We start from the raw sequence: 72,089 nt of genomic DNA, 5'->3' as shown, positions 1-72,089 counted from the left end.
TCTCTTCCGCAGGCAATGTAATAGCAGTTCTGCTAAAACAAATATCATAGCGACATGTAGATAACGCGTTTGAGTATATTGAAGACTGATTGATATTCGTATCCGCCATTTTGAACAGCGCTATTGGATAGCCGGTGTGAATTCATTAACAGCAATCAGTGTAGTCAACACAATAACGTCTTGTTTGTTTTCACAAAACGAAGCAACGACAAACGCAATAAGACACTCGTAGTCATCAATCAAATTAGCCTACCCCAATTATTAATGGAATTAATGATTTACAATGAGTAAAATGGGTGCTGTAATAATGAAAACTGTAGCTGTAATCATTGTACATGAAAGCCTCAGAATATTTTTTTTAATTAGTGACGGGACCAACAGTTTCAATCAGTCAGTTTAAATCACAAAGTACTGAGGGGCAATACCTCTGTGCTCGTCTCACCCTGAGACATAAGTTGACAAGTCCTATGTGCCTGTAATTTTACCAGCACTGTTACTTTTCAAAACCGAAGATGACGTTACTGCTTGACAGCAGAAATAGGTAAGGTGGTTGGTTGTGGTATTTCCCTGGACGAACTCTTTCACAAGGAGCTCTACTGCTACCAACTAGCTAGCTTTTTTGTTCAAAGTAAACAAGGTTTTTTGTACACCTTCTACAACATCTTGTTAATTTAAATCACATTGTTTTTACGGTAAAATATTACTATCCTTTTAACAAATATTAGTGATCGGGTGATCAGGTGGTCTGGCTTATTGTAAGCATTGTCATAACAATGGTGCTGGACAAACATATTATGTACATAACTTGACTTCCATAAATAAGACCATACGTTATCCTTATAAGCCCCAAATGAATATCTCCGTTAAACGCTGGAGTTAACTCCGTAATATTTTGTTAGCTTAATTACGAAACGGTAATGAAAAATTTGACGCACGAAAGGGTCTACTCATGTAACTTTAATGGATGACTATGCAAGAGTTAATTACAAAATAGACACTGCAATATATCATTTTTAAGTTAGGTTAAATTACAATTATGGTGAAATTACAGGCACATGGGATTTGTCAACTTATGTCTCAGGGTGATGAGCGCAGTGGCAGTGCACCAGAGATCTTAAATGAGTGATTAAAAGCACTGTGTGGTACTGCAACTGTTATGGAAAGGCGCGTCGCTAACCACCAGGCGCACGACTTGTTCATCCCATCAATTGGTATAATAAAAAAACAATGTTCGTGTTCGTAAAAAAAAAACAAAATAATAGAAAACTATTTTTTCGGATCTTTAGAGCGATTTATCGAGTTTATTTGTTTTGTTTCACAAGTTTTGATAAGTCAAAAATTATTTCAATGCAAATGCACCAAATGGTAACGTGAATCGTAACGTTAAACTGAGAGCGCTAAACTGTTATCTTGTTCACCAACTACTGCAGGAGATAGCAAGATGAGAAACTTTCTACCGGAGCATGAAAATTGCCTTGAGGTAGACAAATCGTCTGCAATGTACAGTGTTTTTTTTTAATGGGGAGTAATGGGGAAGTCCGAAACCATAGAAGATACAAGTAAACTGTCTTAGGAACCGTTAAGTCTTTTTTGTGAAAACAATCTTGAAATAGTCAATTCTTTGGTCAAGCGTGAGTTGAAAGAAATCAAATTTTTTTTAGTACTGATCTACTCAATTTTATGTAAGTTTGATTGTATGAGACGAAAGAAATTCGGGACAGCAGAAGTTGGCCAAATTTCATAAAATGTTTTTCCTACGAGATCAATAAAATTGGCAATTTTTTTAATGCTCGTAGACTCAGCAGTCTATATTATGTCTATATATTAGTCTTAATATAAGAAGCTTCTTACAAAGATGATTTCATTACTTTGGCATCAGAAGAACGTGTGTAATGTTCTCTAATGTCGTCTAATACTGTTCCTTATCTAAATAGTGGATTACCTATGTCTTAAAAGCTGATGCACATCGTCATTTAGCAAACAACACCATCAGGCTGGTCTGCCACGCAGAGGTCGGGCCAGGGGAAAATATTTGTGTTATTTCTTTCGTGAGTTTGGGTATAATTTGTGGTTGTCTAATGTGTACATGACTGGCACCCGCCACACAGGGTTTTCTTACTGCGGTGCTATGAGATTGTGCGTTATTATTATTATTATTATTTAAAAAATATGAATTAGAGTACGTTTAGGTTAGTATTTATTTATTTAAGTGTTTTTGACTAATTTCAAAGGAGTGGAACAAAATTGTGTGTATTATTGTGTATTATCGTTAGATATAGAATAAAATGGAATCATTTATTTCATATTATCAATTTCATAATATTACAATTCGAAATATAATGTCAAGGGATAGCATGATCGTCATTAAGATAAGTAATAATTTTAATGTTAATATAAAATAGAATAATTAAAAGAGAAATAAAGAAAAATACGAACTACAAAAATGCAAATAAAAATTTTAATATTTTCAAAATACAAACGTCCAAAATTAAAAATATAATTACAATTTCTTTAAAAGAAATTGTAAAAAAAAAAGAAATAAAACGGCTAAAGATAGAAGGACTCCTCATATAAGTCATATATTTTGTATAAAAGGGATGAGATTATGGCCTCTTACAGGAAAAGACAGATTAAAATTAATATTTTATGGCGTAATTATTTTTAATTAAATTTTATTTATTTATATTAGGATCCTATGTTGAGAAGGTAGGTAATCACTCCACCGACATAAGCGTAGCTCTTAAATAGTAAGAAGATGAGTTCATTTATAAATAATTAGAGACTCAGACTTAATGTAACATGAAAGGGTTTTCTATACATTTAGTTATATTATTGTTTTCTCAAACATGCTCCGGAAATGTTCGCATTACTTTCAAAAAACGAACACGGAAAGTTTGTCATTTATGGAGTATGCGACTTCTTCCTGGCTAAGGCCTGCAAAGTAAGTATGAAAATAAATTACTGTCTACAGCTGTAAACTTTTAAATTTATCTACTAACAATGAACTATGTAAAAGAAAAACTCATACAGACAACTGCCCAGTGTTTGTAATTGCGAGAATAAAAAATACCTGTACCTCTTACTTTAAAAAAATCAATTTCGTCGTCAATTTCGTGAATTTCAATCGTATCAGGATTGATTTTACCTTTTGGTAATCACACCATTACAGAAATATCGTCGGGAAACATTATACATTTATGTTTAGTTGCTTCAACTATATCATTAATATAAATAATAAACAAAAGTGGACCTCACACACTACCCTGCGGGACTCTATGTGTGTTAAATTGATAGTTTGAATTAAACACAAGTCACACCGTGCGGTGTGACGGGCGCAGTGGCAGTACCCCTACGATCTTTGCGATTTAAAGCTCTAAGTGGCACCGCAACTGTTATTTAGAACTATATGACACGCGGTCGCTGCCGGTGTTGCCACGTCGCAACACGTGTATACCGGACAAAGGGCTAAGAGACGGAGCGGAGAGGGGAGCTGCGATGCGAATGTACGCGGCGTTGCGTTGTGTCACCGCACATGCATCACACCGCTCGTGTGACATTGCTTTTATGCAATGCAAGTACACCGTAAGATTATGTGAACATGTGCGTCCGTACACGTCCCGTGCCTGGCGTTCACACATTCAATTCGCGCAGCACGTTTGTATGGAGTTTCCCTACTTATTCTTATTCTACTATGCCCATAGTGAATGACCACATGAACTCGATATTAATAAGATATTTTAGCGTTAGCGATATTTTAGCTTCATTTATATATCTGTAACATGTTCCTCCACTGGCTTCTGTAAATAGAGTATCTATCTGTTGACTTACATTTCGCTGGCAAACGCCTGAAACTTTAACTACTATACGCATAAGTTTAATATTGCGGTTGTACGCGGATTATAACTCAAGTCTAGTTTGGATTTACGCTGATTATAATGTAAATTTTGATAGGGTTGACATTGTTATGAATAAATTTATTAAGTTAGGTAAATGAGATATGGTTCGCTACATTTCGCGAGCAATCGCTTTCGGTTGCTTTAGAGGACGTTCTCAATTTGACTGTGTTTTTGTTTTTTTATTGTTTTTTTGAGCATGTGTTACGCGATTACTCCGACATTTGTGAACCGATTTCGATAATTCTTTTTTGTCGGAAAGGGAGTAACATATGAACCACTAGCACTCTAAAACCACAATGTTCAATTTGAAAAAAGAATGACTTCAATCGTCTTTAAATTTCGATTAAGCTTGTGGTCTAAACCTCAACTCACACTGGCGCAGAATCGAAGCGCCGCGACGCGTCGTGTTTTTCGCCTATAGTATATTCGTCTCTATTTTCCCATCATTAAGGTACAAATTTGTGTTTTGCAAATATGGACTCGAGCTTGGTAGCATTCAAGCGGTTTCGCGCATAGACTTGGGCGCCGTAAGGCGTTAGACGCCGACCACACTGTGATCCCGGCGCACTAATGCGAGGTCGTCGCGAGTCGCCAGGTGATGTAGTTGAAAAATAGGACGCGACGCGACGCGACGCTTCTACTCTGCGCCAGTGTGAGTTGAACCTTAATCTGTGATCTGGCAAAAGTGTTGCCCGCTTCCAAGCGGCTAGTGATTGCAGTCGATAAGTATTATATCGACTATCGACTGAATGTTCGTTACGCTTATGAAATAAATAGACAAATTTGTTTTATTTCAATCATCATCGGCCTATTATTTGTTCAACTGCTGGGCACATGTTTATTTGAATTGTTATTTTTTTTAAATTCATACCCACATATTATTATACTAAATTTAAAAGTATGTCTATTAAAAATACAAATACATAGTAGCGGTAGAGCTCCTTGTAAAAGAGTTCGTCTAGGATAGTAATGCAATCTTACCTATTCTGCTACCAGGCAGTAATATCAGCATGACTGTCTTCCGGTTTTGAAGTGTAAGGGTACTGGTGAAATTACAGCACATGGGACATGTCAACTTATGTCTCAGGATGACGGGCACAGTAGCAGTGCCCCTCAGATCTTAGCGATTTAAAGCTCTGAGTGGCACTGCGACTGTTATAGATGTGTAGCTTGCCATCAGGCGCACGATCTTGTACGTCCCGTTACTTGATATTACAAAAAAAATAGGAGACATATATTAAAGTTTTTAATTTTAATTTATTATACTTAATCAGCTGTTAATAAAACGTGTATGACTAAAAATTTACTTCGATTCCAACAGACCAACTATCAAAACAGAAATAAAGAATACAATGACACAATTAGTAATCATTAGAATGTCGTAACATTCACAATTCACACGTTTTTGGCAAAATTTTGCCTACTTTCACAATTTATCGATAAAACTGTCGACATCAACTGCATGAATTTTACGAAAACTGGCAACCCTACAAATGTCATTTTACTCTATTATCAAAAAATTCAGACTATAAATATGTCCATGAGTATATTCAATATAATATATACTTTCCCTCTTGTCATAGTTATTCAATAACAAATGCTCAATGGTCTTGAGAAATTAGCATAAAGTTGGACCCTTTTGGTCCAAAATACGAGTTTCTAAGCGCGTAATATTGAAACTATTATATTATATTAATTTGGGAAACCGACTAACTACAACTCTAGATAGTAGCTTCTAGATTGTATTTGACTAAGCAAACTTTGAAAACCTCAGTGGCCCAAAGGTTTGCATTGTGGGGGCTGGATAATGAGGTCCGAGAGTTCCAGGCAGTGTCAATTTGGGCATGAATGAATGTCATAATTTCATTAGTTACCAAAAATGTAACTAAACTTAATCATATTGATAATCTTTGTTAATTAGTATTGTAACACATAAGTTCTGTAGCTAGTCGCAGTTCCGCAGCAGGCATTGCAAAAACATAACATAAAAATTATGATATTGATTAAAATGAACAAACAAGGTACACAACATCTTATTGAATAATAAATGAAATTATGAAATTTTTAAGTTGGAACTAAAGCCAATTTATTGTATGGAATGTAGCAGTAGAAAGAATTTACTAGCAGTAAAGCTCCTTGTGAAAGAGTTCGTCCAGAGTAGTACTGCCATCTTACCTATTTCTACCGCCAAGCAGTAATGTCAACATTACTGTTTTGAAAGGTAAGCTGGTAAGATTACAGGCACATGGGATTTGTCACCTTATGTCTCAGTGTGAAGGGCGCAGTCGCAGTGCCCGTCAGATCTTTGCGATTTAAAGCTCTGAGTGACTTTATAACTGTTATGGACAGGCGTGTAGCTTACTATTAGGGACATAACTTGTTCGTCCCGTCACTTGATATTATAAAAAAAAATAATGTCGTATGTCAAATACAGTAAATAAAAGATTAAAAAAGGAATCGAAACCTAAAGTAATTTTAACTTCTTTAGTCATATTAGAAGAAATGAACGGACCAGAATTTCCCAACTAGTTACTCTTCTCTCTCCTAAATTATACAGTTATCAAACTTCACGTTAAGGACCCATACAATTAATTCGGCTTTATTTGTATTTGGGATAACGAAGGACCCTAAGTGTTTCAAAGTTTAAGTTGTATAAAATAAGTTGTACAACTTCAAGTCTACCGTATGGATTATAAAAGCTTAGTTATAATTTAATAACTTGAAGTTTACACTAATTTCACTTTGAAAATAGATTACGGGGTTATTATTTGTTTGTATATTTATTTATTTGATGACCTGGGAGTTGATTCAAAACCTTACGGTAACTAAGTTGTCGACCGATTCTATTTGATATCGTACAATTTCTTTTAATTTTTGTTCACAACACCCGAATCGAACGTCGAACTGTCGGACTCATCCGAAGAACAGGGTCCGACGTGATTATATAGCGAAAAGAGAATAAGTACGTTAACTTACGAGAATAATTTCGTTATTTAAGTTAAGGCCTATGTAAAGGTGTTTTGACAATTTATATATCTTATTTCGTTTCGTTTAAAATCGAACAACGGTCGATGTGACATTCACAGCGAAAAAGATCGAACGAAATGTACCTATGTAAATATGTAATTTAACTCGAATGTTATTTTTGGATTCGGTTAAAATATTTAAGAGTTCTAAATCGGGGTTCAGAGACGGTTCAAAGATTTTCATATTGACCACTGGAACTCGTGTCAGGGGGAAGATTATCGGCCAGGTTAAGAATATCAAGAGGAGCAGCGGCTTGCCAAAGTTAGCGCCGTCGCGTCTGTTGGGCTACCTTCTATAGCGGTAGTATGTCGTAGAAAGCTATCTCGACTTGATAGCCGTGCTGGTGGGAGCTTGTGTCCGAATAAAAAGTACCAACTTTCTATAATCTATTCACACGATTATAAATATTTTAATAGTTAGTAGCAGTGGAGTCCTTGTGAAAAAGTTCGTGCAGTACTGCCACCTTTATCAATTTCTGCCGCAAAGCAGTAATGTGAGTTTTAACAAGTTTTAAAAATATATTATTGCGTTCCAATATTGAATTGATGGGCGCAGTGGCAGATACCCTCAAATCTTATTCGATTTAAAGCTGGCAGGCGTTTCGCTTGCCCCCAAGCGCACGACTTATGCGTCCCGTCACTTGGTTTTATAAAAAAAGCTCTGCAGTAGTGTACAGAATAATACAATACAGTTCTAAAGTCACTATCACTATTTACTAATCTAGCAACAAAGCGACAGATCAGAGTATCACTCCCGTCATGAGACAAATAAAGCCAAGTGATTTATCTTGTCTAACATGGGAATATTTCTGTATCACGCCGCCAGGCTTTCGGAAATTTTGCGTGAACACGAAAATCTTGTTCAAGGTTGTTATTAACATGTTAATGTGAGTTACGATAGATTTTCGTAAAATCAATGTTTAGGAGACAATTCTAATGGCGAAACTATAAATATCGTAAATATTTTTTTACGGCGGAATGTTTATAATTTTCGAAAGTTCCGATTTGTTTTAGGAATGCAATAGTACATTATTTTAGAGGCTGGGAAGTAAGGGATTGGGAGGTAAGGGATTGAGAAGTAAGGGATTGCTGAACTAGTATGAGTTGCAATTACTACTTGTATTATTAATATGAGTCAAGCAATCCCCGTTCCCTCCGAGGCATGTGTAATATTTTTCTCAAACTATGTGAGGAAATAATAAAAGACTAAAGAACGGAAGATGTATAAGAGAAAAAGTTAAAAAAAAATTAATTAATGTTAAAAGTAATGTTTGACGTGTTAGGACAATTGCTAAAAGAATATGTTACTGCTTTTCCAGGCACATCAATATATCTGTATCTATTGCTGTATTTTCGTAATCGCTCTTCTCACTAGCAATCATTTTCGCGACCAAAATACAAAAAGACGAAAAAACAAAAGAATACAAAAACACTAAAATGTTAGCGCTGTGTTCTTTTTTTTATGTAAGCTGTGCAGGAAAGTGTGAGGTATTTTTAATTCTCGCAACTTTGAACACTGGCTATGGGCAGTTGGCTGTATGAGGTTTTCGTTTGCTTGCATGTTTACATAGTTCATTATTAATAAGTAGATTTGAAAGTTTTTGTTAGTGGATAGTCATGTATTTTCATACTTACTTTGCAAGTCTTGACCTTGTCTAATAATAATGAGTGTGTGCACACCCATCTTTGATCTGGTAAATTGTATATATATGTATATACACTTTATTTATGGTATCTACGTGTACATTTGGCACTGTTAATACAATAGTGTGTCAATTCCAAAAGTGTAGTTTTTCAGAAACGGTGAAAAACGATTTACTCAAAAGATTATTATTACAATTTATTTTATATATTTATTTATTAAAGTTTATTACAGATACACAGATTCCTAACCAGATTCTAAACAGATTCCTATTTGCCAAATATATTTAAAAATAAAACAGAAAAAATAATGTTATATGTTTTAGTACGGATTCTTTTGTCCAGAACTAGCTCAAACTAGTCTTATTTTGAGTTAAGTAGATATCTTTTAATTCTTCTCACAATATTTTTAATTAATTATTAATTTAATGTAGTAGCAGTAGAGCTCCTTGTGAAAGGGTTCGTCCGGGGAAGTACTTAACTAAGCCACCTTAGGTATTTCTGCTGCGAAGTTAACATTACTGCATTCCGGTTTCGAAGGCTAAGGGTTCTTGTGAAATTACAGGCACATGGAACTTGTTCATTTATGTGTCAGGGTGTCGGGCGCAGCGGCAGGGCCCTTCAGATCTTTGTGATTTAAAGCTCTGAGTGGCTCTGCAACTGTTAGGGACAGCTGTGTCGCTTTCCACCAGGCACACGACTTGTTCGTCCGCTCACTTACTATTATAGAAAACAAAAATTCAAGAGATGGTTGTATTGACCTGTAGAGATTCAGTTTTTTACTTACGTTCAGCAAGAGTATAATCTTGACTTTCCAATATTTTGAGTTACAACACTATTCTAATAGCATTGCCATATATACAAATGCGAGAAAATAGATTTTTCATAACTACACAAAACTATAAGAAAAGGGTCAAAATGTAGTTCTATCAATCATCACGCGATATGTCTGTTCCTTCCATACATTCGTCCATCTGCTTCCTTTATGAAATACAGATGATATTCCCTTCTTGGATATAGGGTCGTATTGGTTTTTCGCCCACTTTCAACGATGTGATTTTGCAAGAGCCTATTATTTTGCAGTTTGTTTTATTTACTCTCGCAGTAAATTAAACATAAATGTTTTGCGTGGCTGTTTGAAAAGCAATCTCGGGATGCAGGCTTCACGAAGTAGCTTGAGTTTGTACCTATATCAGTAGGGCGAGTACGATAGAATGAATTGCGACATCTCTTTGCGAGAATAGCACGCGCTTTATGTCGCTCTTGCGCAGGTCGCGCCCTATTGTAAAAAAAGGTCTATTGTTATGTGTATCATGCAATTTAAATAACTTATCTAATTGTTGGTTGCGTCAATTTTTATTTATTTGGTGCCTAATTGTCTACAATTCTTTGAATTTTGATTTTTTATACGTAACATATTTGAATTGTGGTGGTCCAAATTATAACGGGCCATGGAACAATAACAGCGAGGGCTATGTAATTAGCACAGTCTTCAGATGCTGAGTCATGGACACTTGATATGCTTTTTTATTTCAACTTTTTTTAATATTTATTTTCTTTATTTCTCTTCTTTGTTTAATGTTTGAAATGTATGTCTTTTGCATGTCAAATAAAGCCGATTCTATTTTTATTTTATTTCTATTTTTTTAGTAAATTCCTACAAGTACTTTCATGAAATACGAGTGAATGTAATATTAATGGCATATTAATCAACTCGAGTGAGGACAGATGTTACTTACATAATTATTTAACTAGGGAAACATCCTGAATCAGACCAATTTAAATCATTAAAATAGTTAAAAACTAAAAACAAGGGTCTGTAACAAGCACAAAGAAAAGAAAGTTAGGTCCGTTGGTTCGTTCCGTAGCTTTGCAGGCGTCTGACACGGTTTGCTGGAAGACGCTAGTTCGTATACAGCCGGAATTTTTTCTTAGTGTTCGATCTTTGTATTAATAATCTCCGTACAAGAAAAACCGACCTCAAAAGTACGTGGAATTACACATAATTACCAAGTTTTATTGAAATCGGTTACCGGAAAGTGCGCAAACCCGGATTCTTCCCCTAGTCCGCCACTATACGGGTCTTGACACAGGAGATAATAAAAATCGGTTCTCACTACTCAAAGTATATTGAGAGAAAAACGCCTTGAATTAAAGAATAGCAAAATCAATCATTAAAATAATTGCTCCTTATACTAGAATTTAGGCGCGATTTATAAAAAAAAATCTTCATGCGTGGACAGGCACTCTTAGAGGTGGATGATTTACTTCAAAATTACATGGGACCATTATGGAGGTACCCTCTTTCTAACAAAAAAAGAATCATGAAAATCGGTTCACAAATACCGGAGTTATCGCGTAACATGCATACAAAAAAAAACATACAGTCGAATTGAGAACCTCCTCCTTTTTTTGATGTCGGTTAGTTAATTATAACAAACTAGTGGAGTAATGTCACAAAAATCATTGAATACTTTGGTGAAACATTGTGACATTCAATAGAAACTTGAAAAATTACAAACCAATTGATTTTGTTAGCAGTAAAGCTTCTTGTGAAAGAGTTCGTCCAGGGTAGTACTGCCTTACTTATTTTTGCCGCCAATAATGTGAGCCGTGAGCATTATTGCGTTGCGATTTTGAAGAGTGCTGGTGATTTTTTTTTTAATAATAAATAACGCACACACTCAAGATAGCCCCGCACTAGGGAAACCCTGTGTCGCGGGTGCCATGGACACACACATAGACAACCACAAATTACACCCAAACTCACCAGAGAAATAATTGTAGGCCTTACAAATATTTCTCCCGGCCCGGGAATCGAACCTGGGACCTCTGCGTGGCAGTCCGGCATGGTAACCGTTCGGCCACAGAGGCAGTTAAAAAAGAATTACAGGCACATGAGGCTTGTGAACTTATGTCTCAAGGTGAAGGGAGCAGTGGTGGTGCCCTTCAAATTTTTGCGATTTAAAGCTTTGAATGGTATCGCCACTGTCATGGATAGGCGTGTCGCTTACCACAAGCCGTACGACCTGTTCGCTCCGTCACTTTGTATCATAGCAATAACCCTTATGTCACCATTCATTCTTAAATAAATAATAACTCGACCGACGAGCCTACTGTACCTATATTGCATTTGATTCTTTTTTGTCGCAATGCAAGTAAGTCGTTCTTATAGCTCCAGTGGCGCCACGCATATTGGTCCTCCCTCGCCTCCTTAACAATAATATATTCGTATGATACCAATAATTGATTTCACATTGACGTATCTTTTTTACTATTTTTTATGATACCATGTGACTGCACTAACTACAACGCGTCTAAGTGACAAATAGTCAAATATCCATTTTAAATAGCAAAGAATAGAGCACAAAATTCACTTTTAAAAACAGTTAAAATTGGTTAACGTGTTCGGTTTATCGGAACTTACCCTAACGATGTTTAGCTGAGTATTAGTAGAATATTATATTTTGTCACTTAGCCACGTATTAGGGTTAGCGTAGCGACACGCTTGTAATAATAATAATAACGCACTCACTTGTAGCCCCGCACTAGAGAAACCAATTACACTCAATCTCACGAGAGAAATAAATGTAGGCCATACAAATATTTCTCCCAGCCCGGGAATCGGGACCCGGGACCTCAGCGTGACAGTCTAGCATAGTAACGGCTCGAGGCAGAGTTTTCATGGTGTCGGTTTGAGTGCCATTTAGAGCTTTAAATTGCTAATATCTGCAGAAACATAAGTTGACTAGTCCGATGTGCCTGTAGTTTCATCAGCACCCATAGGCTCAATTTACATTGCGGCGGAATGGTATGAAAGCGAATTTTTGTAATGACGTACATGAATCTTTTTACACGTGCAGCTTGTGGATGAAGTATACACAGAGAGCGTATCGCGCCCTGTGCGTTCAGTACCTTGTTAATAAAGCTGTCTTTTTGGGAGTGACCTTAGATAGTAAAGTCCAATGGTTTCCACATATATCTTTCTTGGCCAGCAGATTAAGCTCTGCTGTATACGCAGTCCGTAGAATACGTGAACTTACCGATGTTGCTACTTGTAGACTAGTTTACTTTAGTTACTTCCATAGTATAATGTCGTACGGGATTATCATGTGGGGTAAAGTGGCAGACATACAAACCATATTTATGTTGCAAAAACGAGCAATTTGTTCTGTGTACCGTTTAGATTCTCGGATTCCTCTCAGAGAAAAGTTTAAGGAGACTGGTATCATGACTGTGGCATCACAGTACATTACTCAAATATTTTGTATGCCCGTAAAAATATACATAATTTCATTAAGAAAGAAGATATCCATAATATTATCCTTACAACTAAGTCCAAACTCATGGTACCACGTTTTCGTTTAACTAAGGTAAACGATTCTTTTAAGGGGATCTATATACGTTTTTACAATAAGATTCCGGAGCATATATTAAGATTCTAAAATGAGCTTTACTTGAAATGGGTAAGGTGTCAATACTTACTTAGGTGTGTACCACAAGGCACACGACTTGTTTGTACCATCTCACACCTGCTTTTTTTTTCTTCGAGACAACACGTATTTGTGTCAGTAGTGCGGATTTATTTCATAAATTTAGTTTAAAGTCACTTAATCGCTTCGAGTTTACCATCAGTGTGTTCCTTGTGTCATGAAGAATCTTATGGTGTTTAATACTCATCGACTTTAGATCCCTAGTGCCCGTGACAATAAAAAACAATATTACAAACGCATCGTGACTAATCACAATCTTTGTATTTGAGTGTAGTGGTGAACAAAAACGACCTTGAAGTCATTAGCAAACTATTAACGGCTAACATTCCCAACAACTAGTCTCCGCTATAGGTGCATAATTTCGCTCACACCCGTCATCGAGGATTTGATGCAGCGGTACTGTGCACGGATTTGCGAACGAAGGGGTCGTGGTTCGAATCTCAGTGCACACTTACTTGCTTCATTTTTTAGTTTTTTTTTTATTTCTTTCTCTGTTTTCTTTATTTTGTTGTTGGAAACAGCTTCATAAGTGCACGCAATTTAAATATAATGGAATCAGATTCTCTAATCTGGGGTTGTTGTAACGATCCGGAAATTGGAAGCGGTTACATAAAATGCACCATATGCACTCTTGCGTTCCACGGCATATGTGTGAAACTTGACCCAAAAAACAGCTCGAACAATAGATGGAAATGCCCTACTTGTAAAGGAAGAAATGTCAATCGAGAGAACTCCCCGTTACTCCACACTCCATTGCAATCGCAGCTATCCCCGGCAACTCCAACTAGTGACGCAATTACATCCAAGCGATCAGCGAAGCGGCATGCAGTCTCATCACCACATGTTGAAAAAGGAGACCCAGTAACACGCCAAGATGTTGATGAGGTTGTTAGAGGAATATTTAAGTCAGAAATGACCGCCCTCGCCTCTGAAATGAGCGTAACAATAAAATCTTTAATTAGTTCTGAAATGAAGGCACTGAAATCGGAAATTACTGAAGTGAAGGAATCTTTGTCTTTCATCAATAAAGAATATGAAGAGTTCCGCCAACAGCATCAATCAGCAATCGGAACTATTGAGATGTTGCAGTCGGAAAACTTAGAAATGAAGTCAACTATTGCCAGCTTGAGCACAAGAGTGAATCATTTAGAACAACAAGCTAGAACGTGCAACATTGAAATCCAGTGCGTACCCGAAAAAAAAAATGAAAACCTCCTCACCATTGTCGAGTCCATCAGCAAGGCGGTTGGGTGTAAGATTAACCCAGAAGACATACATAAATGTACACGGATTGCTAAATTGGACCCGACTCACGCTCTATTGTCGTACAGTTGTCTTCACCAAGAGTACGAGATGAATTCTTGGCTGCAGCTGTGAACTATAACAGATCAAAAATAAGAAAAGAGGAGAAACTCAACACATCAGACATAGGCATTACTGGCGAAAAAAAGCCAATCTTTATAGCTGAACATTTATCACCTGCCAATAAAGCTTTACATGCTGCAGCTAGGTCAAGAGCAAGGGAAAGAAATTACAAATACGTTTGGGTCCGTAACGGAAAGATCTTTGTGCGCAAAGACGATCACTCTGACTACATACTTGTGAAAGACATGTCATCACTTAAAAAACTTGTATAACTGTCTTTTTCTTTTTATATTATGCATGCGTTTTTTCATTATATAATGCTATTTAAAATTCGATCCAATTAATATATATTACCAAAATGTTAGAGGCCTGCGAACGAAAACAACAGAATTTTACCGAAACATTTGTAGTAGTCATTTTGATGTTATAGTATTAACCGAAACTTGGTTGAACGATACTGTTTTAAGCTCTGAACTATTTGATCATAGGTACACTGTACACAGGAAGGATCGACAGTCCAGAACAAAAAAAGATGGAGGAGGAGTATTAATAGCAACTTTGAAGTCTCTAAATCCAAAACGTGTCCTTGCATGGGAGAGTTGTAACGAGAATTTGTGGATAACTTTTGAAAAAAAAGCTTTTAATAAATCGGCACAAACATACGCCTTATGCGCAATTTATCTGCCTCCTCCGGTGACCAGAGGTTCTTTAGACAATTTTCTTGATAACTGTAACCATGTGTTTGAACAAATAAACTCACCTAAATGTATTATAGGTGACTTCAATATGGGAAGTGTAGACTGGAACTTGGTGGGTAGCCCTGCGTACATCCTTTCTGGACTAGCACAATCCTTAGTAGATTTTCACGATTTAAATAATCTGCGTCAAATAAATAATGTAGTCAACCCCAGCAACAAAACGTTGGACTTAATTTTCACAGATATTACTCATTGTGAGGCTTCTTACAGTGAAAAAATCCTAAGTAAAATCGATCCGCCCCACCCCCCTCTTGCCATTGAAATACCAATTAGGAATATGTATAGTCTTGCGCAAAATAAATGTAACATTAGGCACAATTTTTATAAAGCAGATTATGACGCTATTAACACATTCTTAAACAATACTGACTGGAATTCCATCTTCATGAACTGCGTGAATGTCAATGATATGACGACTCGATTCCATCGCGTCCTTGAGGATATTATCGCGAACATGGTTCCGCAATACCCATGCAAAAACAATAAGTATCCCCCTTGGTTTTCGCGTAACTTAATCAATAGACTTAAGGAGAAGGAGAAATTAAGAAAGAAAATGAGAACGTACAATAACCCCCGAGACTCCTTAGAGTATAAACTATTGAAAAAGCGCTGCGAAAAACTAAGTCTAAAATGCTATAATGAACACTTAAGCAACATCGAAAGTCGAATAACTAATAATCCGAAATATTTTTGGACGTTCATCAAGTCTAAAAAAACCAACAGTAGCAACTACCCATCAACAATGACTTTTAATGACCTACGCTCCAGCGATGGCACTGAGATTTGTAATATGTTTGGCAACTACTTTGCATCAGTCCATGGACAAGACGTGCATTTTCCTGACAGTGCACATAATCAAACATGCAGTTTCACTAACTCTGATTCACTCTCGTTGGTTCAAATTGATAATGACGATTTACTCACTAGACTTAATAGACTCGATGTAAACAAAGGAGCGGGACCTGATAACATATCACCACTGTTCGTAAAACGATGTGCTAAGGGACTAGTAACACCATTATTAACAATAATAAACGCTTCGTTACGCTTTGGCGTATTTCCTAGTGTTTGGAAGACTGCAAAAGTTATCCCAATATTTAAAAATGGTGACAGTATAAATGTAAGCAATTACAGACCAATATCCATTCTCAATGTATTTAGTAAGGTATTGGAATCGGTAGTGTGCACAGCGACACAGAAATATTTTCAACAAATGATAACTGATCACCAACATGGCTTTGTCCAATCAAGATCTACTTGCACAGGACTGGCATCTTTCATTGAGGTTGTCACGAAGGCAGTCGATGAAGGAGGTCAGGCTCATGTAGTGTACACAGACTTTAGTAAAGCTTTTGACGGTGTACCACATAACGTTCTTCTCCTGAAGATGTCAGCCTATGGTTATTCAGGACCATTGTTGAAGTGGATGAGATCTTATCTCCAAGAAAGGTCATTCTATGTGGTTGTTAACGGCTACCAGTCATCCAGGTTTTCGATAACATCAGGTGTACCACAGGGCTCGCTCTTGGGCCCTGTTTTATTCAACATTTTCATTAATGACATCCCAAAGTCTATCAAATATTCTATTCCCTTTCTTTATGCCGACGACTTAAAACTTCTCAAAGTGGTACGCTCTGTGGAGGATGCCAAAGCTTTGCAGAATGACCTAGACAATCTTGGGTTGTGGTGTCAAAAAAACGGAATGACACTGAATGCCAGTAAATGTGTATACATAACATTCACCCGTCGAATTAAAGGTTTTCTCAAATACTCCTACAAAATCAACGACTCCATACTAAATGAAGTTGACACGATAAGAGACTTGGGAGTGCTGCTAGACAAAAAATTAACGTATGTACCACATATTGATCACATCGTAAAGAAAGCCTCGAAAACACTCGGTTTCGTTCTTCGTAACGTCAAGGAATTCCGTAAACCCGCTACAAAAATAATAATGTACAACTGCTTAGTGCGAAGCATTCTCGAATATGGGTCAGTGATTTGGCGTCCTCACTACGCGAACCACATGTTGAGAATCGAAAGGATCCAGAAAAGGTTTATGTGGCATTTGTCGTTTTCATCGGGTGTAGCGCAAAGAATACGTTCGTACGATAGCAGGTTAAAAATGTTTAAAATGGTTAACCTTAACAAACGTAGAGACACATTAGATATGATTTTTCTATACAAAATTATCCGTTACAAAATAAATTGTTCTTCACTCCTTAGCCAATTCAAACTTAAAGTGCCGCATAGATATCCCCGTCATAGAATTAAAGCTCTCTTTTCGACGCCAATTCGCAGGACAGTAGCGGGTCGCAACTCGCCAGTTCCTCGTCTATGCAGCTTGTATAACCATTTTATCGTTCATATCAATAATTTAGATATATTTCACGACTCTTTGGTTAAATTCCGTCGATTGATTACATCATCGTGACCTAATTTTCTTTAAACTTTCAAAGCTTTTTTTTTTCTTTTAATAATATTGTTTACTATTTAAGTAAATACATAGATACGAGTCTAGCCCTTCGCGGACTACTTAATTTACTTGCACGTGGTGTTCATCTGTTAAAAATTGTGCAATTAGTATAAACCCTAGAATAGAAACCACTCATAATGTATTTGTTGTAACAATTGTTGATGAACCTTAATAAATAAATAAATCTCTTAACATCATGAAAGAAAAATTTAAATCATTTGACCCACTGTCAAAGCCAACCTTACGTATCTCCTTTAGTAGGATATGTACAAGAAACTATTATAATGATATTGCATTATGGCCACCAAACAAATATTCCTAACATTGACCGCGGCCTCGATCGATCGAATCGAAAAACACTTGGTGTTTTCCCGTAGACAATTTTCAAATCATCCATAATTAAAGCACGGAAATTATACATCTGCAGTTTCCCATGTGAGGTATCACGTTTCTATTGGATAGAAAGTCTTCAAAAACATAACACGTCATTGCAAAACGTATAAAGCAACTTACAATGAATTGATCATTCGTTTAACAATAAGTGAGAACGTCACACGCGTTTTAATTGTATTTACTTAATTTAATGAAAGATGGAAGGACATTTTCAGGAATCGAATTGAAGATTATAAATTGTAGTTGAGAAAGGTGAGTTGTACTAAATATTTTTGGTACTATAGCATCCTACGATGTCTCGAACGCTATAAAAAAAATACAAAATCTTTTTGCCAAAATCTACAGGGACAGCGTGTCTCTAAGACGAGTGATGAGGTAAAGAGATTTAATTTCAAAACATGATTATATGTGCCTAAAATACGGGCTTTTATAAATTTGGTGAAATTCGCCTATGCTAAATTAAGGCATAAATGTAGCAAAAAAAATTAATTATAATTAAAATTTCACTCATTATCTGACATAACTAAGTGTAAGCTTGTTACAAGTATGTAGTGTAACATGAAAATTTAACTACCTATGAGAAAATTAAGCCATAAAAACCGTTATGGTTCACTAGACAGAGAACGATGTCATCGAAATTTACAAATCGCATATTAACGGTGAATTCACAAAACGAAAAGGAAGACTGTTCATTTCTCCGTAAATGTTTTTTTCTACTCTTTTACTCTGTCTGTCAATTATAATATCGTAAACCATATCACCAAGGCGTTCTTTTTAGTTCTGAATCAAAATTATATTGTCTATGGTACCTGCTACTGAATTGAAAAATTTATGAGTTTCAAAAAAAAAGAACGTGTTACTTTTGCTAATTAAAATATCAACTATGACGCTGCTCAAACGCTCTACTGCCTCCTGATTTGTTCAATTGGCCTAAAGGTCTTACGACAGGGCCATAAATCATTATAAAAAAATGATTCATTAAAATAGCGGTACTGGGCCACTTCTGTCTCTTTTTTTTGTTTTTGTTTTGGGTTTTTGTTTGAGTTTGTTGTCGTAGATTGTTAACAAAATATCTGCCGTCCACTAACTAAAATGCAACTAAGTGACAACTGCTCAAATAACCGTTAGCAAAAAATAGAGCACAAAATTCTCTTTTAAAATTAGTTAACGTGTTCGGCTTATCGCAATTTACCCTAATAATGCATAGCTGAAATATCATTAAACAATATCGATATTCCAAAACTGGGTTAAGGTTTTTTATGATATCTCAAAAAAATATTTTGTCACTTAATCCTTGTTTTAGTTAAAGAACGGCTGTTTTTATTTATTTATTTTTTTATTTATACAGTATAGTTATACATTAATTATTGTCCAGGTTTCATTATTTTATTTACTCGTAAAAAGTACCTATTGTTTACAATTATTACATGATTAGGTCTTAAAATCTACCTATTACTTAGGCCACTCGGCAAAGCTTCATGGCGTAAACATACGACTCGACTTTAAGAACCCCCATTATTGAACGATTACATAAAATACTATTTTAATGGCTTCATGAGGAAATTTGATTGATTTTAATGTTCTTTAATAGATGATGGTCAAGGCGAAGTCTCAGGGCCTCGTGTCCGATTTGATGCCAAATCTGATGCTGCTGCGGGTGTTTGGCCATTTCATGTTCAACTATGTACCAGGTATGTTATTTTATTTGTTGTAGTAACGTAAAAACTGTAGATATATGAATTTTGATTTCATTCTGTAGATTCATCTATTTATTAATGAAGTATTTTTTGTTGCATATTAAAATTACAATGACAATATATAACAGTAGGACTTGAAACAATTTTTTTTCGGATCCAATTCGCATATATTTGTTTATTAACAAACCGGCGTTTCAGGCCCTTTACAGATACCATGGTCACGACTCATTATGCGACGTGTAGTCGAAAAAAAAAGTCTCGTTTTCCATGTAAAACAATCGTAAGAACCTAAGAGCTCGAAACATATAACAGCAGTCTATGTATAAAATAATTGTAATTTTTTTACAAAACTAATACCGACCTCAAAAGTTCATAGAATTACAACTATTTACCAAGTTTTATTGAAACCGGTTACCGGAAAGTGCGCGAAAACTTATTCATCCCCTGGTTCGCCACCCTTAGAGGTGGAATATTTTCTTGAAATTTAAATGGGACCAATACTGAGGTACCCTCTTTCCAACAAAAAATAATAATTAAAATCGGTTCACAAATACCGGCGTAATCGCGTAATATACATACATAAAAAATACAGTCGAATTGAGAACCTCCTCCTTTTTTTTCGAAGTCGGTTAGTAATAAGCTATTCCGTTCCATTCCGTTCCGCGGCAATGTAAATTTAGCCTTTATGGTGTTAAATATTGTCATTATAATTTCGCTGCCGGCAGTTATTTGCTATTTATTAATAATGTAATTATGCACAATTAACATAAGATTAATTATGCTATGGTTACAAATATTTGCTTCCATTCCGCAGTAATGTAAATTGAGCCTACGTTTCCCAATAACGAATTTCATCCTTCGTAAACTATCCAAAACTTGTTATATGCCAGGTAAAGACTTAATTGTGAGGTTTTGCTTCGAAGTCTGGATTAAATTTTAACTTAAGAAAGTTTTAAGTTAAGTTTCAGAATCGAAATTTTGGCGTGTTTTCACGTATTGTTTCAAGACGTTAACTTCTCATAATTAACTTTTACATATAACAAACTGGCTGACGGGACAGCAGAGGACATTAAATTGAGTAGTGTGTATATTATGTTATTTCAATTGTAGTAAGGATTGCAATGCTTTTGAGACAGACCTCGGAGTATCGCGGCGCATTTTTCTCTGCGTCTCAGAGTATTGAAATTTATACCTTATTACAATTGAAAAAAGTGTAAAATACACATTGATAAATTTTATGTCTTCTGCCTTATAGGCTACCGCAGTAGTTTGCGCTAGCCCTAACGTTCAATTTGCTGCGGAACGGAACGGAAGCGAACTTTTGTAACTATAGCATAATACATTTTATGTCAATTGTGTAACGTACAAACTAGATACGACATGGTTGCTACGGGAATTCCCCAGACTACGCGAGAATTTCCCGAAGGACGTGTGACCTGTTTTTTGGTTCATATCAAGTTTGTACGTTACACATTTAATATAAAGTTAATTATACTGTGTTTAAAAAAAATGTGCTTCCATTCCGTTCCGATGTAAATTGAGCGTAAGACAACAGTAGTGTTAATTCGCTCAGCTATGGCGCATTTTAATAACAATGTTGCAATTTCAGACGATGGCAGCATGTCAATGCTTTTGCGCAAAATCTATGCCAGCATGCATGCGTTTCTCATTTTCATACAATTTGTATGCATGGGCATCAATATGGCAAAATACTCGGACGAGGTTAACGAACTCACGGCCAATACGATTACTGTTCTGTTCTTTACGCATTCCTTGATCAAGTTGGTTTTCTTCGCTCTTAACTCAAAGAGTTTTTACAGGTAAGTTCATGGTACATCACGGGCAAGTTTTATGTCAATTTCGTTTCGTGCGGCACGGGTATGATTTATAAAAATTGAAAGTCCTGCAAGGGTGAGCGATGTGCCCTTCTTTGTTTATTGTTGCACAATTATCCTATTATAAAAATTCTCAATTTTGAAGTGCGTTAAATAAATTTTAGTAGTACTGAATCTATAAATGACAATACCAACAATGACGTTTTAGACAACCATTATCAATTACCTAATCTCAAACTAGAGAATCCCTTGTACTTAAGGGACACTATCCTGAATATCCAGACCAGATTCAATAGAAAAGTTAATTTTTCATATTGGTTCAACCAGAAAAAAAACCTAGGACCTCCTCAACTCGCGCCCACAGTGCTAACTGTTTCAAGAAACGAAATGAAGTAAAGAATAATTGTACCAACCAAACCTAAGCAACAAGTATGATATATCGAGTTCTTAGGTTTTCGCAATTGTTACATATAGGAAATGAAACAATTTTTCCGGATTTAAATCGCCATGACCATGGGACCTGTAAAGGGCCCGAAACGTCGGTTTGTTTGAAAAAACAAATATACGCGATTTAAATCCGGAAAAATAGTTTCATTTCCTATAACAAGTATGATAATTTAATTATGTATACCCGTAACAATAAATAACACTCGTAATGTGTAAAACACGATAATTATAATAATAAATTATAGTTTATTTCTCCTTCCAAAAGAATTTACAAAACAGAGAACATTTGAGGAAAGCTGGAGCCGAAACTAAATCAAAACATTTGTATTTTAGGTAAATAAAAAAAACTATACAAATACAAAAAGAACAGAAGGAAAATCCATAACGTGGAAACTAAAGAACATCACCATAATATTATACTTTTTAATACAGTTGCTCAAAACGTGGTATTTTTCGTACTACAAATCGTGCCGAAAGTTGGAATTTTCGCACTAGTGCTTTTTACTTTTCCATTATTTTTTAAATTTACTGTTGTTTCAAATCTTAATCACAGAACTAAAGAAGTTGCATATTTATGTGCTTTGTGACGTAAGTCATTCGTCATTAAAACTTATATTTATTTACAAATACTATATAATGAACGTATCGAGTGGAGGTCCACAGTCTCTGCCTACCCCTGAATGGGTGACAAGCGAGATTTTTATGTGTATATTTGTTCTATGTATTACAGATAAGTTGTATCTCACTACCGTGCACGGGTTCCTAAAGAAGTTTAAACAAAAGTACCAGGACTTCATAATAAGAAAAGTGGTTACAGACCGATATTACAGAAAATAAACAAAAACAGCACGTTAGAACTAGATTTCCATAGACTTTTAAATAATGGTTGCAGTGGTTGTATTTCATTATTTTAATTTACTAGCAGAAAATGAGTTTTTTTTAACTACTGTTTTATTTTACTTTCAATGTAGTTTTTTCGCAAATGTATTAAAAAACGTCGTTTGGTGCACGTGCGGATTTGTCATTTTCACTTGTCTCGAGTCTTGACCCTCGCCTCTGGCTCGGGCCAAGAAGCCTCGAGGCTCGTGAATAATGACTAACTTTCCGCACTTGTATCAAAAATAACTATTTTACAATCATCCCAGATTCAACTCGTACGTCATTTTTTTTATTTTATTTCTGAACACTTGCGAATGTGACCGATAATTAATATCCAATTCTGATTATTTTACTTTTATTGAAACTTAATTCCATGGATGCCAAGGCCCTTGAGTCGAAAATTTAAATTACAAAGATCTGACGGACACTACCACTGCTCCCGTCACCCTGAGACATAAGTTGACAAGTCCCATGTACCTGTAATTTCACCAGCACCCTTACCCTTCAAAACCGGAACACAGTAATGCTGACATTACTGTTTGGCGGCAGAAAAAGGTAAAGTCATCCCCTGGAAAGCTACGTTTTTGCTGCAAAAGCTTACTTTTAACAAGTTCGTTTTTTTCATTAAAAAACCTAACTATAAAAGATGCCTCAGTCGTAAAATTAATAAGTAAGTACGCTCAAGAAAAATCAAGCTATAACCAGTAATTGATTGATTTCATTTTGTTTGCATCTCGCGTAAACTATTTAGGATTGGGTCCGTTCGTAAACTGTTTAAGATTTACAATAGCAAATATATTTAAAATGAGATAAAAATCTTAAAGTTGTCAAAAGTCACAAAGATTACCTTAGGGTGATTCCAATTCTGGCTTGATATTTGCAAGAACATAGTCAAATGTTTCCACGGTTATCCTAGCGTTATCATAGAACTTGTCCGTGATTTTCTTCGGTCTTCGTAATTTCGCCTTTTTGCAGTACATGATCACGTCATCTTGCGCCTATAATAATTCATACTCATCATAACATAAAAAGGTTATGTCAGAGCACCGACATCACGCTCACACTCTCGTTACGTCTTTTTACCGCCGCATATTAAGCGATCTGGTCGCTGGCGTCCAGAACAGGACTGCCGCCCGCGTCGTTGTCGCCACCGCGTCGCCGCTCGTTGTTTTTTTTATAATATCAAGTGATGAGATGAACAAGTCGTGTTCACGATGGTAAGCTACATGCCTGTTCATAACAGTTGCAGTGCTACTCAAAGCTTTAAATCGCAAAGATCTGAGGGGCACTGCCACTGCGCCCGTCACCCTGAGACATAAGTTGACAAGTTTCATGCGCATGTAATTTCACCAGTTTTCCCGTTCGGGTCCCATGGTCACGACTGACCTAGTGTAGCAATCGCGAAAGGCCTTGAAAGAATTTGATAAGTACAAACTAGAGGATAATTCACTATCAGATCAAGGTTGTTACCAGTACTCTTAAGTTAAATATCGTGGAGTAACCATAGGACGTTAACTGAGACATCCAAAGTTGTACTAAACGGCTAATAGAATGACTAAACCAGTAACGCGTAGCTTCAAACGATCAATGCTTCTTCAAGTTTCTTAATAACTATCAAACTCCACCAAATAAAACAGAGACTCAACATGAATTACACGCGGCCTAGACCCGTCTAAATCTTAAATGAAAGAAAAAGCGTGATAAATACAATTTATATTATTATTAACAACAAAGTTTAAAGTCAATACACGCAATATTTTGTTGTGTACTTATAAATTGATACTTCCTCAGGGGACGATTTCGGGTCCTATGTTATATATACACTTTGTACAAATCTCAACGCAATAGGTCGTAGTCATTCTATTCCGTAGCGAATTCACCCGTAATAGCAGAAATGTCATTTATTTCGTTTGAAAATTATTTTACTACAAAAATACTGCCCTTCGAGGCCAGTCGAATTGAATTCACATCATTCCGACAAAAATTTTAACAAAACTCTGAACCTTTATCTTTTGCACGTGGTTTCTATTAGCTCAAAAATCGAACCCCTAGGATAACCCTCAGGTGTCATTTATCAATCGATTATGGTTTTCATGGTTCATTTTTCGATATTACGTCTTCGCTATTTCTGCTAAGTTCGATCGGATTAGTGACGTCAGCAAAAGCTTGCTCGCCTCGAAAGCAATATTCATCATGACTTAGCGTTTCTACGTAACATCCGTTTAAATTCCCAGGAGAACATAAGTCTGAAACATGTGATTGTAAGTAATATATGTATATAAAATGAGCTTTTTGTTCAGATTGATAAGAAAGGGTTGGTAAAAGGGATTTTATTTACCAAAAAAGCCTTCGTTTGTCCAATTTACTAGCAGTCTAATCTGATGGAAAGTAAGGATTTGGAGGAAGATTGTACACTTATGCCTAGAGGATGTCTGTTCACTTAGCACTTTAAAATATGTAGGTAGTATCATAAATAAATTGGTAATATGTTTTTGTCCCTACAATATACAAGCTTGTTAATTTAATCAATGGAGGATGATTGTATCAATTAATGCAAACAACTACCAATATGATCTCGTGAAATCACAAAAAAAGTGCCACACAAACACACCAACGACCTGATCTCAAACTATGGAATTCCATGTAGTTTGAGTACCAGAGTTTGGGGAATTTATCATTCTCCCCTAATGTATAATGAAACGGCCTTTTGAACCTCAATTGAACCTCAATTTTTGAATTTTACAAATAATTGCGACAATTTGAAAACACTGACTTGAGTGTCAAATTTTAGTTACTTCCATAGTATAATGTCCTACGAGATTCTCAAGCGGCAGATATGCAAACCATATTTGTGTTGCAAAAACGAGCGATTCGTTTTGTCTACCGTTTAGGTTCTCGGGCTTATCTCAGAGAAAAGTGTAAGGAGACTGGTATCATGACTGTGACTTCACTCTACATTTACTCAAATATTTTGTATGCGCGTAAAAATATACATTATTTCATTAAGAAAGAAGATGTCTATAATATTAACCTTAAAACTAAACTCATGGTACCATGCTTAAAAAATAACGTTTTCAAACGTAAAAATGTTACCTATGGAATAAATCATTATTTGACTTTTACTCAATCAACTATCAACCAAACCGAAACACTATTGAAAATCTTTGGCAAGTGTAACACTCTCCATGACGACTTTCACCCAAAGCAACTGCAAAAACCGCCAAACCACCCACGGAGTGAGAAAGGGTGCGGTTCGTAACAAGTGACATATTTTTAGTCGATATAACGCTCAACAGATATAATTAATTTATGGTATACAGACATTTGACATATTCTTGCATGCTATGAAGGGTATAATAAACGACTGATATAACAATTTTCAATCTAATATACTGGCGGCATAATGTTCATTTTATATGACAAGAGTATAATGTATTAATATAATTCGAGTGGTGTTTAGGTGCAATGGTGAATGAACCGAATTTGTTAGCATTTCCTAGTTGGTTCATCTTCCTCCTGTGGGATTAGGTTAGGTTAGTATATAACAAAACTGCACGAGCCGAACAACCGCAGCGAGCGTGCCGCGGCAGCGGCCGGCGAGTGCCAGAACCGAATTTTTTGCATTTGCTAGAAGAATCGACCTCCTTCTGTTGGTTTAGGTTAGCATATGCAATTTATATTCTGCTTAGTTTTAAAAACTATATTTTATTACACAAAAAGGACTTAAAGCTATACAAAAACAATTATATTTTGCGATTATATAATTAATGAAATAAAACAAATCTTACCAACATACTATATGGCGCTTCAACTATTCATAAAACGAAATATTGTGTTATATTATTTAATACATTATACTATTAGTACTTATACCATTTGTTCATTATGTCACCTAATGATTATATTTAATATTTGTTACATTTTTTTTGTTGATTATACAGTGAGTTATTATATCAAATGATGTTATATAAAGTGAAAACAGATTATTTGTTATTATATCTTCCATTACACACCCAGTGAGAAAACTGAACACAAAAACAAAAACTAACCTTTTGAACACAATATCTTTAAAACACACATGCATTCCTGACTGAAAACTGTCTATAAAACATCATAGTTTTAATATTATAATTATAATATATATAAAAAAGCTTACAATAAGATTGTTTTTGAAAGGTTATGCTAGGCACCCTGGATTCGAACTAGGGATGTTCCTGTACTATGAGTACTAGTGCAATGGAATGAAGGAGCTACCAAGATCTTGCTAGCTATGCTATTAATGTGAAAAGGTTATATAATATGCCGCGACCAGGATCACGACAATAAAATAAGAAATTTCGGTCCACAAAAATGTATTCCATAGATAAATAGTTAAAAAAAGAAATGCTGTAACAAGTCCCTACTTAAATACAAAACGTGAGACAGACTTACCCCGAAACAGCCGAGTTATATAGAATTACAGATTGGTTAGCATTAAAATTGGTCTGTGCTTTAGGTTGAGAACTGGTTAAAGGATCAAAATTAGACGCAATTAAAAATTACAGCCGAACTGCTCGCTACAGCGATTGAGCAGGGAGTGACGACGGAACGAAACAAAGTGAAAATGGTGAGGCAAAGGAATTAAGGAGCAGAGGAAAAATTCATATATCTGTATAAATGTATATCCACTTTAAAGTTAAAAATAAAATATTGTATGAGTAACTACACGATATATTCAAGCGTAGACACTAATCAGAAACATAAAACAATAAAGTTTCCTCGATAGATAAAAATCACGAAATGATCTCTAATTTTCACATTTTTTCGATTCATCCTCGAAATGCTACAGGTTGTTAGGACAAAAATTAGATAATTAATTATATTTATGCATGATTGAGAACTGTCACTAAGGATTTTTTTTTAATCCCTTTAGTTTTAGAGTTATTCCGCTAAAACGAATTTGGTACTATTATTGCGCAAAATTCAATATCTTCTGTCGCATGTCACGCGAACTTCAGGCATATATTTGTTTCACAAATTTGGGCGGAGCCAACGTCAAAACTTTTTTGGCATGCTCCCTCTTAAAGAACTATTCAAAATTTTAAAACAAGTGGCCAGGAACCAGAGAAAAGATGATAAAAAGGGTGGGATATCGATGTAAGGAGGTCACATCGCCACAAAAGTGCACGGAAAGAGCCTCCTTACACGACCTACCATTAATTTCATGGACATTTAACAATCGGCGAGTACTTTCCGCTAATTGTCAAATCCTTTCACCACGATGGCAAACATTATTGTGTACGGCATCGATACGATAAGAAGAAGATTAAAGTGAATACATTTTCTTATAGACAAACGTGTACTGTCAGTCAGTCGGTTAACATCATTCGAGATTACTGGCTAACATGCGGCTGTTTAGTAAAAAAAATATATTATTGATTTTTTGTAACTATTTCTTCGCAGTTCCTAAGGCTGTTCGTCGTAATAGGAGGAACCACCCTCTTGGGTGTAACGCAATTAAGTTAACCCCTGTATATGACAGCTTGTTGTCCGGAAATTGTTGTAAACTATCCTATAAGTAATATAAAGAATACTTCGACTCATCCGAAGAACAGAGTCCGATGTGATTATATAGCGAAAAGAGAATAAGTACGTTACAGAATAATTTCATTATTCAAACTAAGGCCTACGTGAAGGTGTTTTGAGAATTTATATATCTTGTTTCGTTTCGGAAATTATAAAATTGAACAACAGTCGATCTGACATTCACAGCGAAGAAGAACGAACGAAATGTACTATGTCCTGAGAATAAGTAGCCTTGCACATAGACCTTTGTTCTACGGATGTGTCGACTTATATTGTTCAAGCGTTCGTAGCTTCTTCATACGGTGTTTCTTAGTCATAAAATAATTACCTCCAAATAATACTACGCCAATTAGTTTTTTTTGGTAATTTTCTGTTTTTAATGTAAACAGCTTTATTTTATTTATTAAATTATTGTGCTATCCGAATTTTATGAAAAAAAAAATTTAAAAAAATAGAATAAAAACAAAATGGCGTAATGTTTGTTGGAGGTATCGATAGAAAACTTTTAATAACGTTAACAGTGCGTGTGTTAAAATTGTTAATTGTAATAATTGTGTCATTAGAACAAATGACATGCGGTAATCATAGTTAAAGTCGCACCGCAAAGGCCACATCAGCCAAATTACAACTTATTAATAGAGAGGTTTAAACACTCTACGAACTAACTTAGGCGATAACTACATTTCGCTTAAGTAGAGATGGAGTCCATAATCTGACCCGGTTAGTGGTGGTTGCGTACAAAAACCACATTAGTTTTAAATTATGCACTTATAAACATTTTTTATTTTATGAAGATTTGACATTAAACATGTTTTATGTGAAAACCCTAATTAGGTTATTGTCAGACTTCTGTCAAAATAAATTATCAATATACTCGTGCGCGATCTCTTCGCGGTCAGTTGTAGTAGTAATAATTAGTAGCAGTAGAGCTCCTTGTGAAAGATTTTGTCCAGGGAAGTACTGCCACCTTACCTATTTCTGCCGTTTAGCAGTATTGCGTTCCGGTTTTGAAGGGTAAGGGTGCTGGTGAAATTGCAGCCAGGAAGCTTGGCATCCTTTCCAAAGTGAGGCGTTATTTTACACCGGGAGAGTTGCTTCTGCTGTACCAAGCTCAAGTCCAGTCGGGTATTGCTGCCACATATGGGATGGCTCTGCTAAGTATCAACTGGCAACTTTGAATTCAATCGACAAGCGTGTCAAGATGCTTACAGGTGACTCGGAATTAGTGGAGGCGAAGTTGCAGAGCCTTGAACACCGCCGTAAAGTTGCCTGCTTATCGGTATTCTACAGGATATATCACGGAGAGTGTGCGATGGAATTGCATAATTTGATTCCGCCTTCCCCTTTCCATCATCGGGGAACTTGACGTGGGCTGGGTTTCCACCCCTGTGTTGTGGATATTCCCAGGATTCGCAAGAAGCTATTCGCTTCCATATTTATATGGCGAGCGGCAAGAGAGTGGAATTCCCTACCCGCGGACTTATTCCCCGAACGCTATAACTTGGACCTTTTCAAGGTGAGAGTGAATGGGCATTACTTAAGTGTGCATCGTGCTACATCGTTGACCTCATTACTCATCACTCCATCACTCTCCATCAGGTGAGATTGAGGTCAAATGCGCACTTACTTTTTATAAAAAAATAAAAAATTACAGGCACATGGGACTTGTCAACTTATGTCTCTGGGTGATGTGTGGGATTTAAAGCTTTGAGGGGCACTGCAACTGATATGGACTGGCGTGTCGCCTACAATGAGGTCACTTGGTATCTTAAAAAAGAGACCGAAATCGTTCGCCGGGTGATTAACAATAAACACTAAACACACAAATAATATATTTTTATTTATTTCATATCATTTTTTAGTCCATAATTCCCCGTACCCACAATAAAGCGACACATACCATTGTAAAGGACACTTATTTTTTTATAAATCTAGCCATATGTCATTTCTGTGCGCCATGGGTATAAACTTAAATGGGTTTAAACTCATTTAAACTTTCACGATTTTCATATGTTGATTTTAAATTCAAATTATTTGGTCTCAAAGGGACTATGGACGTTGCAATACCAACATCCGAAACGTCGAGGTAAATAAAATATGTTTTTATACACGATTAAGTTCCGAATTTAAAATTAAATAAAGTAGGTGTAGTTTTTATGTTTTGGTGAGCCATCATCTTTCACATTTACATAATTTGTTACATGTAGTATGCTCACTGTGTCTTTATTCTACCAAGTGTACGAAGTTACATAATTTTAAAGTAACGTTTACATTTTATCTGCACTTGATTGTGAATGCTTTGAAACACAAGAAAGGCCTTCCCCACATCGATAACGAGGCGTGAGATCGAAATTTTATGAGAACATTATCATAATCGGTGATGCCGTCGTTTATTAATACCCGTCAGAATAATCTCCACGCCTTTGTTAATAGAGACGAAAGAAGTTATGTAAATTGAAGATACTGTAAGGCAAATTCCCTTGTGTAAATAAACACGTACTCACTAATGCAAGCACGTATGCATACATGCACACACACGTGGAGTATGCACGCATACCTGTACCACTACCGTACAAAGCAGTTACGAAATTACTTTTTGAAAATTTTGCCTTGCTTATAAGTGCATACAAACTGAAAAGGTTACCAACGGGTTAGCGAAAATTGTGCGAAACAGGATTCATACCATAGCTTGCCACCCTTAGAGGTGGAATATTTTCTTCCAATTTAAATGGTACCAATACTGAGATATCCTCATTCCAACATAAAAATCGGTTCACAATTAAAACGGTAATTGCATAACATACATACAAAAAAACAGACGTATTGAGAACCTCCTCCATTTTTCGAAATCGGTTAAAAATATAACAATGATTTTCGGAATGAAAACGGCTCAATTACTAATGTATCACTTTTTCATTAACTGTGGTGGTTATTTTGTCTTTACACAGACAAATTCAACACTAAATACGGCGTTTATGTACCGACGCGGGAGTGGGATTTCTAACAATTATTAAAGAGTCCCATATAGCGTGCCATTCGAGCCTTAATGAGTCGGCTTTAACTGCCACTGTGGACGATTGGTTACCATGCTGGAGCGGTTACTATGTTGAGTGTGTGCGTTATTATTATTATATATGAACGATGATTTTAAAGTCGTTTTACGGCATTAACTCATTTTATGAATTATTTAACTTTCATTCTAAAGGTCACGTTATTTCTTTGATTATAAACTACATTTAAGTAAACTTAACGCGATTATATGATGAACATTTGGCGACTGTGTTGTAGAGCCTGGGATTTATTGCCTCCACTTGACCTGTACCTTCCGTCGACTAGAAAATCCGGGGTGCTCAATCTTTATGTCATTAATTTGCCACTTATTCGCACGAAGCGCTTTGCTTCCTCGTTCCTAATGAATACAGCAAAGAAATGGAGTACACTAACAATAATAATAATATGGTTTATTTCCTTCACACTCACCTCTATAACTACTATATAACATTATGTTGTAAACCAAAATATTTGTTGTCTGTGAAGGCTGGAGCCTGAACTAGGATACTCTGTGCAATAGGTCTCCAGGCCTCCACCTACGGATAAAATATTCTGAAAACAACTACTACGACAAGAATTACTAATATGAGAGATAAGCAAAAATTACATTTAAACAAGGCGAAATAATAAAAAAAAATGTTAAAATTTCATTTAACCAAAGCAAATTTGTTAAAAAAGTAAACACTCCTGGCGATAATTGTAAAAACTAAAGAAGTCGAGAACAATAATGTTATTTAGTAGAAAATGATGTTTGTTTTTTCAAATAAACCAACGCTTCGGGGCCTTTACTTTTACCGTTGGTTTGTTTGAAAAAACGAATTAAGATCCGAGAAAATAGTTTCATTTCCTATGTGTAACAATCGTGAAAACCCAAAAACTCGTTATTTACTAGAATAAGTTTTCATTTATGGTGTACAATTAGGTATATAACATTACAATCTGCAACAAACAGTTTAAAAAAGTTGTAATATTAGCGGCTTAAATAATTAAAAAAAAATATTAACAAAAAAAGAGAAAAGCCTAAACAACCACTCACTTAATTAAATCGGAAATATTTCGAGAAATCTGGAACAAAAGTTGAAACAAACAGAAATGAGGCGCGTGTCGTTACAAAAGCGGATCTTCCAAGCAATTTTAATTTAACGAGAGAACACAAAGGACTGAATGGATAATAATTTCTCGCCTCCATTTTCCTTTTATCACGACAGAACGACGTCGAGACATGAAGTGTATTATATTTAATAAGTGTATGTTTGTTTAGAGAAGGTGACGCTTCTGGACACCGTGATATTGTTTACCTCAGTTGACACATAATTTTCTGAAATTATAATTTTACTACAGGTGTTTTTACCAAAACTTGCAAAGGGACACAATGGTTTAAGAGTCTATAGAACCTCAAATGGCTTTGATTGATTCCGCAAAACAGTGAAAGTGTAGAATCACTTTGGAAAAATATAGGTATAGTAAAATTGAGAATATACAATGATGTGAAAACACGATTTCTAAAAATTTTCATTCTTAGTAGAAAAACACAAACTTACCTCGAAATTTTTCAAGAAAACGACAGTATTCAATAGGTACTTTACATATACCAATGGTTCTTTTTTATATCAACTGAACTAATAGAACACGTATACCACAATATACATTTTCCAAATGGCTTTAATTTCGTTTGTAAAAAAATAAATTCTGAAATAAAGCCAGTGTCCCTGCCACTCGACTCAAGCAAAATGTACCGTATTAGTAGTACGGGAAAAACTGAATTCGAAATGAGCTAGTGTCGACTCGTAATGAAAAAAGAAGTGAATTAATAATAATAGTGTGTTACACAACCACGCCAATTATCTGGTCTCAAAACTAAAGAATATACTTTGACTACCAGAGTAATGAAGTTACCTTACCTGGTAGCACAAAAATTTTAACCTGAAACCGCCTCATTCAGCGCCCACAGTATATACGGCTAAATAAATGATGCACTTCGTTTCGTTTCAGACGTTCAAATAACAGGCTTTTGTCGGTGTAGTCTTCGCCGCTCCTCACGACCATTGTATTTTACTTTGACATTCTTCTTTACTTGTTCACTGTACGTTATTCTTCGTCTTCTCGAGTAGTGTCTGCGTACCGCAAGACGCAACGTGGGCAGACAATTTTCAATGCGGACTAAATGTGAACAATTTTCCCTAAAGAACCCTTCCACGAATCGGTCCAACTTTCGTTACAAAATGTCCGATCCACTGATTGTGTTTTCTATCATCATCATTTCAGCCGCAGAACGTCCTCTGCTGAATGTAGGCTACCCTCAAAGAACGCCACAAGGACTCGTTGTGCTGCTTGCATGCAGCGGAATCTCGCAACCTTCATCAGATCATCAGACGGGGAGCACGTTCTCCGCCCATAGCCACTTAAGTTTTGCAATTCTTGGGGTATTACTCTTATTCCCTTGTGGATATCCTCATTACTGATTCGATCTCACAGTAAAACTCCGAACATGACCCTTTCCATTGTCCTTTGGGTGAAGGCACTAGCCTTTTGAAAACCGGATGAAGTCTGGTAAATAGGTGTGATCTGGGATCAGAAGCTGATTAATAATGTCCCTGTGGAGACTTACTTGCACGGATTATTGTGCCCTTCTTGTATACCATAAGGGTCCCTTTAAACAAAACTTATGTAGTAATGTACGGGAGTGTCTTTTGGGTGACCCTGAGTTTTTTAAGAGGCCTTTTGTGAGCTACCACGTCTCAGTGCCGTAAGTCATCAGAGTCATCACTGGTCTCACAGATTAAAGACTTTCACCTTGAGACACTGTGGTATTTTAGACAAACAACCTACGCTCCTAAAAAAATAGCGAATTTGGATAACGAGCGTCGTTCAAGTGGTTATTTTCGTGCTTAACAGAAGGTCACCTTCTACCTAAAAGTTCAAAGTTACCTAAACAAAATTGTTTACAGAAGCGATGAAGAAAATTAATCCGTTTATAGTCTAGACAGGCAAGACTAGTTAATATTCCCGAGAAAAAAAATTAATCACTTTAATTATTCAAACGTGACCTAAACAGAAATAATTTTATAAAGCTTACTAATTATAAAATCGTAGCCTTGGTAATAAATCCATATGTCATCATAGGTCAAAAGAGCTTATTTCACATGAAAGTGATAAAATTAATACGAATTACATGAAACTACATGTGACTTATGGATTAAGACTTATGGGAGACGTCGAAAGTACAAAAGATGGATCAGGTTAAAACGGATTTTAAATTACACGTGGCAAGTTTGCGGGGTCTGCCGCGCTTGGATCACTTTTCAAGTCACTCACACAAAAAAGTCCCTCTTGTCAAAAAATGCGCTCTCGTTAATAAAGTCTTGACAACTTCAGTTTTTATTTTCATAAGGCAACCTTGCCAATGACCATCATGTCATAGGACCACGTCGGACAACTAAGTAAGCTGAACAGCTTCAGACTACACCAGCGCCATTGCCTCTGCAACTTTACCCAGTTTGAGCTGTCAAACTGACGTGACATAGTAAACTTAGAACCATGATCGAACTAGTTATTAAGATTCGTAGATAGCTTAGTAATTAATTTATCTAATTATTAGAAAGCAACTCGTGATAATATTAATAAGATTTATCCTTTCGTAAAACACATTACGTAAACAATATATTCTGTTGCATTACGTTTAAAGTGATAACTGGCTCCGACACAATATATTTGAAATTTTATAACTCACTGAATAATTTGTGGTGTACATATGTGCTTTGATCTATTTCAAAATTATAAAACTATCAAAAAATTTACAAAAAATTCTATACTAAATTTAGGCGTACAGAAATACGCAGAAGTTTTGCGCGGCAAATGTACTGCCATATTTTAGAGCTTGGCTTTATTTTCGTGTTATTTAATATGTTAAATTTAAATATTTTGTAACAGTGATAACTTCACTACCGAGTTGTTGGTTCTCATTGTTATTATTTTCGTAGACTATTTTAGCCTCTCTCCTGAAACGTAGACTTTTCGCAAATATGGCCTTAGTTCCCCAGAGGTGCGAATTACAGACAAATAAAATTTAATAACGACACCAAGGAGTCAACGTAAAGTGTTATTAAGTGTGTAGCTCAAAGTTTGTAAAGACGCAACTGCGGCGCCATATGTAACTGCTCTTATTTCATATGGCTATTCTTGAGATCGCATATTTTTTTACGCTCATGGCAGCTGGCTGCATACAAAAGATTGGGACTGCTTTATAAATCTTGCCCAACATTTATAGCCACATGTGATACGTCAATGTCATGAAAGCTGTAAAAATAATATGAATTAGGTACTTGCTCTGCAATTAGTGTTACACAATTTTATTAGTTCAAGGTAAATGTTTAAGGATATCATAATATTATATAGCCAGTGATTGTTCAAATGAAATTCAATCTATTCAATGTAAAAGGCGACGGAAAAAGGTTTTTAAAATAATTATAATTCCAAATGAAATTCATAATCTTACTTCTAAACGCTGAGATATTAAATTTTTAATTTCAGTTGAAATTAATTTCAAATTTATCTAAGGTGGATTGACGTCATTGGGTTGAAAAAGTGTTTTAAATCTTCTATACTCATTTTAGTAGCAGAAAAACTTTTTGTGAAAGAGTTCGTTTAAGGGAAGTACTGCCACCTTACCTATTTCTGCCGCCAAGCAGTAATTTGAGCATTGGTGGTGACACGGAACATCAAGTTAAAAAGTTAGTCGGAAAGTCAAGTTATGTCTCAGGGTGACGGGCACGGTGGCAGTACCCTTCAGATCTTTGTGATTTATAGCTCTAGGCTTTGCAACGTTATGGATGTGTCGCTTACCACCAGGCGTACGACTTATTCGTCCCATCGCTTGGTAATAAAAACAATTAGATAGGCCGCAGAAATAGTTATTCATATTATAGTCCTTCTAGAACCTTCTAGAATTCTGCTAAAGATAATGGCTACATGTTCCAATAAAATATTAATTAATTTCTCAATCCCTCAGGACCTTGGCGGTGTGGAATCAATCGAACAGTCATCCGCTCTTCACAGAGTCTGACGCTCGGTACCATCAACTCGCACTTACCAAGAACAGGAGACTCCTATACTTTATCTTTGGGATGACAGTATTTTCTGTTGTGTGTAAGTACCTATGCATTGAGAGACTTTTATCCATGTGTAATAAGAAATATTATATAATGCTCCACGTGGGTTACAAGCAAGCATTATTATTATTATTCTAAAGATCATATAGTTCGGAAAAAGGTCAAGTCAAAGTCAAGTGTTTTCTGTTGTTTGTTTGGCGTCAATCCTAAACGAAATAAATGAATAGCCGGCAGTATCAAAAAACAAATATACGCGATTATAGATTTGACATAAGTTTTTTATTAAAAAATCCGAAAGTGCGCGAAACCGAATTTATCCGCCGCGAACGAAGCTAAGCTAACTTAGCTTAGCTCACGTAGATTTTCATACTTCGGTTCACATCGCAAACTAAGCTAACCGAGCTAACTGAACTAACCCAACGATCCCGCTAAGCTATGTAAAATATGTCGCCCTTCTGCCGCCCTTCTCCTCCGCACGTATCCATAGTGTAACACGTCACTACTTACTACGTATTAGCTTAGCTTTGCATATAACTACATAAGTGAAGCTAAGTTAGCATGGCTGGCATAGTTGGTTACATGCAAGTACGTGAGTTTTCTTCAAATTTATATGAGATCAATACTGAAATACACTCTTTCCAATGCAAAAAGAATCATCAAAATCGGTTCAGAAATAGCCGTAGTAATCGCGTAACATAACTCCTCCTTTTTTGAAGTCGGTTAAAAAATAGTTCCACTTCCACCGTATATGCAACGTGAAGTCGTAAACCCACATTAGATACGGTCAATACATGTTATACTGTAAAATTTTTATGAAATATCTTGAAGCAACACCTCTGTTCCAGGTTGGGTGACAATAACTTTCTTCGGAGAATCAGTGTACATGATCATGGATAAAGAGACGAATGAGACATTTACGGAACCAGCTCCAAGGCTCCCATTGAAGGCTTGGTACCCATTCAACGCTATGAGTGGCACCTTTTATATTGTGGCATTTGCTTTTCAGGTAAAATCATGACTTTTTAGTGACGGGGTGAATAAGTCGTGCGCCAGAAAATAAGTCGCATAATAAATCGCAAAGACCTGATTGGCACTGTCTCTGCACCCGTCACCCTCAGATAGAAGTTGAAAAGTCCCATGTGCATGTAGTTTCACCAGCAACCTTAACCATCAAGTCCAGTCAGTTCGAAGGAATTTTGCTTTGTGTTGTTCGATATATGTATCAATAATAATAACAATCTTAAATATATTTAGAAAGAATGTTTGTGTAATAAAAACAATGATTCAGTCAGTATTTCTGTGAAAGAATGATGATTAATATTTTAAAATCAATAAATAAAATATGAAAATTGTAACATTTTTAATTTGTTATGCAAACACAGTGAACGTACCGCGTTGATTACTTTTTAACTAAAAGCTGTACCTTAAAATAATTTTTTAATCAATAAAATGCCTGGTGACTTATTCTATATTAAAAAATACATCTGAGTACAGTTGTGCAGTATAAGTAAAAAGAAATATTATTCTGATTTGAACTGTATTTGAAAAACAACAATTTATATAATATTTACACTTCCATCAAACCAGGTCTACTGGTTGCTATTCGCTATGGCAATAGCAAATCTGTTGGACGTGCTATTCTGCTCGTGGCTCGTCTTCGCCTGCGAGCAACTTCAGCATCTGAAAGCAATTATGAAACCGCTTATGGAGCTGAGCGCTGCTTTGGACACCTATAGACCAAATACTGCTGAGCTATTCAGGGCTTCATCTACAGGTATTATTTACTTATTTTTAACCGACTTCAAAAAAAGGAGGAGGTTCTCAATTCGTCTGTTTTTTTTGTATCGTATGTTACGCGATAACGCCGGTATTTATGAACTGAAGTCGATTATTCTTTTTTTGTAAAGAGAGTACCTCAGCAGTAGTACCATTTAAATTTGAAGAAAATATTCCGCCTCTAAGGGTGACAAACTAGGGGATGAATCCGGTTTCGCGAACTTTCCGGTACCCGATTTTATATATATTTGCATTAAATGATTAAAGTATTATAGTTCTTGTTAGATAAATGTTACGCAAGTAAATAATAATTAAAATGATGATTAATGACTTTTACTTCTTCAATAACATTAACAGAAAATATAATTTTTTTTAATTGTCTTTTTTTTGGTAGGTTAGTGTAGTGCTATTCAATGAAACGTTTCAGTACAGAATAATATACGTATATTATTCTATAATTTTTTTCATTACACGAATTGTAAGCAAGTAAGTGGATTGGCGACATTTGGCGATTGGCCAAGTGTTGCCCTTAAATTTCATTTTGAGTAAATGAGAAAATGATCAAATAACATAGATGAGGACAAACATCACATTGTGCAAATTCTCATATCTACATCTTTCCCACAGAAAAATCCGAAAAAGTCCCAGAACCAATCGACCTCGACATCCGTGGCATATATTCAACACAGCAAGACTTTGGGATGACACTGCGAGGAGCTGGTGGTAGACTACAGACCTTTGGAGATCAAACACAAAATAACCCCAACGGATTGACTCAAAAACAGGAAATGCTGGCCAGATCCGCCATTAAATATTGGGTGGAGAGACATAAGCATGTTGTCAGGTGAGTTAGATACTCCGATAGATCGGCCGATAGAAACCGTTCAAAGTCACCTTTGCTTTTGGAAAACCTTTTTTTGAAACGAGTCATTTTTGACAGCGAAAGTCCTTCGTCATTGTTCTTGTAACTAACTTGGGTAAGATTATACTCAATTTCTATCTCGATATCGAGATTTGATTACTTTAAATGACAAAACCACGGATCTGCCAAATGAATTAAACTTATCATTTGCGAACATCTCACCATTCACTTGAGGATACCATTTACCAACTAGCAGCTACCAACGGGTACAAAAAGATCTGAAGCCATCGAGTATATAACCAGAAATAGAGACGAAACAAGGGCCTTACATTTCATTACAACTCATCAGTTACCAGTCACTTATAAATATCAACTCTCGTTTGCACTGAAATTACAAATTAGAAAGCTGAAATAGTACAGCGCCAAAAACTGTGTGTCCGTCCGTCTCCGTATATTCCAAAAATATTCTGTATTTATTGTAATACGATAATATCTCTATTCGGTGTGGGGAAAAACAGCAAAACATCTAATAACAAAACAAACGGAATAAAATTTCATCGGTGATTAAATATGAAATATGTAATTTTGTAATTTTCGTCCATTATAGCAAAGCTCAAGTTAACTGGTCGATTTGCAGTGAAACAATTGACGAAACCTATTGAGGTCACCCGTCAATTGTTTCGAATTCGGGCTGGGCAATCGAAGCGTAGTTGTCACAGTAATGATATGGCAGATATAGTTTTCAAACAAATTAAATGTCATTTCGCCTTTATTTCTTATTATATACTCGATGTCTGAAGCTTACTTTTCATTCGTTGAATACCGCGGAAACTCAAAACTTTTTTGACGACTGTCAATGTTATCTCACATTTGACATTTAGAATGTTTGGTCTTTCCGTTTCACGCAGTTATCAATGTGTTTGACTACAAGTTTTTTGAGAAAAAAATTATAGAATATTGAAATCAGTTTTATTCAAACTTACGAGTAAATTCAAAATTACTCAACTTCACGATATCGCTTTCTTATAATAGAGAAAAAGGTCAAGAGGAGAAACCGAGAGTATTAGATGTATTACAGACTAAACAATCGGCAAATTGTGCGCGCGTGCATTATTTGATTTATTAATAGATTGATTGATTTTGAAATTTCATTAATAACAGAAAAATAAGAAATATACGTAAATGTCTTAGAATTAACATTCAATCTTATATCTACTTAGAGTTATTTTTAGATGTAGCGCCTTTATATAACACATTTAATAAAAATAAGTAGCAGTAGAGCTCCTTGTGGAAGAGTTCGTCTATGGAAGTACTGCCACTTTACTTTTATGCCGCCAAGCAGTAATGTGAGCATTACTGCGTTCCGGTTTGGAAGGGTAAGAGAGCTGGTAATATTACAGGCACTGGCCTGCGTTGACGAATAGGGAGCCACTTAAGTTGAGACCTAAAAGAAGAAACATGATCAAATTTGCGTAGGCAGAAGATGGAACGGACAGCATTAATGAGAAGGCGGTCCAACTTATCTAATAGATTTTTATTGAGATCATGGTAATAGACATCAGCATAATCAAGGAGTGGGAATATAAGGGACGTGACAAGTAAAATTTTAATACTAATAGGAAGAAAATTCTGAAAGCGGTTGAGAAAACGCAAAGAAGAAATAACCTTACGACTAACCTCGGACACCTGTGAGGACCAATTTAGTGTGGAGTCAATACAGAGGCCAAGGTTTTTAACACTAACACTGAGTAGAACAGACGAGTTTTCATACATTACATGATCATATGTAATACACATTATATGATCAATCTTGACTCGATAATTGCTTGACATTTCAATGGATTGACAGATATCCCAAAATTAATTGACCAAGCACTAACCCTTTGTAGATCACGGTTAATCAGAGAAATCGCTGAATTAACGTCCTTTGCAGATGCCTGCGTGTAAATCTGTAAGTCATCAGCATAGAAATGGTAAGAGCAGTTAAGTGAGAAAGATAGAAAATTAATACAAAGAGAAAACAAAAGTGGTGACAGAATTCCACCCTGCGCAACACCAGTTGCTAAATCATGCCTATCGGAAACTTTTGGTCCCACGCGAACCGCGTAAATTGCTTCACAATGTGCATTTATGTATACATTTTTATACTGATTAAGCATCTGACTGCACTATCGGCCGATAGAAAGTCTGTAGTCTACGTTGCGTCTCCAAAGCGACATCACACACTGAAAGCGGATCGGGAGCGCGTCGGGTGTAATTCCCTGTATTTATTACATATCACAGAACAATAAAAGGTAGTGAGTTAGCGTCAGACGCGTGCCAACTATAGGTCTCGAAAGACATATTTGAGTCACCATTTTGGCATCGTTGCGTCATTATTTCGTGCAAATTCTCTAAAATTCTAGAAAAATGCCGTATTGTGCTGTTTTGGAGCGCGAAAATGATAGCCCGTGGTGGTAGTTTATATCATCGGAAAGTCTTATTGTAATAAAGTTCCAATTTTCTATAATTAAATATTAATACAAAGATCGAACACCCAGAAAAAAAACCTTCGATTCGGCCGGATTCGAACCGACGTCTTCTAGCATACCGTGCCAGACACTATACCAACTAAGCCACGGAACGAACCAGCCGACCTCACGAATTTTTCTGTTTATTTTCAATTTTCTGTTTATCAAAATAATTTTTTGTTACAAGAAACGAAGGTAAAGCTTATATCTTTGCAATATGGTCGCTTGTTTTCTAGAGAACTAAATTAATAACTCCAATTCGTCGACATTCAGCAATTAACTGCCAGATCGCAGCACACTGCTTGAAATTTCCATATAAGATCAAAACGTCGTAACTTGCAATAATAGGTTTTAATGGTATTGAACTTACAACGATATGCCAACAGGGTAAAGTTTAAGTTATATTAATAATGCAGAATTTGTTATTTCTTTTTAAATTTTAACTACGATCATCAATCAAGCGAGCGTTTGCGCCCGACTCGCACCCGCTTTCAGTGTGTTTGACGCTTTATCGTTCGCCAATATCTTACTATGAGTACCTTAAGGTCAAAACTCAATAGGCGGCGTTGCGAATATACTAAATTAAGGTTTTAAATACATTGACCTAACATATTACAGTATATTAGGTCAATGTTTAAATAGCGTAATCGTTAGCGCGCTTTAATATCGAGCGAACCGAGAAGAGGGATCCAACAAATTGCATATGTCACACAAATTCATCATGTTGACGTTGACAAATATAACCCTGGCAGATATGAAAGCGAGGATTCATCTGTTGATTGCGTGTGATGTAATTTCCGTGGCAGTGTTATGTTGCGTCGGGCAAATGTCGGCATTCTTCCTTGCACAGTACAATAGAATACTTGACTTAAAATGTTGTTGTTGCTTTTTAAAATATCTGAAATTTGTTTATCAACGTCTCATTCACTTCACGCCCTTTTTTCATAGATTATAGAGATCATAGCCTTCCATTTGCTATGATTCCTCACAGGTATCTTACGCCTAATCAACATGCATAACGTGACACAGGTTGTATAGAAGTTGACATGTAACAAAATAAGTATAATTATTAATACAAAGATCGAACACAAAGAAAAATTCATTTGATCCGGTTCTATTCGAACCAGCACCTTCACCATACCGTGGTTGAGGTTCTCCCAACTGAGCTTCGGGACGAACCATCAGACTTTACGAATTTTTCTGTGATTGTTGCAGATCATTGTTTTTTTTTTGGTTTTAACAACTTTTCTGTCGTAGAGCCATCTGTAAGAAATCTATGAAAGGTTTCTATTGGGAATAGAATAGTGGAATTTTGATGTGCTCGTAGAGCCAAAATGCCAAGCTACAGTAGTCGTTGCAGCTATAGATACATTGCCATGAAATAGCGTTGACTATTCTTTCATTAATTATTAATACAATGATCGAACACTCAGAAAAAACACTCAGAAAAATTCCTTCGATCCGGTCGGATTCGAATCGACGTCTTCTTGCATACCGTGCCAGACGCTATACCAACTAAGCCACGGAACGAACTTTTCTTTAAATTTTTCTATGTGCTTGGGTCGTGTCTTTGTACTTGGTCTTCCAACGACTTTTTAGTCGTAGCGCCATCTATGAGAAATCTATGACAGATTTATCACCCAGTTAGTACCTTTACAGCTACCAGTCCTGGCGAGAGATGTCGCTATTCATTGTATTAATTAAATTTTTATTGAATTGATATTCAATTATTTTTTGTGAAATTACTCCACTAGTTTGTTATAATTATTAATACAAAGATCGAACACTCAGAAAAAACACTTTAAAAAAATTCCTTCGACTTCCTACAAGTCTGTGAGAACAAAGGTCATAAGCGGGCAACAATGTGCAAAAGAGAAAGAGGGAGAAATGTAATAAACTTGATATATACAATTTTAATTAAAATAATAATAAATAATCTCAGTACAGAGTACTAAATAAACCGACCTCAAAAGTCATTCATCCCCTAGTTTGCCACCCTTAAAAGTGGAAAACGTTCTTCAAATTTAAATGGGACCACTACTGAGGGTACCCCTCTTTCCAACAATCAAAAAAATCATCATCAAAATCGGTTGACAAATGCCGGGAGTTACATACATAGAAGAAAAAACATATTGTCGGATTGAGAACCTCTTCCTTTTTTTTAAGTCTGAAGTATATAACGTATAATTAATAACGTCAATATAAACACATATAAATATATAATATTAATATATATTACAGTATACATATTTTTAGTGTAACATTTATGTAACATTTAACAACTGTAACAAAATGCGTTTTCACAAGTTTCAACAGTTTCAAAATGGAAACGCTGAGTGTTCCCATCTTAACGTGTGAAACGTTAAAATTCCTAGCTCACCTACATTTCTTTGTTCTTTTTGTTCCATGTTGAATAAAATCTTGCCTTTCATGAGAATGTAGTTGCGATTTTCTTTTACACAGGCTTTTAAATTCTAAAGTGGTTTTGTTCTTACACTTCCGAGAGTATAATATATTAAAATTCTGTATAAATAATAATAATACAATTTCGTTTATTAACGTAACATTTAGTGTTAGTACCAGTTACGTTTAAATACTACTGTTAGTATATGTACACAAAAACAACACAGCAGACAAAAACACTTCACAGCTACTTATTTTTACGTATTTGGATCATACAACAGTGATTCACATAGGGACAGTCGAGCCGGTTCGCTACTTGATAAAAGATTGGTTATCCGTACAAACTTTCATCCCCTATTTCACATCCATAACATTTCTTATTGTAACAAAAAGTAGCTTGTGTCTTTCTCCTTGGTCCCATTTATCTTTTACCTAAATTCTGTAAAATTGGTTCAGAGGTTGAGGCGTGAAAACGTAACAGACTGACAGAGTTACTTTCGCATATATAACGCAAGCAAATTGGCTTCTAGCTCTCACCGGCCGCTGCCGCGGCATGCTTACTTCCCTCGCTCGGTTCGTGCTGCTTTTTCATTTACTAACCTAACCTAAATGTCAAAAGATATACGGGTTATAAATGTCGTCAAACGTTACAAAAAAGACCTATAATAAAAAAAGCATATGAATTTAGTATGCTTGAACATAATAATAGTGCCACCTTGAATGCAGGAGGCCATTTTTTTTGCGTGGGGAAATCCTCCTAGGATACCTCTCCGCCGCGGGGGCAGCGGGAGGACTTCTACGGGCTAAAACCCCACAGTGGCCTTCTCGGGTGCTCTAGTGGGAAGGATCCGGGATCAACTTTGCGCACCGGAACCCCCCCAGTAGCTAGGAGGAGCTACGTCCTCCCCCTCCTCTCCTCACTTTTTTTTAATTGTTTACTCCTTGGCGAAACTAATAGTTGACACTAGACTATAGTCCCGAATTCACAACGTGACTATCAAGACTCAGCTTGTTTTATTTATTTTTCTTCATGAAAATGCGGAATAATAATTGAAAACAACGTAATTTCAATAGGTTTCATTATTACATATTTTACTTGTTTTTGGCAGTTAACATTCTCTGAATGTAAATAACATTAAGTACTTTAACATTGTACTACGATAACGCGATTCGGAATTGAAAAAATAAAAAAAAAATAAAAAGAATGAGATGGCATTATACAGTTCATATAGCGTTATTTCTTTCCTATTTTTAGTAAGGAATAGACAATATTGTGAAATCATTCGTTCTTTCAGTCATTTTAGCAATAATACTTTTCTTGGTAGACAAGTTTGTCATGGTACGAATATGAGTAATATTATAACAAGCTTACTTTAAGCTTACATTGAAATAAGATTGTTTTTGGAAAGGTTATGGTAGGCCCACAGTTCATTTATAATTTATCTAATATCGACGGAACAATTAATGCATATACCTATCAAGCACAAAAAATATCATATAATTAAATAAAGTGCACATTTACAGTACATCAATTATATTATAATTGAGGATCAAATAATATTATCCCATATAATTTAGTTTGGATGAATACAAGAAATGACATAAACCCATCGTGCAACTTTCATTGGTTTCTAACGTAAATTACTTTTCTTGCAGGCTAGTGGCGTCCATAGGGGATACCTATGGTACGGCTCTATTATTCCACATGCTGGTTTCTACTATCACATTGACGCTACTCGCTTATCAAGCTACAAAGGTACGTACATAATTATTATAATTAGGAATCATAAAAACTCGGTGACTTACACAAGGTTATTTGTAGAATAATAACAACCTCGCAGGTATATAAAGAACTTTTCAGTTTTTGTTGTATCACCCGACACTTTTAAGATTTGTACGGAGACCCGTGCCCATCTGTCTCGTATATTTCTATTTAAGTTTTATTTATAGTGACCATAAAGGAATGGAAGAATAATCTATGCAAGCACAGGGACCTTATGTTCTGTCCTGGCCCCTGTTTGCATACGCTTCATCCGGTTATCAAAAGGCTAGTGCCTTGGGTGAGCCGCCCCGGATGCATGTACAGTACCCTCCCTATTGTCCAGATAGGTACCGGTGCTCTAGGCACGCTCACTTCCCATTGCATATTGTACAACTAACTGTTGCCACCGCTAAGCCGTTGACTCTGTAGTCTCCTACCAAATCTCCTCTTTCGTGGCGGAGCTGTGGGCACGCTCACTTCCCGATGCTGAAGTATTTCTCCAGTTCGAAGACCGGAAAATATCTAGGTTATCCTCTACTAGCTCTCCGGGCTGTCGCAGAGTCCCGTGGCGCCGGAGATGCCGCTCGCAGTGTCCTGCGATAATGTCCGGATATAGCTTCCGACTAAAAGAGCAACTCACGTGCCCTGCGCGTGTCCTCGCGTCCTAAGGGCCTACCCTTGTCTAGCTACTAAGACGCGCTAGCTGTGCGCCAGATGAACGCTCCGGCCACATGCTACCAAGGCAGATGAACGTGTTCATCCCTACAGCTAACAACAAGACCCGGCGAGTCCATACCCAGAGTTCGGGTCCGCCAGAGACGCTCTTGAAGGCATATTACTGGCGGAGGGCTTTGCCTGGACGTATCCTTGTCTTACCGGGGAGCCGTAGTCTAACTATCTCTCGGGTCGGTGTGCCCAGCAGCCCCATATCTTTCCTCATTAGTTTTGATTACAGTGACTTCCTACTGACCCTTAGGGTATACGAGAAGGGCACTATGACCTATGCGAGCGAACCCGCACAGGGATCATCTAAGTCAGGTCCTAACCCCGGACCAGCACGTTTGCACAGACTTCATTCGGTTCTCTGTAAGGCTAGTGTCTTAGGTGAGCCGCTCTGGGTGCACCTACGGAGCTGTAGGCACACTCACTTCCCGTCGCGCTCCGCTCGACTAACGGTTGCACCACCACTGAGCCTAGGTTTCAACATTTGTAAAGCAACATTCATAAATCGCTATTCATATGTTTAATAGCAATCTCTTTCGCTAATGGTAAAGGAAAACATCATTTAAAAAACCTACACGTCAAAAAAGGTTCAAAACTCTTGGAAAACGTGTGACACATCCCACTTGTTTTCTGCCAACGCGGCGATCTGAAGTCTTTCAGATTTTTGTTTTGGTTTTTTAACGACTTTTTTGCCATTATATTATTTTTGTTTTAGATCAACGGTATCAACGTTTATGCATTCAGCACAATTGGCTACCTCGCCTACACGTTAGGACAAGTGTTTCATTTCTGTATCTTTGGAAACAGGCTTATTGAAGAGGTAAGTAAATTCTTGTATCTATCGCCATATCGATACTTAGAGAAAGAAAGGGCGTAACAGCCTTTTTTCTTTTTCAAAAAGAGCTAATTGATAAGCGGGTTACTTACTTCTACTATTTTGTAGTATGGTATAGTAAATAATAATAATAACCCACACACTCAACATAGCCTCGCACTAGGGAAACCCTGTGTCGCGGTTGCCATGGACACACACATAGACAACCACAAATTACACCCAAACTCACGAGATAAATAAATATAGACCATACAATTATTTTTCCCAGCCCGGGAATCGAACCTGGGACCTCTGCGTGACTGTCCGGCATGGTAACCGTTCGGCCACGGAGGCAGTTAGTATATTTATATTATACATGGAAGACAATCATACATTTGTGTGAGTGTTACATACATCTGTGGCCGTAGCATGGCATGCAATGTGTGTGCTACATATGTATATTTTAAAACTTTATTGCTCTAGTACGAGTAGATTAGAGGCTACGGGTTTTCAAAATCAGCTTATGTAGGAAATTTCCCCTGGCTTGCGGCCAAACGGATAACCCATTTAATAGCCTCAATTTACTGAATTATAAGCTTAGCAAACCCGACCCGAGCAAATAATCGAACCAATCTCTACATTTTTTATATTCGTGTTTTGCATCCTTATGACAGATAGTTACATTTATTTAATAATTTATAGATAAATAACTCGTTTATTTGCTGAATCACAATACATTACAAACAAGCTTATGACATAGGTACAATGGTAGAGTGTCATACTTAATTTCGACAAACACTATTTCGACTCGACAGTACTTCGACTACACATGAATTCAAAGTAACACTACTTCGACAAAACACATGTCCGACAAGTCACTAGTCCGTCATAACACTGCTTCGATAACACAAATATTTGATAGGTCACTACTCCGATAGAACATTTAAATTAACACAAGAATTATATGACATTAATGTATTTAACACTAGATGTTTTAATATGAAATACGGTATAAGCTGAGAGTGATGTACTATAATAAATAAATAAATAATAATAACGCACACACTCAACACAGTCGAAGCAGAGCTCCTTTTGAAAGAGTTTGTCCAGGGAAGTACCCATTTCTGCCGCCAAGCAGTAATGTGGGCATTACTACGTTCCGGTCTTGAAGGGTAAGCGTGAGTGACAGTCAGATCTTTGCGATTTATAGTTCTGAGTGGCTCTGCAACTGTTATGGACAGGCGTGTCGCTTACCACCAGGTCCACTTGTTCGTTCTGTTATTTAGTATCATTAAAAAAACCTACACGCACTTGAACACAGTGTCTTAAATCGTGTCGTAAGAAACATGCTTAGTTCACGTAACGATAGAGTTGCTGTAGTATAAGTTAGTTGGCTAAGCACACTCTGCCCACTTACTTAACTTGAGTGCACAAAGTACTTAACATAAATTACGTCCTTGTAATATAATCTACTTATTAAGCTTAGTAATATAATATAATGTTATACTTTACATGGGATAACCAAAACGGTATACATAATTGACTGCTTACGTCATATACTTAATATGACTTATGGAGCGGAGAGATGTGTATTAGTAACGGGACGAACAAGTCGTGGGTCTGGTGGTAAGCGACACGCCTGTCCATAACAGTTGCAGTGCCACTCAGAGCTTTCAATCGCGACGATCTGAGAGGCACTGCCAACGCACCCGTCACTATGAAACATAAGTGACAAGTGCCATATGCCGGTAGTTTCACCAGCACCCTTTCTCTTTAAAACCGGAACGCAGTACGCCTGCTAACAGATTGATTGCATGTTTGCAGTTAATGCTCACGCGTTAACAAGTCGTTATCAATTTTATGCAGTCCAGGTCTCGGCTGCTTAAAATTGATTACAACTTCACGCATTAACTGCAAATATGCAGTCAATCTGTTAGCAACCTTTTCTCCCATTACTGCCTGGCGGCAGAAATAGGTAAGGTTACCGTACAGTACCTCTTCGGACGAATTCTGTCACAAGGAACTCTACTGGGGACAAGGGGACTATACTTTCTTCGAATTATTATGTTCCTTTTGTTTGTTGATAAAATAAGTGTGCATTGGACCTCCGCCTCATCTGATAAGATATCTCAGTACACAGTACTAGAAAAACAACCTCAAAAGTTAGTGAAATTACATCTATTTGCCAAGTTTTATTGAAATCGGTTACCGGAAAGTGCGCGAAACCAGATCCATCTCCTAGTTTGCCACTCTTAGAGGTGGAATATTTTCTTCGAATTTAAATGAGACCAATACCGAGGTACTTCCAAAAAAAAAAAGAATCATCAACAACGGTTCACAAATGCCGCCGGAGTTATCGCGTAAGATACATACAAAAAAATACCTGAGAACGTCCTCCAAAAGGGTTTTTGAAATCGGTTACAAAAAAGTGAAGTTCGGCGTAGAATCATATCAAAATAAAAAAAGAATTAAACTTTGACGACCTCCATGATCGAATGGCTTACACACCGATTTTCTTAGTGTCGCCGTCTCTTAGGTCTAAGGTTCGATACCCAGCCGGGTCAATGTAGAAAGGGTAACTTTTAAGGGTAACTATACTGTCTCGGGTCTTGCTAGCTGTGGTACCGTCGTTGTATCCGATTCCCATAACACAAGTGCTTTAGTTACGTACTTTGGGATCAGAGCGTATGTGATATTGTCTAATATTTAATAATAAATAATTAGGCGTTGCTTGGCAAACAATGATGGCAGAGGGAAAGAATATTTTTTGTCAACGCTCATAATGTAGGCTAGATCTGCCCACGGTCTGCTCGTGTAATTGGAATTAAATAGGTGAGTAAATAATTGGGTCATGAAGAAGCAATACTTATCTGACCAATTATTACAAAATTTGCAAACCAATTAATACGTAAGATTTATGAATAAATTAATTAAGTTTTTGATACTTACTAATAGATAGTAGGTTAAACGTGCTATTCTCTACTCTAACTTTGTACCGGTCAGGGCCCCACTCAATGGCAATCCAAATATTTAATGCTGTACCCTGTAAAAAATACCTTGTGGAAAATGCTTTTTATAAATTAAACTACTTTTTTTACTGATAATAATACACAAATACTTAAATAAATTTCAACACAGTTTTATAAATAATTAATTTTTATGTTGGTTTCAAATCACTTACTATTGATTTGAAATTTCTATTGAACAAAATTCATCATAGGTTTACTTAAAGATTAATATTGTCAATATCGATTAGGCAATCGAATTTCAAGGAAAAATATTGAAATTATGATATCTATAACAATCTGAGGTGAAATCCCTAAAAATCGTATTTTTTTGTTGACATTTGTTCTACATCGACTATGTCTACAGTACCTATAGATGTATATGTATAATGCCTATTCACTCTTGAATGAAAAAGACCTAAGTTATAGCTTCAGGGAACTAATCAGAGAGGCTTTGAAGGGTCAGGGTGCTGGTGAAATTACAGGCATATGGGACTAGTCACCTTATGTCTCAGGGTGACGGGTGCAGTCGCAGTGCCTCTCAAATCTCTGCGATTTAATGCTTTGGAACTGCAACTGTTGTGGACAGATGTTTAGCTTACCATTAGATGCACGACTTGTTCGTCCCGCCATTGGATATTATAAAAAAGTATGTAATTCCATTCCAGTGGAAGCGTAACATTTCTTGCGTCCTTTTCCGGTTATGTGTTTTCGTAGTTGTGTTGAATATTGACTTATGACACTAGCATTTATATGGCGTACTTGGAAATTTTGCGTCTTGGAGAAGGTCCAAATGTACCTGACAGTCTCTCAAAGTCAAAGTCAACTATCATTAATTACATTGGTAAAATAAATTGACACTGGAAAACATCATTTTTCAAGTTACTCGAACGAGCAAGAAACTCTAGGGATTGTTACTTTTAAATAAACTTAAATGCTATGGAATGCATTTTGAATCTAATTTGTGTGGGATCTAGAATTGTGTCGTCTTTCCATATATCGTGATCTAACACGTAATCTTCAATTTTGTCATATGACTTTTCAATTAAAGTACTTTTGATGTAAGTCTTAAACTTAGGAAATGATAACCTTCATGTATGCTCCGGAATCTTATTGTAAAAACGTATACAGTTCCCCATAAAATAACCGTTTACATTAGTTAAAAGAAAATGTGGTACCATGAGTTTATACTTAGTTCTAAGGTTAATATCATGGATATCTTCTTTCTTAATGAAATTATGTATCTTTTTACTCAGGTAATCTCTGAAGTAATTACTCCTATATATGTACGATGATGTTGCGGGTACGGTGCTTGCAGTAAGACCAGGAATGTTTCTTCAGTGTCGGGTTTCGTCTCAATGAGTTTCTTGTGCACGCAAGACACCGCAGAATCTAATTTGTGTGTAACAATTTATAATTGTACCAAAAAGACTTCAATAACCGCACCTCCAGCTTTGTATGTATACGTACGGATCTAGGAGTAGTACTTTCAAGACAACCTGAGATACTGACAAGATACTATCCGCATAAATGAGATTTTCCCGGTTTCAGATCAGAATAATTTTGTTTTGCTACTGATGATTGTAGGGTTATGTTATTTATTACGTTATATAACGTAATAAACAACATACATATGTACACATAGGTACACTTATGTAAATAAATATGAAAATAAAGTACGTAATATGAAAAAAAAAAACAAATTATAATATCTTTAAACTGCCTCCGTGGTCGAACGGTTACCATGCTGGACTGCTACGCAGAGGTCCCGGGTTCGATTCCCAGCCCATGGCAAATATTTATATGACCTACATTTATTTTTCTCGTGAGTTTGGATGTAATTTGTTCACCGACTTCAAAAAAGGAGGAACTTCTCAATAAGACTATATTTTTTCGTGTGTATGTTGTGCTGTTACTCCGATATTTGGGAACCGATTTCGATGATTCGTTTTTGTTGGAAATGGGGTACCTCAGAAATAGTCGGATTCAAATTTAAAGAAAATATTCAACCTCTAAAGGGGCAAATTAGGGGATGAATCCAGTTCATCAGATTTCATCCACTTTCCGTTAACCAATTTCAATAAAACTTGGCAAATAGATGTAACTTCACAAACTTTTGAGGTAATTTTTTTTATAAAAAAGTTACAAGTATTTATGAAGTCCATTTGTTTATAACTAAACGTCCCTGTTGACAAGAACAAGCAAACCGCGGGCTGCTACTGACGGCTGTTGCCTGCACGCAAAAAGAACTCTTAAGGTGAAAAGGCGTTAACTTTGCTGAAAGTACATTTGGAACTTTGTCAAGTTGCGGTATCTCCAAGTACTTCAATACAAATGTTAATGGCAAAAGTCAATATTAGCATTACCATTTGATGTTTCTCAAAGTAACTTCAGACAGTAACTTTAACCCCCAGTAATATGGAATTTAATACGTAATATTGTTATCGAAGTTCAATGAGCGACGGAGTATTGTTCATGAGCGACGATATGCCAAAGGTAAGACACAGAATCAGATTCACTTTGAAAACGAAAATTGAATTCCCTGTCGCTGCGGGCAATTTCCTTTAAAAAAAAAGTCAAGTTAGATTCAATTAAGAACATTTTATACCCATCTTAAATAAGTGGACCGGTTTTTCTTAGCCAGGCGAGGTCACGGACAAAACCTTTAATACTGTAGTTCTTCTTCTTATCGTATCAATGGCATACACTATATTATCGCGGCCCAGAACTTAACCACGTTGATTATGCCACAAGTAGCCGCCTGGCTAAACTGTGCACGGGTTACCTTCGGCATAAAACCGTTGGTGCACTGCGTACGATGCGTATCCGAGAATATACAAATCTGGAAAGCTCGAACCGACTTCGGATGTCGCTTGTGCACTAACTCCGATACGAATCCGAGAACATACGAATATCTTGTACACGTCAAGTTTTGGCATTGTTAATACCTACATACAAAGACGCAGAAGGAATGAAAAGTTTTGGGTACACCTTTTCCTGTTGAATTGATTTTTCTGAGAAATATTTTATAATAATTACGATGAACTTTAACAAGGTAGGAAGAAATTTATTTATAGGTAGTTATTACTGAAGGGGTGTGTCCACTTTTGGTTTTATTTTTAACCGACTTCAAAAACAGGAGGAGGTTCTCAATTCGTCAGTATGTTTCTTTTTCTTTTTTGTATGTGTGTTACGCGATAGCTCTAAAAACGTTATCTTTTCTTCGAACTGTTATTTTTTTCGAGGTTTTCGCGAGAAATTGACAGTTCGAAGAAGAGATAACTTTTGTCGTCGGGCTCATGCCAAACCTGCAGTAGTGGTCTTATTTATCAATTGCCTCCGTGGCCAAACGGTTACCATGCCTGGCACGCACAGGTCCCAGGTTCGATTCCCGGGCCGGGAGAAATATCTATATGGCCTACATTTATTTCTCTCGTGAGTTTGGGTGTAATTTATTGTTATCTATATGTGTCTATCGCACCCGCGACACAGGGTTTCCTTAGTGCGGTGCTATGTTGAGTGTGTGCGTTATTATTATTATTTAAATTTGAAGAAAATATTCCACCTCTAAGGTGGCAAACTAGGGTTTTTTTATTCTGTACTGAGATTATATATTTGCTGTTTCCCTTCATCCCTCGGACTTGGATCGGACACAGTGCTCAAGTGTTAATAGAAATAATACCGTAGTAACTTCGTTCCTCGAACATAATGATCCAAATGAAGGTATTCTCGAGCTTTAAAGACAAAATTCGAATTTAGTGTGCATTCTCTCATAATATAAAATAATACTAGGCCTACTGCGGACCGCTATCTCTCGGATTTGGGACTAGCGATGAAAGAGACTCAGTCTTTTAAGGTGTTTTATAACGACTCGACTCCATTTTACAGGACTCGACTCTAAAATTAAGACTGTAGGTTCGAGTTTTTATTAATAAGACTCAGTCGTTATACTAAAAGACTTAAACGACTTATACGACTTAAACGACTTGAACGACTTAAACGACTCGAGTTATTTGTAATGGACTTATACCTATTTTAGTCTTAGTAAACCCAAAGTTTATAAATAAAAATGACGTAGTATGTAGTAAATAATCAAGTTTATTTATTTACAATAAAAATTTGGATTCAAAGAGTGATTTAAGCAATAGGTACGAGATTTTAAGACCTAATTATATAATGATTACATACATTGACTTACAATTATATGGACGTCGGGTCCGCGCTAAAAAGTGTCCGCACTTATAAGGCGCTAAAATCGTATACAGAGCGCGACACTCCGCTTTAGTCTTCATTTGTTCTACGGACAGCGCGATACTGCGATGACATTACAATTTAAATTTCGAATAGGTTGACTTGGGACATTTTTTTCGTGGTTTTTGTATTAGACCCGTCGTCCATTTATTTGTAAGTCAATGATTACATACAATACTTTTTCTGCGAGTAAATTAAAATAATGAAAAACAACCAATATTTAAAAGTCTATGGAAATCCAGTTCTAACGTGCTCCTTTTTTTATTTTGTGTAATTTTGGTCTGTAACCACTTTTCTTATTATGAAGTCCTGGTACTCTTTTAAACTTCTTTAGAAACCCGTGCAGAGTAGTCAGATACAATTTATCTATAATACATAGAACAAATATATACATAAAAATCTCGCCTGTCACCCATTCAGGGGTAGACAAAGACTGTGGACCTCCACTTAATACGTTCATAAATAAGTATCATATTTCATTCATCATTATGGTCAAACGACAGTATCAGACACTAAAATTTTATAAAATACTTTGACTGTTGGGTTCTGTATCCATTCATTTTTATATTAAAGAAACGAATAATTCCCAAAAATCAAATTCTTGAATTGGTTATAATTAACTGACTTTTGTGAACAAAGCTACGTTAACGTAATCCATCAATCGTAAAATAAATATCTTGTGGGTAGAAATAAAATCACGCCATGCAGCTCGCGACTCCCGAGGCTATAAAGCGCCAGTCGTTTTATAAAATAGTCCTTTTAGTCGTTTTAGTCTTAGAATAATAACGCATAGATATTAGTCCGCACACGCTAAGTGAGGCAAATTGAAGCGCGCCAAAAGGGCCTACAAGAGCGGGCGAGCTTTCAGTACTCAAGGTCAACTTGCACCGCGAACAGCTCAAGAATTTTAACTAAAAATGACGAAATGTGCGGTAAATGAGTGTAAAAATACGTCAGACAAACATAAAATAGATAGTAACATCACATTCCACAAGGAAGTAACGCGTTTCAACTTGTATTTTTATATAAATATTCACTTAAACCGAAAATTAACCTACTACTAAAACTAGCCTACATGAATTTGATTTTTACCTCACTTGTGACAGTTCCTTTGATATGAAACTATCATTCTATGCGTTATTATTCTAAGGTTTTAGTCCTACAAGTCTTTTAAGCTTCCTAGGGTTAAAAGACTACGACACGAATTAGTCTTGAGCTTTAGTCTTATGCCTCAAGACTAGCGGGTTAAAAGACTAGACTAGTCGTGAGGCGTTTAAAATTAGTCGAAGTTTTTTAAAAAACCTTAAAAGACTGAGTCTCATTCATCACAGTGAGCAAATGCTCTAAGGTACTCCAACCCCGAATTGTTGCTCAAGGTGCGTCAGACGTACTAGGAATACAACTCGTCATTACACGGCTCGTGCACTGCAGTTTCTATTTGTATCTAATTTTGATAATGGAACACATTTCAGAGCTCATCAGTAATGGAGGCAGCGTACTCCTGCCAGTGGTACGACGGGTCTGAAGAGGCGAAGACCTTCGTACAGATCGTGTGTCAACAATGCCAGAAGGCTATGAGCATTTCTGGAGCAAAGTTCTTCACTGTCTCACTGGATTTGTTTGCTTCGGTAAGAATTAACTAGCCCATCAACCTATTATATGGCCCATAAAATGGAGGTAAATGTATTTGCTACTCCCCGATTTCATGCAGTTAATTAGCTACTCTAGATCCGCAAAAAAATCACAAGAATTACCAAGCCATGAAGCCTGGACATAGCTGACGTCATATATTGGTTACAAACACAACCTAGTAATATAGCTTTATATGTGCATTCGATGAACTGTAATTTCATATTTATTTGTAACTTAGTTTTGTAACAGCTCTTTAATAATAAACATCTATTTTATAATCAAAATCTTTTTAAATAGTATTTTATACAATCTTTCTTAAAATCTAGTCCTGTGTATAGGTGCCTATTAGGTATGTGATTTTAAGACCTAATTAAGTAATGATTGCATACAATACTTTTTCTACAAGTGAATGTAAATAATGAAACACAAGCAATATTTAAAGATTATTTTTAACAATCCACTCAAACGAAAGCCAAACAAAAGAAGATACAGAAGTATCTGTGATTGGTCAAATACAGCTTATATTTTAACCAATCAGGAAACAGCAAAGCGTTATTTTAATTAGCAAAAATATTAATTCTTTTTTTTTATTTTTTTCAGTTCAGTACCGAGTAACATAGATAATAGAATTTTGGTTCTGAACTAAAAGAGCGCTTTTGTAATATTGTTTTTGAAATTATAATTGACAGATTAAAGTACAGTAAGCTGAATTAGTTCGCGGAGTAGCAAATAAATTTACCAAAGCACCATGCTAACCCAATACTGATTGGAAATTTCACTCTTCTTGCAAGGTTTGTAAAACTTCTTCAATATGTGGGTCTCATCACAATATTTTCCTTTACACTTAGCGAGAGGTACTGTTCCTAAAAATTGTTCCTAAATGTATGCCTAAATACTGTCACCTTCATAGCGACATTATTCCCTTGTGTTTCAGGTATTGGGAGCCGTAGTGACATACTTCATGGTGTTGGTACAATTGAAATAAATTTCAAATAAAAATTAAAATTAAAGTATCTGTAACTTACTTTTGAATTAAAGAACGTATACGGGGTGTTAGATGGTTGACATGTAATTTTTCAATTTTTCAAATATTCCAATAAGTTCAAATAGGTACATCTTTTCTAACTTGTTTGTTATTAGAAGTGACAATATTTTGGAATGTTTAGAAAATAAATAATAACAAAATAAATTTGATCTACACACTACGTATAAAGTATTTAGTTAAAGTATTTTATAAACTGTTTTGTTCGAACAAATTTCTTATCTGTGAAAATGTCATTATTGCTTCATAATAACATTGAATTCGATGTTATTATTACATTCAAATTTCGAACATCTATGAAAAACAAAACAATTTAATTCGACCTCAATTTTAATAATAGTCGAGATGAAGATTTAATAAAAATGAAATTTGCTATTTGCTTTTTTGCTATATTGCTATTGGCAGCAACAATTTTGACAAATTTCACACGTTACTTGATCTCGAACGATTAGATAGTTGGGGCCGACTCTTGTGTGTCTATGAATAAAATAAAAACTACGGTTGTGTGACATGCGTAACAAAAGTTTTTATTTGCCGCCATTTCGCCAGTCGTAATGTGCGGTTTCTGAACATATCACAAAGGGCTTATAATATGTGTATAATATGTAGATAAAGCAGTGTATGTAACTGTACATAATTACGCATTAAAACACTCGTGTGATGTTTTCTCGTGTTTTCATTATGTAATAGTCACATAAACTACTATTATACGCATTGACGACGAAATCGGTATGTCCATACTAAGAAGATGTTCATACTTTAGGTAGATTAACTCCCTTAATTCTAACCACTGGTGATCAGTCACTCGCTCACCTACTCTCGATATTGTCCGACAGTATTGGTTTCTGTAGGCTATTGTAATAGAGCAGAACTCGCCGGTGACGCAATGTATGTAGACGAGTTTTGACCTTGAGCTAACTTTGACTGCCCAAAACATTCATAGCATTCTCCCCCTGCACCACATTTCAAATGTACCGATCTCCTGTCTTTCTCCTGTGTTTTTTTGATGGAAACAACTAAGTCGTACGCGTTGTGGTGGTAAGCGACACGCCTGTCCGTAGCAATTGTTTACAATTTAGCAGCAGTAGAGCTCCTTGTGAAAGAGTTCGTCAAGGGAGTACTGCCACCTTACTTGTTTCAGCCGCAAAGCTGTAATGTGAGCATTACTGCGTTCCGGTTTTGAAGGGTGAGGGCGCTGATGAAATTACAGGTACATGGGACTTGTCAACTTATGTCTCAGGGTGTCGGGCGCAGTGGTAGTGCCGCTGTCCATCTTCGTGATTTAAAGCTCTGAACGGCACTGGAACTGTAATGGACAGGTATGTCGCTTACCACCAGGCGCACGACTTGTCCGTCTCGTCACTTAGTATTATAAAAAAATAAAAAAACTGTAGTGGGGGCATTGCCACTGCGTCCGTCATCCTAAGACATAGCTGACAAGTTCCGTGTGTCTGCGGTTTCACCAGCATCTTACCCTTGAAAACCGGAACGCAATAATGCTCACATGAATGGTAGCAGTAATAATTAAGGTAGCTTACTACCCTGGACGACCTCTTTCATGAAGAACTCTAATGCTTTTCGATGGGAGACATAGTATCCTTTGTTATGGTAAACCTCATTTTGATTTTTCGCATATAGCTCCTGATCTGTATCCGCATCAGCAGGCCTCCCTTTCAATAGTTTCCCAGCTTCGTAAATTGTTGTCAGTGTCGTTTTATTCCTGTTGATAGCAAAACCGATGTCAAATCTCTTGACTTCAAACCTCTACAACAGTATTTAATGGTTAAATGGTTCGCCGTGCATATTAAACAGTACAGGTGAAAGTAGACAGCCCTGTCGTACGCCCTTTTTACTTTACTTTTGAACACAATTAATAAATACAAAATCAACCAATTTAATTAATCAATTTGGTTCTAGAAAGATTTTTAATTTTTACGTGTTTCATCGTCGTAAATGATAATTTACAATTGTTTACGTTAAAGTTTGCAATGGACTACCTAACACCCCGTGTATAGACAAATTGTGTAGGAAAATAATATAAACAAGCACTATTCATATTTTTATAACAACATACTTTTGAATAAAACTTATACATATTTTTGGAATTAGATAGGAGTGGACACTACTTTAGCTCGAATTAAAAATTTTCCCGTACTAATACGGTTAATTTTGCTTGGGTCAAGCGACAGGGACACCGGCTTTATTTCAGAATTTATTGCTTTACAACTGAATTTAAACCCATTTGAAAAATGTATATCGTATACTATACCTGTTCTGTTCAGTTCAGTTAAAATTTTAAAAAATAACATTGGTACATGTAAAGTGCATTGAAAACAGCGGGTTTTCTTGTAAAATTTCGAGGTAAGTTTGTGTTTTTTTTTCTATCGTGAAAATTTTTAGGAAACGTATTTTCTCACCGTATACTAATCAGTGTATATCTTCAATTTTCCTATATATTTTTTCCAAAGAGATTGATTCAACGCTCATAAGATAGAGTTTTAGGTTTTTTTGGTTAAGATGTCATAGTTTATTAGTGTCAAAATCATTGACTTACAATTATATGGACGTCGGGTCCGCGCTAAACAGTGTTCGAACTTATAGGGCGTTAAAATCGTATACAGAGCGTCATTCACGCTTTAGTCTTCTTTTGTTCGACTGACAGCGAAGCAAGCAAAATTAGACAGTACTGCGATGACATTACAATTTAAATTCAACGTTTTAGCTTTTTCATATTCCTTTACATGTCACTACGTTTAAATAGGTTGACTTGGGACATTTTTTCGTGGTTTTTGTATTAGACCCGTCGTCCATTTATTTGTAAGTCAATGGTCAAAATAGATTAACTTACGTTTTGAATTTCTAGATTCCGTAGCTTAGAACTCTAAATGTGATAGGAAATAGATAGTACAAAATGTGAAACCAAAGTGTCTAAAGCAGTGTAGATTGGTTAAAGTAGATTTGCAGGGTCAGCGACCGCAAGTGAATAGAATGTGTTAATAAATAAGTTCTATATTTCTATCATTAAATAATTATTCTGAAAGTGTGTCTTATTATCTTTTCCTCGTATAGCCCGAGTGAAAAGTCTGTGGAAATGGACTGCACTCCCCTCGTTCATCGTCTATCATCACTCCGCACTGGCCTTGTCAGTGCAAGTGCCACAGCAATTATGCAAAAAAATGACAATAAAGAGATTGACTATCATTTCTCTAAAATAATTCTACCTGTTTTGTATTTTGAGTGGTTTGGTTTTTCGCGATTGTTATACATAGGAAATGAAACTACTTTTTTCCAAACAAACCAACGTTTCGGGCCCCTTACTGGTTACATGGTCATCTCTGGCTACAATTATAAAGTATAATATAAAGCATAATAATATAAATTTTTAAATTTTTCAAAAGTTAATACTGAAATTACCTTATCTTTAACTTTACGCTACATTCGGTTTTAAAAAATATTTTATTTCATTTTAACAATATGAATTTTTAATAAATCCATGTACACGATATAGTTCCGAAAATGTAGTGTAATTTTCTCTGCTTTATATTTTCATATTTAATATACACACATCAAAAAAAGTTTGCGATCACTTCGAAAAACTGAAATCTTTTTTGTTACTGTAGATTATATTATGATTTAAAAATTAAAAATAAATTAGAACAAAATTAAAATATTTAAAAATAAATTAGAACATAAAACAATGACCCCGTTCAATTGTTTTTTCATATAAAAAGGCTTTCAGTCCTAGCTTACGCTCATTCAGAAATCTGATTTAGTCAATTATAAGCGATTCAAGATATTTTTCGCGGAAAGTTGTGATTGAAAAAATGCCAAGAGGATTATCAGAGGTTTTACGAGCTAGAATAGTAACTTTGAGGGAAGAAGGATACACCACGAGAGTAATAGCACGCAGACTTGCTATATCCCAATCCTGTGTCATGGCTACGTTGCAGAGGTATCACGGAATGGGGAATTTAGCTGACCGACCCCGCAGCGGTCGCCCAACTGTTTTGACAGCTGCCCAAAAGCGCTATATTAGATTGCTGGCATCCCGTGTTCCAACAATCAACGCCACTAAAATAAAAGCAGAAGTCAGGGCCGCCTCTGGGCTTGAAGTTAGCACGCAGACCGTTCGCAATTGCTTGCACCAGGCTGGATTACGAGCACGGAGGTCTTGGCGAGCTCCGCTCAATTCCCGGCAACGTCAACAACGAAGATTGCAGTGGGCTAGACTTCGGCAAAATGAAGAAGGTGAGGACGAAAACATTTGGCAAAACTGTCTCTTCGTTGACGAATCCCGAATCAGCACTCATCCAGATAACCCACGTGTCCGTGTCTGGAGAAGACCAGGCGACCGTGAAAGACAAAGAAATGCCACTCGAACAGTTCAGCAAGGCGGAAAATCGGTGTCCTTTTGGGGTGGCATTATGATTGGAGCTAGAACGCCTTTGATCCCGTATCGGGGCTTCATGACAGCAGACATGTACAAAGCAGTTGCTATTGATGATATCGTCAGACCATTCCGAGTAAACTATGGGCACCAATTTGTACTGGTCGATGATAATGCGCCCGCACATCGAGCTCAACGAGTCAATGCTGCTCTTCAAGAATACTATATCACACGATTAGACTGGCCTGCCGGCTCGCCCGACTTAAACCCAATAGAGCACGCGTGGGATGCTCTTAAACGAGCAGTATGGAACCGTGAGCCACGTCCCCAAACAGTTCCAGAGCTCAGGGAAGCCGCTATTGAAGAATGGGATAGGTTACCCCAGGAAATGCTGGATAACTTGATCCTCAGCATGCCCAGGAGGATCTTCGCATGTATTCGAGCCAGGGAAGGAGTTATTTTATATTGAATTCACACCTTTTAATAATAAATTGTTGTTTAAGTTTAATTAAACAGTCTTTTTCTTTCTATGAAATTTCTATCACTATTACATTATGATTAATGGCTCAATTTTTTAAAATAAATAATAAAAAATAGTTTTATATTTTAATTTCAAACAGGGTATTCCTATTTAAAGAAAGCATACAACATAGATTTTTTCTTGATAAAGTTAAATTTAAAGAATTATAGGAGCTTATGCTATTGATCGCAAACTTTTTTTGATGTGTGTATGTATATTTTAAATAAATATTCAGTCTAACAGAACAAGGCTTTCAGAGAGTGGTATTTTGACAGTCGTATAAGTGGTATTACGTAGGTTGTCCGTTAGAGTTTAGGTGGAAAATGTTTTGGTACTTTAATTTGTTGTTCCTTTTTCACCGACTTCAAAAAAGGAGGAGGTTCACAATTCGACAGTATGTTTTTTTTATATGTATGCTACGCGATGGCTCCGGCATTTGTAAACCGATTCTGATGATTCTTGTTTTGTTGGAAAGAGGTCCCATTACATCACTTTAGAAGTGGTCCCATTTAGATTTGAGAAAAATATTTCACCTCTTAACTGTGGCCATCTAGGGAATGAATGACTTTTGAGGTTGGTTTTTTAGTACTCTGCACCGATATTTTTTTTACACGTACACACTCATAGCACTAGAGAAACCCTGTATCACGGGCACCATGGATACACACATAGACTACCACAAATTAAACCCAAACTCACGAGATTAATAAATGTAGGCCATAAAAAACATTTCTCCCGGCCCGGGGCCTCTGCGTGGTAGTCCAGAATGGGAACCGTTCGGCCAGGGAGGCAGTTAATATCTTATAGCTATTATTATCTAATAATTGTGTTTGTTTTAATGTGTAATTACGTTACGTGTTTGTCTTCCGTCACTCTCTCATCTCGTCATCTCTTTTATTTTAGGGAATTATTTTTTTATAAACCTACCTACACTGCTGGGCAAAGGTCTCCGCCAAATTCCTAAACTGCTTATCTCTGGCGACTTCCAACCACTCCTTCTCAAACTCATCGAGATCGTCCCGCCAATGCCTTCACGGCTGTCCCCTACATCGCTTTCGTCCTTGGGAACCCAAGGAGTGACGACGTTCGCCCTCTTCTTGCATCCGGCTATCGTTACCCGCCCAATCACATTTGAGCCTGGCTAATTTAAAATCAACATTGTATTGCGCACTCGGTCAATACGTGCTGCGTTCCATCGCCCTTTGGCAAATCTTGACTTTGCACTTGTGAAACTCGGTCGGTTATTTAGGGCAGTTATTTTTCATAAATACCACATGATAAATCAGTCAACAATTTAATCGGGGTGGTAATGATTTATAGTCAATTATAATGATACAATATGGTAAAAAAATTAATAGAAAAAAATAAAAATAGAAAATATATTATACAAATGTCAAAGATTATAAAAATAAAATAAAATGCATTTATTTCAAATAACAATTAATAGATCCATAAAAGCGCTGATATTATAATTAAATATTAAATAACTATGTTAGTACGCAAACTTAAAGAGGACCAATGCCTCAGTGTCCCATCTATGTATTTGCAACTGACAGAAGGTTGTGGCTGCTGGCGCGCACTCTACGCATCGACGCGGCACAATGTTTGCACTACAGTTACTATAAAATCACTGAATTTAGGGATTTGTTACTTTAAAAACTCGGATCTCTGTATTAAGTTTAGTAATTATATTACCTTGAGAAGCTTTTGTTAAAATTATTAATACAAAAATCGATGACTTAGAAAAAAATGCTTCGTTGCGGCCGGATTCGAACCGACGTTTTAAGCCGTGCCAGACGCTATGCCAACTAAGCCACGGAATCAACCAGCGAACCTCACGAATTCTTCTATGTGCTTATTTTGTCGGATCTTTGTATTTGGTTTTCAACGACTTTTTAGCCATAGCGCCATCTATGAGAAATCTATGAAAGTATTTCGTCACCCAGTTAGATCCATTACAGCTACCAGCCCTAGCTAAGGATGTCGCTATTAACTTGTAATAATATGGTTTTGTTAACTTAAAATATCTGTTATGGTAGCCGAAGAAAGCTTCAAGCTAAAAAAATCTCTCTCTCTCAAACATTAGAAATTTAAGAACAAAGTTTACAAGAAATCCTTCGTGTAAATAATCTTTCATGAATTTTCGAGTTCCGCTTTTCGACAGAGCTTTAGAGCTCCATTGTTTCTTCCTTATCTTAGTTAACAAGTCACTTGAGTCGCCTTTGCTACTTTTTCTTTAAATCCCATGTAGTTTTCTATCTCGAACATAAAAGCTATTTGACCGACTTCAAAATGAGGAGGTTCTCAATTCGACTGTATGTTTTTTTTTGTATGTACGTAACACGATAACTCGTGTGATAATTTGTGAACTGATTTTGATGATTCTTTTTTTGTTGGAAAGAGGATACCTCAGAAGTGGTCCCATTTAAATTTTAAGAAAATATTCCACTTCTAATTAGGGGATGAATGACTGTTGAGGTCGGTTTTTCCTCTGTACTGAGGTTATTGTTGAAGTCCATACATCGTTAAAAAACAGCTGTTCTATACATTCAGGCTGGTAATCGTTCTTATAAAATATATTTATTAAAAAAAAAGCCCTGGTACGTGAGGCGCACTATAAGTTTCCGGAATGAATAAAAAACAATACTATAAATGGTCAGATATGAATTTATTGTTTCTCAAAATAATCTCCGTTAGCGGTTATGCACTTTTTCATATGAATGAACCAATTTTGAAAACATTTATGACACTCCTCCGTGACAATCTCTGAAACATATTTTTCATACTCTTCGACAGCCTCATCAGGAAATGAAAATCGTTGACCGCGTAACTGGTTCTTAATTTTTGGCAATAAAAAAAGTCACAAGGTGCTAGGTCGGGACTGTACGCGTGTTGGCTCATAAGGTCAACGTTGTTCACCTCCATAAATTCATTTGTCTGTCTGGCCGTGTGAGAACTGGCATTATCGTGGTGCAATATGATACGGCGTTTACGGTTATTGTCACGGAGTTTGTCAATAACTTCCGGCAAAGAAATGATCGTGTACCAATCACTATTCACGGTACAACGATTCTCCAAAGCAACAGTAGCTACGTGTCCAGTTTTATTAAAAAAAGAAGCTATCATCCGCTTAGAGGCACTTTGCACGCGCGCCACTTTGGTTGGTTTCGGCTCATGTCGAAAGACCCATACGCTCGATTGCGGCTTTGTTTTGGGACCGTAAACCCATATTTTGTCATCTGTTACTATGTCCCACACCAAATTTGACGTCCCTTCGTTGAATCGGGTAAGCATGGCATTGCACGAAGTGACGCGATCCGTTTTTTGAGCCTCAGTGAAATTGTGTGGGATCCACCGAGAGCACAGCTTTTTCACACCCAAATGTTTGTGTTTGTGTAAAGACGCCCGAATCTCATGGTATGTCGCATGCCTGTCTGTTTTGATGATACGACGCACAGCATCGATGTTTTGTTGTTCACAGCAGTGGACGGGCGACCATCACGAAATTCGTCACTTAGATTCACACGACCGCGTTTGAATTCTGCAAATCAACTATAAATAGTCGTCTTGCATGGTGCTTCATCGCCAAAAGCAGTTTGAAACCGAGCGAAGCTCCGATGAGCTGTTAAATTACACTTACAGTGGTAGAAAATCATGCTACGAAAATTTTCGTCATTTAATTTTTCATTATGGTGATGTAGACAACCAATTTCTAAAATGACGCCTCAATGTAAAAACAAGTGACAGTTAGATGAAACAAACTGTATTCCACAGCCAAAGATTCCATTTTCAAATGTTATAATTACTTTTTAAATATTGTTTATGTAATTTTATGTAATTTTAGTTTGAAATTTACAAAGAGCTTATAATATGATATGTGTAAAGTTTCTGATTCGCATTAAGCCCGTGTGGAAACACCCACATCCTACCATTGTGAGAAGACGCCTGTGTTTAGAGGCCAACTATTATTTTTATATATTTTTTTAAAACATTTAAATTGCGTATATTTATTTTTTTCAAACAAACCAACGTTTCGGGCCCTTTACAGTGCCTCTACCGTCAGTTTACTGTGACAGTTCTCGATAACGTAACGACATCGTAAAATATTTGTATACAAAATGTTACTTCGGGTAACGCCATTTAAAATTGTGGATTAATTTACGCGATCGCTAGCGACAGCTGTCACAGTAACCTCATGGTAGAGGCACTGATCCCATGTTCACGGCTGACTTCAAACGTAGATTTGTATGAATAAAAAAACAAATATACGCGTTTATATCCAAATACTCAGTTACAATTACAATATTTTTAAAATTTTCATTGAATTGATATTCAATTATTTTTGTGAAATTAATCCACTAGTTTGTTATAATTATTAATACAAAGACACACTATATATATATATATAAGGAAACTTAGAAAAAATTCCTTCGATCCGGCCGTATTCGAACCGACCAACTAAACCACGGAACGAACCAGCAGACCTCACAAATGTTTCTGTGCTTGTTTGTCGGATCTTTGTGTTTGGTTATTAATGACTTTTATTTACCTACATTTATTATATACGTACATTTATTTATTACATTACTATTGAACGAATGAATGAATGCCATCACTGCTATTCCGGTGACATTTTGTTGAGACTCAATTGCCATCGCAATTAGACTCAATTGTATTACGTAAACTGCCTCTGTGGTCGAACAGTTACCATGCCGAACTGCCACGCAGAGGTTACAGGTTCGATTCCCGGGCCGGGAGAAATATTTGTGTAGCCTACATTTATTTCTCTCGTGGCTTTGGGTGTAATTTGTGATTGTGTATGTGTGTCCATGGCACCCGCGACACAGGGTTTCCCTAATGCGGGGCTATGTTGAGTGTGTGCGTTTTTATTATATTATATTATTATTATTATCACAATAATAACGAAAAAAATACAAATTACACCCAAACTCACGAGAGAAATAAATGTAACCCATTCAAAATTTTTCCCGGCCTGGGAATCGAACCCGGGACCTTTGCGTCAAGCATAGTAACCGTTCGGCTTTGGGTGCAGTTCAAATTTCAATAATTATTGATACAAAGGTGGAATACCTACACCTTCGATCGACCACGGAGGCAGTTATTATAATGCCAGGTTTTTTCAAGAAAATTAGTTGAATTAGGCCCCTGCGTAAATGTCAACCTACACTGTTTTAATTTCAAACCTAACCTGTTTTAAGGGCGCATACGAATTAGACATTTATAAAAGCACTGCAGAGGCGCAACAATCACGCATCTGGAGCGCTTCAGTAATTTTTAGTGCACTAAACCGTGAAACACATAGAGAGCGAGTGTGGGTCGGGTCGGGTCCGCGGCGGGTCTAATTTCGTGTATTTATATGTGAACAACAACATAAAGAGCACGAGCGCGTGCGCCCGACTTGCACCCGCTCTCCATACGTTTCACGCTTAATTGTGCTACTGCAAAAGTGGCGCGCGCGTGTTACGACAGTGGCGCTGCAACTGCGCTTCTAAATATTTTGTGAAAATTTGTAATGGCGCGGTTGCAGAGCCACAAGCATCTAATTCGAAGGTATCGTTACACTCACCTACACTATATCTACAACATCCTTAGCTTAGGGTATAAAACAAAAGAAAATAACCTCACGAAATTGCTTTCGTCATTTCTGCCTCATATTGCCTCAATTAAGCATCCAACAAGCTGTTCTTTACCTTTCCATCAAAATAATTGCGACCCAGTAGGGTAGAAGTAACCTCATCAAAGGTATTGCTATTTTTTTCACCTGACTTTCACATAAAGTCCCGAAATATTGAACATTTTCAGAAAAAAATTTGAGACTTCGAAAAACCTTGCTTTTTAAAGATGTGTAGCAAAGTTATGAAAGAAAATATGCGTAGAATCTATAAAGTATTTATACGTCATTAAGGAAAAGATGTAAGTAATTATAGGCTCTGATACTGATTTCCTTTTTGTCAAACACAAAAGGAAGCAGGATATAAGAAACAGGATAACAGTTTCCCTTTTATATCATAATACCTGCCACTCATTTATTTATCCGAGTGTATCGACACATACGCCGCCATGATTCAACAGAAGGTGGTTAATAATAATTGTACTAATGGACATATTTGTCAGAACGGCCACATGTAACAGAACGTTTAATTTGAAAAAAATGTATATATCACTTCAATCGTCTTTTGTTTTCCATTAAACGTTCTGTAGGGCTAGCATGACAGGGTGCGACTTGCACGAGAGCGATATAAAGCGCGTGTTCGCTATGCGAGAATAGCAGTATCTCGCGCTTTATATCGCTCTCGTGTAAGTCGCGTCCTGTCGTGCTAACCATACTGGTAAATATGTGGCCAGCCGTTCATATTATGAACGTTGTTATAATAAGTAGTGTATAACGCTTCTATGCAAATTAAAATTAAAAACATTTTAAAGATTTCATATAGACATAGGAATGGAATACACTGCCGGCATCTATGTTAACCGAAAGTTTATTTGAAGTTTACAACTAAAGTATAATTATAGCCTCGCACTAGGGAAACCCTGTATCGTGGGTGCCATGGACACATAGTCAACGCTCGTCATATCGCTCTCTTATTGAGGGCGGTAGGGCAAACCATGGGACAAACCCACCTCCAATGAACTACGCCAACTTGAAAAATATTTCATCATTTTCTGTTACTTTTGTAAACAGCCATATTTATTTTAGTACTTTGTGAACAAAAAAATAAAGAAACAAAAACAAAATTGGAAAAATTAACAAAAAAGCGATTTTTGTGAAAAAACAATAAAGAAACAAAAAACAAAATAAACAGGTTCAAAAATTAAGTTGACGTAATGTTCATTGGATCTCGACATTATAAAGTTGGAAACAACATACCCTATGCGGCTATAACTCAATTATGAGCGTAAAAGGAAACGAAAATAGGCGTCCATTATGCGGGAAGTAGGGCCAGGAGTTATTGCTATACGTATGTTACTATTTTATATTGCGGCGGCGCAGTGAAACGTTCATTGGCTTTTAAGGCTTGTGTTAAGATGCGAGTAGTCAGAGGTATATATTTTTTACGATATTAAGCGACGACACGAACATATCGTGCGCCTGGTGATAAGCGCATCGTCCGTAGTTCTGTGTCCGTTACCCTGAGAGGTAAGTTGAAATATGCCTGTAATTTCACCAGCAACCTTATCCTTTAAAATCTGAACGCTGTAATGCTCATAGTACTACCCTGGATTAACTCTTTCACGCTACTGCTATTAAATTCTTAAGAAAAAAGAAGAAAGTTTTTTTCTTCTTAAGAACAAAGTTTGAGTGCGCAGTACCTATTTCTGCCGCCAAGCAGTAATATGAACATTATGGTGTTCCAATTAGAAAGGGTAAGGGTGCTGGTGAAATTACAGGCACATGGGACTTGTCAACTTATGTCTCAAGGTGACGGGCGCAGTGGTATTGCCCCTCAGATCTTTGCGATTTGAAGCTCTGAATGGCACTGCAACTGTTATAAACAGGCGTGTAGCTTACCACCACGCACACTACTTGTTCGTCCCATCATTTGATATAATAATAAAAAATAAAAAAACCTTAACGTTCCGTCAAGCATACATACACTTGACACTTTAGACTTTGGACCGGTGTTATTGTAAGTGGTATAGTGTTAAGCCCGACGTAACTAACCCCATTGTACCTTAATTCTTCGTTTTTGTTATAAAATAAGGTAATAAAAACAACCGGCGAAATTTTGATACTTTAATTTCTTTTTTGTTGTTTTAGAATGAATAAATAACCTCGGATGTGATTTTGATATGTAAAATGTAGTGTAAAATATAGTAATCACTATAATGTTCCGTAGAAGAATGAAGGTCACATACAGCTCAAAGGATTAGCAAGTAGAAGTGGCAGTGGGCAGGGCACATAGCTCGTAGATCTGACGGCCGTTGGGGCAGAAAGGTTCTTGAATGGAGACTACGAACCGGAAGGCGTTCAGCGGGACGGCCCCCTACTAGATAGACGGATGATCTGGTAAGGGCGGCGGGTAATCGATGGATGCACGTCGCGTCCGACTGGAAAGTCTGGCAACCTTTGGGGGAGGTCTATGTTCAGTAGTGGACGCCTTCCGGCTATGATATGATAAAGGCACCTTGCACAACCAGCATTGAGTATAATACAGTGTGTACAATTTTTGTTTTAGTCTTACTACAATGTCTACACTTTTTGGTTGCGAATACGAGTTTAAACGGGATTTAATAATGTTGAAAGAGTTTTATGAATTCTTTTGAGTATCACTCGCGTACACTTGTTGCCTCAAGTTTTTGAACTCGTGACGATAGTTTTTAAGTTGCGGGGAGAGTGTGAGAGGGAACACTATCCGTGTTGCCAGAATGTAACATGACTGCGTTTGAGTTGGTTTTTGTGTGCGATGAGAAAAATATTTAAAAATAATTTTTATTATTTAATAAATGTAATAAGTAAATATAGAGGGAATTGAAATGATGCACAATGGCGCAGCCAATTTTTATAGTTAGCACTTTTGATTACTTACTTAAATTTCAACTCGTTTAGATACAATATTATGATAAAATATCACTTCGATAATTATCATTGTAATTATCACTAGTTAAAATAGTCTCACTTTTAAGGATTTCACAGAATTATGTTTAAAACAACGTTTGTTAATAACCCATTTTCAACGTTTGGTCATTTTCAACGTCTCGTAACTTGTACCACAACAAAGGTGGAAAGCCCACGATGGACAACATCACTCACAGTAATGCTCCATTTGTCCGATATTTTTTTTATTTCTTTCCTTCTTTACCTTTTAATATACCTGCAAAGCGGAAGCTTATGTTCCATTGTAGTGGGGTGTACTTTAAAGCAATGTGGAAAAGTTTAATGCTCTATAATTTTAGTCAAGTAGTGCTGAGTCGAGAGGACATATGGACTGTGGTTCTATTTTTGGTCACAGCTGATTAAATTCAGCCATTTTATTATTTTTATTGACTTAGAACATTCGAAAATAAAATCATGTACTCACATTGCTACGGCTACGGTTTATAAATAGTAATGGTTTATTTCGGATTATCTCCATATAAAAAGAACTTAGACTTCGTCTAAGCATAAATGGCGTGTTAGGCAAGTTTTTCGTATAGGAATTGAAACTAATCGGATCTGAATCGGGTGTATTTGCTTTTTCAAACTTAACCGCGCGGTTCTTTTGTTCTGAGGAATTTAAATATTGCTGTCTAGTCATTGACTTACAAATAAATGGACGACGGGTCTAATACAAAAACCACGAAAAAAATGTACCAAGTCGGTTGACTTATTCGAAATTTAAATTGTAATGTCATCGCAGTATCGCGCTGTCAATAGAACAAATGAAGACTAAAGCGGAGTTTGGCGCTCTGTATACGATTTTAGCGCCTTACAAGTGCGGACACTTTTTAGCGCGGACCCGACGTCCATATAATTGTAAGTCAATGTGTCTAGTAAATATAATTCAGATTCGTCATTAATCTACGTGAAAACGTCGTAGCCGGGCGTTGACCGCGTGGCGGCCGGACGAGAACTTTCGCGTCGTATAACTGGGCGCTAAGTAAGGGTGCTGGTGAAATTACAGTGGTCATAGAACTTGTCAATGCCCCTTAGGTCTTGTATCCAACTTAGCAATAATAAGGCTCACACTCAACATAGCCTCGCACTAGGGAAACCCTGTGTCGCGGGTGCCATGGACAGACATATAGTTAACCACAAATTACACCCAAACTC

At 36.4% G+C, this 72,089-nt stretch overlaps 1 protein-coding gene across 2 annotated transcripts; it reads left to right on the top strand.

Moving 5' to 3' along the window:
• The first annotated feature begins 19,639 nt into the window (after window positions 1–19,639).
• On the top strand, window positions 19,640–57,412 carry LOC113240657 (odorant receptor coreceptor). Of its 2 annotated transcripts, none has more exons than XM_026478015.1 (10): window positions 19,640–19,739; window positions 21,355–21,565; window positions 36,531–36,667; window positions 37,476–37,636; window positions 38,218–38,404; window positions 39,034–39,250; window positions 45,838–45,937; window positions 47,382–47,486; window positions 56,209–56,364; window positions 57,303–57,412. In XM_026478015.1, exons 1-10 carry the CDS (start codon window positions 19,640–19,642, stop codon window positions 57,351–57,353), a joined length of 1,425 nt encoding a protein of 474 aa, XP_026333800.1. In that variant the 3' UTR covers window positions 57,354–57,412. The 2 variants fall into 2 exon arrangements, with proteins under 2 accessions (XP_026333800.1, XP_026333801.1); XM_026478016.1 differs by having other exon boundaries at window positions 19,640–19,743; window positions 21,365–21,565.
• The last annotated feature ends 14,677 nt before the right edge of the window (window positions 57,413–72,089 follow it).

The sequence above is a fragment of the Hyposmocoma kahamanoa genome, unplaced genomic scaffold (genome assembly GCF_003589595.1).
Source record: "Hyposmocoma kahamanoa isolate Upper Pololo Valley unplaced genomic scaffold, ASM358959v1 160, whole genome shotgun sequence".
Taxonomy (NCBI): Eukaryota; Metazoa; Arthropoda; class Insecta; order Lepidoptera; family Cosmopterigidae; genus Hyposmocoma; species Hyposmocoma kahamanoa.
The sequence above is the reverse complement of the archived record's forward strand: the minus strand, read 5'-3'. Positions and strand labels throughout refer to the sequence as shown.

Bases quoted from the DNA above. Each gene is read 5' to 3' on its own strand.
- LOC113240657 (XM_026478015.1), top strand. From the start codon at position 19,640: ATGATGGTCAAGGCGAAGTCTCAGGGCCTCGTGTCCGATTTGATGCCA. The intron at 36,668-37,475 runs GTAAGTACCTAT...CCTCTGTTCCAG, and splicing joins GACAGTATTTTCTGTTGTGT to GTTGGGTGACAATAACTTTC. The intron at 39,251-45,837 runs GTGAGTTAGATA...CTTTTCTTGCAG, and splicing joins AGACATAAGCATGTTGTCAG to GCTAGTGGCGTCCATAGGGG.